At 42.1% G+C, this 72089-nt stretch overlaps 1 long non-coding RNA gene across 1 annotated transcript; it reads left to right on the forward strand.

The window, feature by feature from the left end:
* Positions 1 to 9190: 9190 nt before the first annotated feature.
* Positions 9191 to 38729, forward strand: LOC307021058. The gene is made up of 3 exons (XR_013803070.1): positions 9191 to 9434; positions 28324 to 28411; positions 38620 to 38729. It is a non-coding gene; the product is annotated as an uncharacterized lncRNA (long non-coding RNA).
* The last annotated feature ends 33360 nt before the right edge of the window (positions 38730 to 72089 follow it).

Consider the following 72089-nt stretch of genomic DNA (forward strand, 5'->3'; position numbering starts at 1 on the left):
CATTGTAAAAGATAGAAGCTCTTTTTGCCCCTTGATCCTCATTTTGATTGCTTCAGTGTTCTGTAGGATTCTTGCTTGTAAATTGAAAGGCTATTATTGTTTGCTATAAAAATGTCATTTTAAGTATAGATAAAGAAGGAAAACATCCACTTCTTCTTTTACTTTATTTAATTTGGAATATTTAAATTGTATCTAAAACCTTTCGTGTCAATAGCTTTACACTTTCTCCTGTTAGTCCCCCCGCTCTTCCATTGGTCAGGTACACTTGCTGAATTGATTGTTGTGTTAAAAAATGTGCATTAGAGCTGCTGGGTTGCTCAGTGGTCAGGCCTGGTGGCACACCGGTTCGAGTCCCGGGCTGGCCAAACCTTTCAGGCAATCGTTCTCCCCTCTGTCTCCCCCTTTCACTCTAAGTTCTCAAATAAAGGCCCTCTGGACTAACAATACCTTTACCAACCATGAATGAAGTAAACCATACAAAGTAAAGCAACTGAAATGTGACCATTTGTTAAAACTATTTTATTGATTTATTTGAGTAAAATCAACTACTGGGATACAAATGTAGGTGTATAAGTTGTTGTGTTTTTTATTTTGTGATATTTAAAAAAAACCTGAACACACGGATGGGTAGTAGGGAATGATTTTGTGAAAGCAGTGGCCACCTCCTGTGCAGGAGTAAGATATAAGGATTTGAATGCCCACTTTAAATCACAGGGAGTACCTTTTTATTTTTTAAAGACTATCACTTTAAGATTTAGTTTTTATTGGATTTTTACTTCTCCATAAAAGTCAGGATTGATATACCACAGTAAATATATGATGTGTGCTTTAACGCCTTGCAATGCCCCTACACCCAGGCTCAGTGACAGCTCCTTGTTCCTGTTTCCTGTCCAGCTTTAATTTGGGACAACTTAATGTCTACCATGAACACATATTTATTGCAAGCCTTCAAAATAAAAACTGGTGATTATCAAATTGGAGAACAACAATACAATAAAGATCGTTACAGAAAACGACAAAGGTCTTAAATTATCACAAAATAAAACCTCTTTAGTGTTTTTCGGATAGTTGTTTTAATTTGCAACCCACCATTAAAAAAACACACATCTCTTTATTGTTAATACATGTACATAACATACATTATTGAAGCCGTGTGTTAAATGTTCTCATTTATTTAAGTTTGCCAAAGAAGTTGCTGCAGTTAGCAAATCTTATTTATCACATATGGCATAGAAAGAAAAATGCAAGTGGCCTTGACTATGTCTTCTGCTTTATAGTCTCTGGACACTTTCTCACAGATAAAGCACTAGGTCTGATGTCTTACTATCCATTCTTTATAACGCATAGCATTATAAAATAAGCCCTTTTTTGCACATTGATCCTCATCTTTATTACTTCTTTAATCTTGTTTTTCAGGAGACTTGGCTGTAGATTGAAACTGTATTTTCCATGGATAAAAATGTAATTTTACTGGCCCCTGCTGAGATCCTGCAGTACCAAATTAAAGAATGTCGAAATGTGTTTTTTGTTATGACTCAGTTGCGGATGATAGTTGGTAACACTGTGTCACTTTCCATTTCTCTTCCCTCGCGCTGAAGAGAAAAAAAACTAAACATTTTTATCCGACATCTGATGAAGTGCAATCAATACATGCAATTTTTCTGCAGTAACACCATCCACTAGTCTTTATTAGCTCTCCACTGAACACTGTGGAAGAGATTATGAAGCATTGCTTTCATCAGAGAAAACTGGTTACATAATACTGGTTTTATATACTACTGTACAAAGTTCTGGGCCTGCAGTGTACTCGATTTTTGCAGAGTCCATGGAAAGGGAAGACAAATCTGTGAAATGTGACTAAGAGGATAGCTGGTTTAAAGAAAAGAGACACGTTTTTGGCTTGTTTTTCTCTGCTATGCAAAAATCATGTTGATCTCTAATGCAACAAGAAACAGATAAGTGATTGATCATCATTTAAGCTGGTCAAAAGAAAATGCGTATTTTAAGCTTCTCAAATGTGAAGAAACTTCTATTGTCTGTTTGATATAATTGTGAATTGATTACCTTTTTATATTAAGTACTTTTATTGATGCAAAAGAAGAACATTCTAAGACTCGGGGAACTTGTGTATTTTCTAGTCTTGCTTTTAAAAACAAGATGAGTTGTTGGTATACTTGTTCAATAGTTAAAATGGTTGTGGCTATACATTTATAGCAATTTCAACACCTACTGTGGTTCAATCTTTCACACAAAGTCATTCTTAGATTCCTTTTTTTGGCATTGCCTTCTTTGTGCTCTTTTTTGACGCTTATTACATCAAGCACTTATAATTACTTTGACAATGATATATGAATATTTAAAAGTAATCTTTAGCATTTTATCCACTAGGGAAAGTTTTTCAATCTGCACTTGTTCTTCATCATCTACGCCCTGTTTCACAATCCCTCACACCTGGCCGATACGAGCGGTCGTGTACATCTGGCCGCTGGGATGGGGATGCGGGTAAGATGCACCTCTGTTGTGGCCGCTGAGGGAGAGGATGACCTTGCTATGTCTCCTTGCATTATCCTTCCTCTGCATTACCAGCAAAGCGTGGAATAACTCCACAACAGAATCAGCCGACACCTGTTTACAAGTCCCAGCGATGGCGGAGATAAATGAAATCAATACCCCGGCTCCCGTGCAATCTTTCTGACCACAAGTTTATATCATGGCACTTCTTTACAGCGCAGAACTGATTATGAAGCATACTGCAGATCTGCTTACTTGGAAAATGTGCAATTATGGGCAGCAGAGTGCAGTATTGGTGGAGTGCAGATACTGTAAGCCGTTAACCACCTTTTGAAATTGTTACGGTAAGTAGAGAGGAAGCCGCATGCCTCATGATCAATGCTCATCATAAAAGCTGGTAATAGCAGGGAGGGACTTCACGAAACAGCTTTAGACTTCATTAACTTCATCTTTGTTATGCTGAGCCTTGAATCTATACCTTTCCAACATAGGGACACAACGTCATGATTAATTCAGTTTCTCTCCAACTTCTATATTGCTTTTTAAGGCATTCTACAAGTTAACATAAAGTAAGATGAAGTTTAATGGATCATTGACTTACTGCACTCTGTCAATAGTTGCAGTGATTCTTCATAACGAACAACATTCTGAACCTTTTGTCTAGTGAAATGCTAAATCAGTGCACTTTTATTCATATACAAAAGTATATAAGAGTCTGTGTTTTATAAAAGGTAATGTTTTGATTATACTGTATGTAAATCAAAACATATACTCCATCATGAGTACTTTAAAGTTTCTCTCAAAATCTACATTTTGAAACATCATTTGTAAAGATCATGATAATGTTATAATTAGTATTCACATAACACTCATTTGAACGCATCATAATGAAACTCAATGGAACCTAACTTTGGTAACGTTATTGGAGAGCACAGTTATTTAGCCAAGTTGGAGTAGCTGGCTGCTAACAGCTAACGTTAACCAGCTCTTATCATTCTAACATGCATTTGCTTTTCATAATGTAATGTTTCATTATCAAGACAAAATAAAATATCCCAGGAAAGCTCTGTCTGTCACAATATCACCAGGTACTATGCCAACTGCGATACTGTATAAAAACGATTAATGCATATTTTAAGGATTTTTACACCAACCAGATACTGACTTTTGGTTATATCATACCTACCTAATATCATACCTAATTCTTTGTCATGACTTTAAAAAAAGCAAATCTTTAGCAATTCCAGTAAAGTAAAAACTGTAAAGTGACAAGTATCAGGTCAAGAAATACGTAGTTGAGTCAATCATGGTCTATAGAGTGGCAAAGTCACGCCCATCTACTTCCGGTCCATGGGACCTTATTTCGGGAAAATTATGTATTGAAGTCAATGGAGAGAGAAAACGTATCTTTCGATCCTGTTTGAATTGTGCCATGAATTACACATATGATGTTTGTCAATCTTAACAAATAATGTCCAGGTCAAAAAAGTCACAGTTTGTCGTAAAACTGTTGAAATATAAGACTATGAAAAATACGCAACTAGAAAGACTAAAAATCCCAGAGTCACGTAAGTGATGTCATAACTGATGTCAAAATTGTTTTCCTCCACCAAATAAGAGATAGTTAAGATAAGATAACTTTAAGATGCCTGTGTGCTTAGTAGGCTACCAGGTTGTTATCATACCAGCAATGGGTCTTGCTCATTCTTTCGCTTCCCGTCTGATGAAAGGACCAGGAGTGGCTGGATCAAGTTAGCTACCTAGCTAGTAGCAAGCATGCATTACAGTCTTAGCCTTGTCTATTAGCCTTAACATGAAGTAACATCAAGTAACCCAAAATGTTAAACAGTAAGAGTAGTCATATTTCGTGAACCCTTTGAAGAGTACTGTCATACCGGTGTGATCATTCTATGACCAATCCCCACCATTTAAGCCCAGGGGAGAAATGCTAACGCTACATTAGCATTGGCGATCTGTTCTACTTCATGCTATCTGCACAAATGGTTGACATTAAATATTAAAAAGATCAGGCAGTTCAGAGAGAATCAAAGGAAGGAAGGCAGGCAGGCAGGCAGCTTTGCATGACATTCTTCTGGACGTGTTTCATTGCGGTGATAGTGAGGGTAGTCAATCCCTTGTTTGGCAAGACAGTAGTGACGGCCATCTTGGTGACGTGTGTAATTCGTGGCAAAATTCAAACGGGATCGAAAGATAATCTTTCTCTCTCCATTGACTTCAATAATTTTTCCGAAATGAGGTCCCATGGAGCTCCCCCGGAAGGGGAGGGACTTCGCCACTCTATAGGGAAGCACTATACTATGCTGTTATAAAAGCTCTGAGAAGAAAGTGAGAAGAAGTAAGAGTATGTTGCATCTTGGAGTGATGGGGAGAGTCTGTTTTCTGCTGTGCTAAAGTAAAGCCCTGACTGGGAGACAGAGACACAAGCAGCAGCCTAATGAGACAACAACCGGCAGCTGAACCCCATTAGCACTCTTCTTATACTGTATATTCCGCTCTGCCGGTGTCAGTATAGGCAGCCGAGTGTTCAGAGATAAAAGAGCGGGAGCGGAGATGTCATTGAAGCGGCGCCTGAAGAGTCTCCTTGTATTAAGTTGGGTGGAATTTCCAAGCAGAGAAAATTAAGAATGTACCTTAACTGAACCCTTGCTGTCCTCTGAGTTTTCAGTGTAGAGGTGTTCACTTTTCTTTGCTCCTGTACGTTAAGTCCTGTTTTCACTTTATCGTTGGGATCATGAAATCCAGGGGTCGGCAACAGGCGGACCGCGGTCCGGATCCGGACCCAGACGCCGACCTATACGGACCCGGACCTATAATCAATACATTAATAGGGGATTTCAATTTTGACGGGGCGATTCTATTTCAACCGCCGCCGAAAGAGACGAGTGAGCGATACAGCGAGAGAAACACAGAAGACGAGATGAGAGCGCGACAGAGAGAAGCGGAGAGGAAAGCGTGAAGAGAATAATTAGCGATACAGGGAGAGAAGACGGAGAGGAGAGTGAACAGGCGTGTTAGCGGCAGACAGGGAGAGACAAATAATTACACATGGCGCTCTCCAAGAAGAGGAAAGTGGACAGTGAGAACAGAGCTTTTAACCCTGAGTGGACTCATTCATGTTCATCCTGCCCACTGGGAGCACAGAGCCCGTGTGTCTCATTTGTTCAGAGACCGTGGCGCTCATTAAAAGTGCCAAAACGCCACTATGAGACAAACACAAAGTGTTTGACCAAACATTCCCTCTCAAGTCAGAACTGAGGTCACAACAAATAAGCAGTCTCAGAGCCCAATATGATCAGTCCACCAGGATCAAAATTAAAACTAAATTTCGTTCCAGGGCAGGCTAACCGAGGCTAACCAATGAGCACCTGCATGTGCATGAGAATGGCCCTGACACAATTTCAGCCGAGATTTACAAACTCCTGCAGGACAAGCTCGAGCTCAATTCTCGCACTGAATTAAAAAAAAGTGAGTGAGGGACTGCAATATAAGAGGGAAAGAAAGAGAAACTTTAAAATTGTTCAATTGTTATGATGTGTAAAGATTGATATTGTTCTACAATCGTCATAAACTGTTAAGCACTGTTCGAAATGGGGAGGAGCTAGGGGGAGCTTGGCTCCCCCGAAGAGGGAGGGAGCTCCCCTGAAGGCCGACTTTGAGATAAATAGGGGGAGCCCAAAACAATCGTGCATATTTGTGTCACACAGATTAGAAATGTTGAGTTTCTGTAAATAAAAGTTCTTGAAATAAATAATAGTTATCGTTCATTACAGTTTCTGAATATTTGTTTTATATTTGTGAATATTTCTGGGTGTTGCCATCTGTACGTTGCGGCGCTGCATTCTTTACGCTACTTACGTTGCTATTGTTACGGTGGCGATGCCGGCGCGGTATTTGAAATATTCATATTGATATTTTTTTAACTCTGGCTTTGTGATAACATATGGCAAAACGAAAACAGCAAAGAAGCGAAGGAGTCTACAAATGACAACGTGAACGGAAAACAACTTTTAGTTGGCCGGCTGTAAGCGGCGTTAGGGTCGAGTTTGACAGCTCCTCACCGAGTTGAGTAAAGTTGGGACGATATTGGCAGATTCAGATTTCACGGATCAATAACTCATGAACAAAACGTTGTTCAGACACAAAGTACGTCTCCTAAGTACCGTGGTAAGGTTGACAACGAACTACAATCACATTTTGATTAAAAAAAAAGCCAATACGTGCTGTCCTCCAAACTGGACACATTACATTGGTCTCTTCGCAGCCGGAGAAGAAACGAGTTCTCAGGGACCGTCTGCAAAGTGCAACTCCGAAAAAAGAGAATACAATAATATTCAATCACTTCACATTTATACAGTATATTTCTACCAAACTCACTACACACATCAATAGTCTCCTGTTGGTCATACTACAGCAAAGAGTTTGGAAGAATGTGCTTTTGAATAATTTTGGGGAATATTTATTATGTAAAATCTTCAATAAATATGGGGGGGGGGGGGGGGGGGGGGGGGCTTGGGGACCTCTGTGTCGCCTGTCAGCGCAACTTATATGATGCCGTTTAGACAATATAATAATAAAGGGTGGTGCCGGCTGTCAGCGAACCGATCCGGCCTTTCTGCGCGACTATCACTCAAATGCGGGACATAGTCTCAATGTGTGGGACGCGGGACAAATAATAAAAATGCTGTGTGTGCAGTCCCGCACAGTGCGGGACACCTGGTCGCCCTACACACACAGTTCTGCCCCTCACACACACACGCTTCAAATCAAGTTGCATAAATGCTTGAGCTACGTCTTTATTATAGTTACTGTGAAATCTGCCTATTATGTTTTCGTCATTATTACAACAAACACACACTTGCAACTGATAACACTGGCAATGATTTTAGATTGATTAGACTATTAAAAAAAGAAATCATGCTTCAAATAAGTGGGGGTACGGCGTAACCCCGCGTCCAACGCCCACTACACCACTGATAAGGTTTGTTTTCTCATCAGGAAATGCAGACCGGCTCAAACAAAAGATTTTTAAATCATCATCCTCACGATCATTTAATGTATCATATGTTCGCCGAATTGACATGAACGCACTAATAAATGTAGTTTCATCCACTTGAGTTTACAAAAATAATCGATTTGTTTTTATATCAGATCCGACGGGAGGAAATTCAGCAGCTCTCACTACCGATTTTTAATCCTAATTTAATCATCATCTTCACCAAGATCATTTATGTTTATGTTCGCCGAATTGACATGAAAGCACTGACAAATATGAATATACTGTAGTCAACTTCATTAAAACGTTTTTAACGTGCCTAAACTCAGTAATTCACCATTTCTACGCATGACAACACACTTTGTCCGTGTTTGGCTCTCTCGCCGCACAGTGAAGCGTTCCCGCATTGACGTCACTTCCGGCTTCCCCCAAAACCTCAAAATGAGTCGAAGGAATTTTCCCGCGATGTTCGAAATTATTGATATTTATCGGAACGGTATCGCTTTTTCTTTTTTAAACTGACGGTTCGAGATTACTAGTAGCCCACTATTTCATTGCACAACAGTTGTTGGGTTCGTGTCACAGGCTCTTTAAGTCATGATGTGAAACGGTTGACAAAGAAAAAGGGAAACTCAAGCTGCTGCTACACTTTATTTTATTTATCTAAAATTAAGCACTTTTAAGATGCACATATATTCAAAAGATATTTTATTTATTTTCTCTATTTGATTTTTAAATGCAGCCCGAGAGGAACATTACACATATCCACAGTATTTACTGTATATTTCACGATCTGTCTGTGTTGTGTTTTGTCTTGTCTTTTTCTGTCTTTGGTTTCATGTTTTATTTTGAAAAGTCTTCACCCCCTGTCTTGCCTGTCGCTTTCTGTCTGTTTTCCCTCCTACCTGAATACCCGATTGTGTTTACCTGGTGCCCCTGTGTTTTCTCTTCCCTCCTCACCTGTGTCTTGTTTATGTGATTAGTCTTGTGTGTATTTAAGTTCTGTTTTTTCTGTCTGTCATTGTTGGTTCATTGTTTGTCTTTGACTGTGTCACAGGGTAGTGTTCTGTTTCTGACGCTTTCCTTGGAATAAAGGTATTTTTTTGTTGAAATCTGCATTTGGGTCCTGCCTGCTTCACTCAACCCTGACAGTATATCTGTATAGTTCAGGGGTCGGCAACCCGCGTCTCTCGAGCCGAATGCTAGTTATGGCCAGTGTTGGGTGTAACGCGTTACAAAAGTAAGGGAGTTACAGTAATATATTACTTTTTGCTGTAACGGAGTAATGTAACGTATTACTAATGAAATGTGGGTAATATTTGACCCTTTACAATGCTCAGTAACGCAGTTACAACACATTTTAACCCAAAATTAAATGGTGTTTTGTTTTTTAAGAATGTACTAACATAGCGAGCCATTCCGATACCAGAGACAAATTGTGTGGGTAGATGAGTAAACCTGGTGTGTTTACCCTTCAGGCTTCGCGTTGGGATCTTCGGGGGTGCATAGGCATGCATTGCACCCCCAGTTGAATGTTATGCACCCTCTATTCAAAAAAGAGAACGGAGCGAAAAATACAACAAAAAAATGGTGTCAGGTGCGCGTGACCTGCTTCGCTGCGCGTGCATCATTTCCAAAGTGCTTCCACACCACCAGTGACACACATCTGTGGATAATACGAAAATGGTTAAAGCAACCATCACTAAACGCCAGCAACACTGCATCTACTGCAGACAGTAGCAACAGGTCAGATGGGGACATCACGTTACCCTTCGTTGTGGACACTAGCTTACTCCCGCCTGACTCGCCGCCCTCGCTCCCGGAGCAGCAGTCTTTGTCGCCCGAAACTACGCCGCCCCTCTGCGGCCCGCAGGTGCCAGGATACCACGGCAAAACAGAGCCTTCCCAGGTATATCTAAACAAGTACCCGCCAGTACAGTGGGGTAAGGCGGTCATTTTGCAGCTCGTGGCATAAAAATAGACAATGGCTAGAATATTCATGTGATAATAGTGCCATATTCTGCCTTGCCTGTAGAAATGTTGGGTCAAAAATAATGCATACAATAGCACATGCCTTCACCACGAATGGCTACAACAATATCTCATATCCCAAGCTTATCAACGAGCTAATGTTGCAGCTGAAATGTTCTCCAGGTCACAAAGTCAACCTCACATGATGATGTGAACCAGTTTTCAAGCACAGTAAATATTTTCTTCCCAGAGTATATGGGACCAAGGTGATGATGTAGTACATGGTTTTAATAATACTTTTGCTTTTCAATGTTTGCCATTTCAAACCATGAGCTGGTTCAAATAATATTTGCCTTGATTTACAATATGTTCTCATTTGTTTTATCAGTACAGTTTTGAAGCTTTTATGCTTTTCTTTGCCATAGTCCACTTTGGTCTATATGAAATATTTCAGGATTGCACTTTTAACTCACTTGAAATGTTCTCACTTGCTTGGTTTCAAAACATAACAAAGGCCATAATCTGTTCATTGGGGACCATCAATGCTATTTTTCATTGCTGTTGCCGGCACCTATTGCACATGTAAACCTACTACTGCTGCGCTCCCTGTAATCTCAGATGCACCCTGAGTCCTTTTGTTCTGGAACCGGGCCTGTACACGGCCATATAGTAAACAAAATACAGAGCCCATTCCGTGTCCTGTTATTGTTTACTTCCTGTCTGCCTTCTTCTGGTGATTTATCTGACGTCCAGCGCTCCGTCTTTTAACCTCTTTTCCTTTCTCTTTCTGGATCCTCCTTAGCAACCTTCCTTATAGTCCTTGACAGTGGTCTGTACTGTATTAACAACGTGTCACATGTTAAGAATTTACAATTACAATAGAGTATTCAACTAAGCCGTGTAATACAAGTTGTTAGTAGCCTTAAGGGCCTACACAGTTGTTATGCTATACCACATTGCCCTTCACTGAATGTATAATGAGCTGCACTTTATTACATTTCAGTATTTCAAATACCTAGCCATTCTTTTGCGGTTATTTTGGTGAAAGTAACTAAAAAGTAACTAAAGTAGTGTAACTCATTACATTTCAGAGACAATAATATTGTAATCTAACTTATTACTTTCAAAAGACAGTAATATGTAATATATTACATTTTGGAAGTAACTTGCCCAACACTGGTGATGGCAAAATGAAGCATCGAACCACTTGGACAATTGTGTCGGAAATAGGTTCATTTCTCGAAGCTTCAGTTACAGCGACCTCTCCTGGCGAAGTGCAAGGCTGCAGTGGGTTTAACGTATCTTTGCCTTGAAAAATATTCGATGCACACACACACTAAGACTGAATATCATGTTCTATTTGCAATTAAAGATTGATAATTGTGTGTATTGGGTTATTGAGAAGAGACTAGAGAGTGCTGAACATTTCTTTGGGCGGAGAGGGCCTTTTAACAGTCATTAAAGTATTACATTTGAAAAGCAATGATTACAAGTGTAACTATTCCGGGCTTTGGACATCGCCGCATTCTGGCCGCCGTCTCTATCCACTGGGCTATCTATTCCTAGACCATTTAAGCGTTTTTATACTAGTCATTTTCTTTTTGTTCACAACTTCTCCACATTTCGAAGTGTTTCACGAGCTCGAACGACCTATTTTTCTTCCTGGCTGGCTCCATAATGATCCAAACGCAATACTAACAACTCAACAGCAACAAGGCAAACTACGACGACAATCCCACAGATTGCCAAATTGTGCATTTTTTTGAGCGGTTATAAAGTGTCACTTATTAAGTGACGCTCAAATTCAAACAGAATCGAGACGAGGCAGTGCATTGAATGGCGAACAAGTGAGTTGATTCATTCAGGAAATTAAGCAGTTGCTGGTTGGTTCGGACATCACATGTCACGTGATTTGAAGCAAGCTTCGATGCAGTAGGCTTGTTTGAGACGAGCTGCGGCTCGCCTCGAAAGTAGACGAGAATAGCCGATCGCAGCCGGGGGAGGTCTCAAAAAGCTTGCCTGAAATCGGACAGCTCGGAGTCGGCTTCTTCTTCTTCTCTCGGTTTTTTGGCGGATTGCAAACAACTTTAAGGTGCATACCGCCACCTCCGGAGTCGGCTTGACTCGGTTTGCATATAAAGAATGCACAAATGTGTCTAATCGTTAATGTCAGATATGTACTAAGTAAATACATTTGTTCCTGCTCAAGATTAGATTCAACTTTATTGTTATTGCACATATTACTGGTACTGAGACAACGAAATGCAGTTTAGCTTCCAACCAGGAGTGCAACAAGCAGTAAAGTGAAAAGTAATGTACACAATCTACAGAATAAAATATAGGATGAATTGAATGATGAATAAACAGTGTATGAATACACTAGATCAGGGGTCGGCAACCCCTGGCACGCACCGTAACCAGTGGCACACTAGGAATAAGTGGAATAAGTAAATATTGAAATTGTATTTTCAGATCCTGAACGAGACAGAGCGCGTCTCCCCGTTACATGCAGAAGAAAGCCATGCACGTAACGCAGCCCCGCTCTCTTTAACTCCAGGGGACTTTCTGCCGCTTTCCTCCGTGGTGCAGTGCTGATCGTTTCACCACGGAGGAAAGCACTTCACTAATTGCAGTACCCACAAGGAGCTGAACAAATGCCGCAGTTTTTGCGTGGCTGTGTCTTTGGTTGAAAGCCCAGTGGCGATCTGCTCATCTCTCGAAATAATATGCTACAAAGGGGCGGACTGGCCATCTGTGTGTTGAACTTTCCTGTCGGCTCCCAGACCGTAGTCGAGGAGGGCAGAAGCAACAAGCTTCAGGTTCAATAACCCACTTTAGCTTAAATGACTGGAGAGAGGCGAGCTCTTCTTGGGAGGCCGTTGCATTTATTTAGCTGTTCTTCTGTTTCACAAAATACATCACAGACCTCTGTTTTTCTGCTTCCTCGTTTCACTTCCAGAAACATACACACGTTCCCTCACTGTCGCTCTACCATCCACAAACACACATGCACAAGCCACACCCCTCTTTATCGCTCTCTTAAAGGGACAGCGATCTCATCTCACTCTGCATGACCCTAATATCATAACATGTGTGTTCTGGAGAATCACAGAACGGACGATCGTCCTTATTATTATGCCGTTTAAACCAATTATTTAAATGTGTTTGTTAAATTTGGCATCATAAGTTGCGCTGACAGGTCCACACACTGCTTCCCCGCAGTGAGGCTCCCCAACCCCCCCCCCCCCCCGTTGATAATTCTCGATCGTTGGCATGCTGATAACAATTTTTTTTAAATGGCACTTCATATCAAAAAGGATGCCGACCCCTGCACTAGATATACACAGCAGCCTGTGAGCAGTATTAACAGTGTGTATGAATATGCTAAGATATATAAAGTATGAAAACGGTAAGCAGTCCAAGTATAGTATAAGAATATATAGATATTAATTTCATGATGATAAACATTGTGGAACAATGATGAAAAATGGGAATGGAAGTGCGGTAAAACTGACACAAAACAACAACAAACTTTTGCCGAGCCAATTGGAGAGTTTCATCACCACCACGTGGTAAAAACCACCAATGAGCGCTCAGCTCGAGATACCAGCGAGTCGTTTCCCATGAAGCATTTCGCTTCCGCAGCCCGTGGAGAGGAACTGCGCCGCCTCGCCGCGCCTCGCTCTCAAGGCTGCGGGCGTCTTTGTCCCGCGAGATTTCAACGTCTCATGTAGGCGAGCCTCCAGAGCAAGTCGGAAAAAATGACTAACCTTCATGCAACGCACTAAGACGTTGATCGAAATTCCGCAGGTCTGCGCAGGTCTCGCTTGTCTCAAACAAGCCTACTGCTTCTATGGAATAGGAAGTCCAGGCCATCAATATCGAATGCTCTTTAAGCCCTCCGCTCTGGCTCCCTTGAGCTTAGACAAAAATAAGAAGGAAATAAAATACAAATATTTGTAGGACTATTTATATTTTGTTGCACGGTTGAAAATGTTTCGGATCTTGTATTTTGAGACTTTTAATTAAGTCAACTAAAATATGTGTCATACGTATCCTGCTACGGTCCTGCACCAGCGCCTTTTCTTGCAGGCGATTAACCTGACCCCCGGCTCGATGAGCGAACTATAAATCAAAGAAAAGAAAAGTATCGGAGGAACACAGAGAGTTTAATTCTGTGTGGTTAGAGTTATATGCTTTCACAGCAAACGATGCTGGCTTAACGGGATGTTTGATATGTGGAAAGGAGTTGTTAGAGGTGCTGCAGTCTTTACGTATTGAAGGAAAAACACGGAAGAGGAAGACAGCTGACGATCTTCAGTGATAATAGAGTGGCGAAGTCCCTCCCCTTCCGGGGGAGCTCCATGGGACCTTATTTCGGAAAAATTATGTATTGAAGTCAATGGAGAGAGAAAGATTATCTTTCGATCCCGTTTGAATTGTGCCACGAATTACACATATGATGTTTGTCAATTTAAAAGATAATTTTGCCAGATAAAATGTATTAAGAAAACGTAACGTGGGAGAAAATATGTTTCTAGAAGATATGTAGAAAATAAAAGTATTTGAGATACGTTCATAATGAATCTGGCTAAACGTAATTGAGAATGCAGTTTAGTTCTGTGGGAACGTAATTTTTAGGAGACAGGGTTGCCATAATACATTCTGACGAAAAATACAAATTATTATGAATACAAATAAAATAAAAGCAGCCTCCCGTGAGTTGCTACAAGCTATAAAGTAGATTTTAAAAACGTTTTATAGAATAAAAGCTCACTGCTGGACGTTGTAGAAATGTGTGTGTGCACCACGACAAAGGAGCCTCATTCACTTTACATTGGGGTTGTTTGCGTGGTGCGGACACGTAAATGTAGCAAAGTTCGTGACTCCACCACGCAATGCAGTGTTAAGGAGTCGTGGTGGAGTCAAGCATTCTGGTGAGATCAGGTTAAGAAAAAAACTGTAGTTTTTGTCTATGATGTAACAATATATACAACTTTATAAGCTATCAAGCTATATGTGTTGCGGCTCCAGACAAAAATAATTTGTGGAAAAGGGGGCAAAATGGCTCTTTTGCAGACCCCTGGTATAGGTCAATGTTAATTGACAATAAATATTGTTGTTTTTGAATTGTACTTTCTTTATTTGATTGGCAGTCAGTTGTTGATTACATGCAGACGTTGATAAAGCTACAGACTACTTCAATATATATCACACTAATTCATAAAGCAAGTTAGACATTTTGATGTTCTGGACCTTTGCATGGGGAGATTTTCTCTAACTGGACCTCGTTGAATGTTAGTTGAATACCCCTGATGTAGACAGTTGAAATGGCTCTGCTCGTGTTGCTGAGACAGGTGGCTGCGTTTTATATTCTGAATGTTCGTCCTGACAACTGACACTGTTGTCAGCTTGTTTTGCTGATTGGAAACAATTAAGCCGTCTCGCTGAGGTGATTTCTGAAACAGTCCCTCTGACGTGCTGCGTTCATAAAACGTATAGCTGCTGTTCTCAAATTGTGTCAGCCGCACTTTGATGGTAATTTGCCAGAGATAAAAAGCTCTAAATCACCGGGTATAACCGGATACACTGGCAGGTGGCATCGACTTATGAGAAGGAATATCTACTTCTCTGTGTAGATAAACTGCTGTTTAACTATCAGTATACATTCAGAGAAACACCCCACTTATTAATACTATATGCTGTCTTTCATGTTAAATTAAGCACACCATCTGAATCAATCAATCAATCAATGTTTATTTATATAGCCCAATATCACAAATGTTACATTTGTCTCAGTGGACTTCACAGTTTGTACAGAATATCAGTATGACAATACGACACCCTCTGTCCTTAGACCCTCACATCGTACAAGGAAAAACTTCCAGAGAAAACCCCACAGTTTAAAGGGAAAAATGGGAGAAACCTCAGGGAGAGCAACAGAGGAGGGATCCCTCTCCCAGGACGGACAGACGTGCAATAGATGCCGTGTGTAAATTGAAAAGATAATACATTTGCAACATAGGTAGTCCAAATGTTTTGAAATGCATGTGTGTATAATAAGAAGATGAATCCACGAGGATATCCATCCAGGACTTATGATCCAGGACCGCAGCCACGACTCAAGATCCAGGACTCGCAATCCATGACACAGGACCGCAGGATCATCCATGACTCCGGATCCCGGCGTATATAGACACCAAAAAGAAAGAAATTTGGGGAAGCTGGGTTAATCGGAACATGAGAGTACACAGGTATAGACAGAGAGAAGGAAGAAGTAAGATGTCCCCCGACAAACTAAGCCTATATCAGCAAAACTAGGGGCTGAATCTAATCAGCCCTAACTATAAGCTTTATCAAAAAGGAAAGTCTTAAGCGCACTCTTAAAAACGGATAGGGTGTCTGCCGTCCGAACACAAACTGGAAGCTGATTCCACAAAAGTGGAGCATGATAAGAAAAGGCTCTGGCTCCCATTGTACTTTTAGAGACTCTAGGAACAACCAACAACCCTGCATTCTTGGAACGCAATGCCCTAGTAGGACAATAGGGTATAATGAGTTCTTTAAGGTAAGATGGCGCCTGCCCATTAAGGGCTTTGTAGGCGAGAAGAAGAATTTTAAATTCTATCCTGTGTTCTATAGGGAGCCAGTGTAAGGCAGCCAGAACAGGAGTAATGTGGTCCCTTTTCCTAATCTGAATCCCTCTCAGGACAACATTAGTAAAGGAGGTTTGATGATTTTGTCTTTTTTTTTGTATTACCTCAGGACAGGGGCGGATCTAGACAAATATTCATGGGGTGGCAAGAGGGTGGCAGGAGAATTTGAGGGGTGGCATCCCCTGGCAGAAGTATATTCTGATTTAATCGCAGTCATATCAATCAATGCTAACTTGGAAATCCACAATATTGATATTTTAACAAAATAACATTAGGTGAGATTATTGTAGCCCATCAGTAAACCCTTAAATATAAATATATAAGGTGGCACACGTAATTTAATTAATTTTAACTGAATGAGTTGGTTTAACTCTTAGACCAGCAGGGGTACCAAATAAGCAGACTGCTGCAATAAATACATTAATTAACTGTCTCATCGATGTGTGTCTGTATGAATAGGATAATATTAACAATCATATTATTCCTATCAGCTATCAATCACTGTTATGATTCACATATTCAGTGTTATTATTAAATAAACTATATTTTTTTGGAGGAGTTAATGATGAACGTTCCTCAAGATGCTTGCTCACCCTCCTTCAAATATGAAAGACCAGTAATTACTATCATAATTCAAAAGAATCAAAGGAACAGTTCAGCGCCCCACAACTTCATTGCAAACAGTTACAACCTTGACTTTACATCAGAAAGAACAAACATTAAAGAAATTACTAACTGCATCAGTTAGGGTTAAAAAAAACTGTATTCAGCTAAAACATACATCGCTGCAGTTATTATCCAGTGGAATGCCGTACCTACTGCCCTAGTTAAATCAAAGTGGTTACTTTTTTTTGGCTGGGCAGTGAAGTTTTACACACCGTCTTAATTGACTTTCTCAGGACTTGAAACTGTTTTTTTGGGGGCAGACCCCCACAAAGAAGGAACATATATTTACACATGTAAGGTCATCATCTTACATAGTTTATTATTCTCATCGACTCATCCGTGAGCAGAGCATCAAGTTGGCATGCCTATAACAGCTGAATGTGGCGATTACCATCTTGATCAGCAAAACGCCACACAAACTTATTAAGATTTAAAGCTATGGTGCGTTTTGATTCAATGCTGAGTACAGCCAAACTTGATAGGCTCTTCTTTTTCATAGTAGACCGCAAACAGTTGCAGCGCCAGAGTATTTGTGTTGGGTAATCTATGGTAGGGCTAACCCATACAGTGGTGGGGCTCAAGTCAGTATTTGCAATGTAATTACATACACGCTTCCCTTGACAGTGAAACGCCACGCGTGAGGTTTAGATTATTTCCCTGTCTCAATCCAAATTGAACTGTATGAAATAAAAAGGCACATTTGTCTTGTAGTAAATAAAAAGAGCGACCTCGAACCAATCCTGCAATTTCCCCACAGGTGAAAGAGTTGAAAACCCAACCCCTGCAGGGGGGTCTGGGGGGATTGTCCCCCAGGAGATTTTTTGAAATACTAACATCAAATACACATTCTGGTGCTCTCTTAAGAAGACAAATAAATAAATATATATTACCACACAACGTATTTTAAAAAATGAATGTCATTTTAGTTTTTTGTTACTTTGTTCTGAAAGCTGAACCTGCTGCTCCTGACAGAGAGGAGAGGGAAGAGGCTGTGTGAATTACTTTACTGTCAAAATGAAAGACAGCCCACACACCTATCAATCATCAAACCGTGGGGTCTTATAGTTGTACCGATGTATATCGAGATGTACTACAGCAAAAGTATTCTCCGTCGGGACTTCCTGCAACAACACCACGCCGTTGTCTTGATTCTGATTGGCCAGAAGACATTATCAAAGATGTTCTATTGAGAAGACGATCACTACGTGACAAAAGTTTTCAAAACCGTTTCTAGTCTTCGGTATTTCCAGACAAGTGGCTACTGAAATCAATCTTACTAACTGCTGTCTGTGCAATTTACTCCGCGCGAGTTGACAGACTTTATTTAGCTTACTTTAACATCATTTTTCATGGTGGGGCTAAGCCATTTATTGGTATGGCTGTAGCCTACCCCAGCCATACCCTGACCGCAAATACCTCATTCCTTCTGTCTACTTGTATCCGAAATGCTTCTCGTTTTGCGCTGTCCTCCCGTTCAAATGAAATCGCCGCCAATCATATTTCCAAGCACGCGCCAGGGGGGGGAGGGGTTACAAGGCTCGCGTCTTGTGCTGCATTCACTTGCACTCGGACATTAGAGATTTTCTCTCATAAATGTCCGATGAGTCACAACTTTTCTTTCAAAACAAAGCTGCCAAATGGGGTGGCAGCTGGGGTGGCAAGGTATTTTTCTGAGGTGGCAGCTGACACCCCGTAGAACCGCCACTGCCTCAGGACCTTAGAAATGTAATCCAGTGCAGAATGGAGATATATTCTCATTCAATATTCTAGCAAACAGCGGTTGGATTTACTTTAATTCTAAGCTGAAATAGAGAGCTATCGTGCATCTGGTTTCATCTAAATCTGACATTTCATTTACGAGAGCCTCATAGCTTGTGGCAGCATCCCTCTTTAGATTAGATGGAGCCCTACAGGGAAAATGAGTTAGTGCAGCACAAAAAAGACTAGGAATTCTACTGGGGAAAGAGGAATATAGAGAGATAAATACATATTTTAAACAACAAAGTACATTCATGCAGTTTCTCTCTGTTGTAAATCAGGGGAAAGCATCTTAAGACCACCCACAACTGGCATTTTGACTCAAGAACACCCAAGAAGCTAGTGTTAATGATTACATAACCCTCTATAAGGAAAACTGCCTTTCTCCTGTTTGAATAAAACCATTGATAATTTACTTTGAGTGTGAGCCTATATGTCGTATGTGGCCACACTATTGAAGGAATATCCCCATAAAAGACAGTGCTGGTGAATGAATTTAACATGAACAAACTGTATATATAATACAGTGAAGAAACCATTTTTTGCAAATAATAACAAGGAACTGCACTCCATTACTAGAACATGCAGTCTGGGTACCATTAAAGTGTGAGAAAGAGGAATGGGGGTTTGTTTCTCAGGAGGCTGTTTAAGGAGGTGCAGGTGTTCTTTGTAAAATTTAATTAGGAGGAATATTTGTGTTTGTAAGCAAATAATTACAATAGTTTTTCTCGAGAGCATCTTTACCCTACTATAAAGCAATGGGATCTTCCCAAAATGACATTAATCAGAATGCATTACATTATCCTTTCATAATATTTTGTATTCCACATTTTTGAGTTTCATTAAAGAATATATCAGCACTGCTCATAGTGTTTCTTGTCCCCTTTCAATCCATCTAATTTATCTCCGTCTCACTCCTTTTCTTTCTTATTCACTCCCTCAGTCCCTCTCCAATTCCACCTAAACTCCCCCCCCCCCCCCGTCGCGCCTCTCTCCGTCAAAGTTAATTCTTTCTGCAGTTTTTTTTCTTTTTGTTTTCCCTTAATGTCATGTGTTTGATTGAATCGAGAGGACCTCTCATCTTCACTGCCGTGGGGCTTCACAGGGTACAGGGTGCCAGGGACAAGGATGGCAAGCCAGAGGGTGACTCGTCCTTCCTCTCCACACACACACACACACACACACACACACACACACACACACACACACACACACACACACACACACACACACACACACACACACACACACACACACACACACACACACACACACACACACACACACACACACACACACACACACACACACACACACACACACACACACACACACACACACACACACACAAGATAAAACTGATACAAGTAGTTCAACACATCAGACCCACACACATTAAAAAGTGTATTAGGAAATTAAAGTGGACTCACTGTTTTATCACTGTTTGATCCCGGAACCTGCTTTGATCAACGTACAGCTCCGCGAAACAACATCACACACACACACACACACACACACACACACACACACACACACACACACACACACACACACACACACACACACACACACACACACACACACACACACACACACACACACACACACACACACACACACACACACACACACACACACACACACACACACACACACACACACACACACACACACACACACACACACACACACACACACACAAAACCCCTCACTTTAATCTGTTCTCCAAATGTTGTTTCCTTCCCTGCGGTGCTGAGCCGGTTTTTCTATTTATGGAGGGATGTTGAGCTGATGTGAGATGATCGGAAAGTGCCTCGATCACATTGTAATTCTCCTTGAGGTGTGTGTGTTTGTGTGTGTGTGTGTGTGTGTGTGTGTGTGTGTGTGTGTGTGTGTGTGTGTGTGTGTGTGTGTGTGTGTGTGTGTGTGACATGAATATGAGAATGTCTGTGTGTGTGCAGACAACATGCATATGTGCATACGTGCATACGCGCTTGCTTTCAGGTCAGGTTTGTGTGTGTGTGCATTGTGGATGATGGGGATATAAACAGCCAGTTTATAGAGAGCAGATGTGCCTTTAATATGACTAAGTGGAGATGCAGGGAGGCACCACCAGGCAGACTAATCAACGCCTTGAAGAGCACAATTTCCCTGGCAAGGTGCTCTGTGTGTGCGTGTGCTCGTGTGTGTTGGTTTGTGTCCAGCATTGCACCAGTTATAAATGCAACCTCCTTAGAGTTTTTGTTTGTGCTTGTATTAACAAGTGGGCATTCAGTCACAAACCCAACTCAAGCATGCACACAAGCACAATGAAATGCTTTTGCTGGGCTCCGTCATTTGGTTAATTTACATGCTTTGCTCTGCACTCCAAATGAAAGCTGTTTGCATGCTGCAGTAAGCTTCTATATCTGATTCTGATGTCTGAATCTGATATTTCCACTTTGTTCTTTTGCACTTGTTCATTGCCACTCACCCTAACATTGTCACCTGCAATACATATTGATTTTTTCCCCATTATGTTCTTTCACATATCTGTGCTGCTTTGTGCATGCACCTTCACCTAGTGTTGAGGGTGGCATTTTAGAGGTCTAGACGTGTACCATATTTCTGCAATGTCCCCGGTTTTAATCAACGAGGCTAATTTGGTAGAGTAAAAGTGGTTGTCTGGTTTATAAGCAGGTTGAGGAAATGCACACAAAACGGGTGCACACACAATCTGTTTTAAAATCTGCCCTCGTCCTTCCCTTCAGTATATACATTTAACTTATAAGTGCTCGCCTCCCCCATCATAGGAGGAACACAAAGCATCTCAGGTTCCTGCAACCCTGCAAAAGTCTTGTTATGTAAATCAAACTCACAGAGAAAACTAATTAATGGTAAACAAAGTTCCAGGCATAAAAACTAATAAAGGTGTTCTCAAGTCTCTGGGTGCCAGGGAAAGAAAAACGTGCAGGCTTTTTTCTTCGTCACAAAGTAAGAGAAATAAATAATCATAAGAACTAGAAAACAGGAAGTAAGTGAGAGTGAGAGTAGGCGTACGGTAAGGGGGAGAAATGGTGATTCAGGAGAAGAAGAAAGGGAAGAGAAGAAAAAGTGATGGAGGGAGACAAGAGAGGTATTTCGGGAGGTGTGAGGGAAGAACACATCATCCCGGGGGCTCTGTATCTTCCCAGCCCTTTAATGTATTTAATTAAAGCCAACAGTATTATCTCTGCGCTCCCTTGGAGTGCCATTAGCAAAGCAACTCTCAGCTACGCATCCAGCTGATAGGGGAGGGGAAGGGAGCAGGGCAACACGCCTAATGATGGCAGGAAGCAGCATGAGAGGGACGGACGGATAGAGTGGGGGCAGAAGGAGCGCTGGAGGTCGGGACGGACGGGGTGAGAGGAGAGATTAAAGACGAAGGAGCGCTCGGGGCCCGGGGACGGACAGAGGGACACATTGGATGAAGATGATGGAGAATGGACGGATGGATGAGGCCGGGGAGTGAATCGTATGGAGGGGGGTGGGGGGGGGTGGATTTGTGGGATCTCAACTTCAAAAGGCCAAAGCTGGAGACAGGCTGCCGTGGAGAAAGAATTAGGGAGCTAAATGTGTGGGCTGACATGATACATGATCACATTATGCTGGCAGCTTGTTTAATCAGCCTTACTTTTCCCAGCCCCCGGCCGCAGAGTCGGGCTCTCACACTGCCCTGCGTCACAAAGGGCAGGGGGGCATGGGGCTGGAGAAGAGGGTCCACAGGTTGATGATTGTGGAATAAAAGGTTTGTTGTGTCAAATGATGATAAAGCTACTTCTTCTTCTTATCGTGTCCACAAGGCAGTCAGTTACAGGGCTTGGTTAGATGTGGTTCAGCCACAGCTGAACACATTGCTGTCCCTTCTCATTAAACTCTGCCAAGTCCGATGTTGTGCAGGGTTGCTCCAGCAAGGGGCATATCAGGAGGTGTTGCATGGTTTGTGGTTCAATGCCGCAGTCACACACAACGTCCCCGTCATTTAGGTATCCCCATTTGGCGAGAGTGGTTTTCTCACGTCCAACACAAGATCTTATTCTGTTTAGGCATTTCCACACTGCATAGTTGGTGTCTGCTCCAGGGGGCAGTGCCTCGCTCGCCTTTGGCTCCATTGTTGTTGCTGATGGGAGGTTGTCAAGTCTTTCTTCCCACCGAGTGACTCTTTCACTGCTTGTGTTCGGTGTTCCGAGGGGTGGGACGCTCTTCAGGAAACTTTTCCTGGACTTAAGGCGGCTTTTGGCTGGCACATGGCCAAAGAGAGGATGTCTTTGGTCAGTAGACTGTTGTTGGCGCTCTTTCTTGCTTGCTGCATTTCGTCGTATCTCTGGTGGGGCTATGCCTGCCAGGATGTACAGACGGTCTGTAGGTGTTGATTTCAGGCAGCCTGTGATAATGCGGCAGCTAGCATTGAGGGCGGGATCCAGCTTCTTGGCATGGGCAGCTCATTCCCATACTGCGCTCATTTGGCACTTGGCTTCACGGTTTCTCAGGTGGAAGGCACACACCTGTGTCTTAGATGGGTTTGCACGTAGGTGGTTCTCTTCATAGTAAGGTGTTAGCTCTGCCAGAGCGTTAGAGAGTCTGTCTTCCACAGTTTTGAAATCAGTGGCTTGTGCACCTATGCCAAGATCGTCTGCATAGATGAAGCGGCGGGTGTCTACACTTTTTGGTTGGTCGTTGGTGTAGATGTTAAAGAGAAGCGGTGCAAGCACACTTCCCTGTGGGAGGCCATTCCTGAGTCTTCGCCACCTGCTTTTCTTTCCTCCTAGCTCAACGAAGAAGTGCCTATTTTCAAGCATGCTTTCAATCAGCTCTGTCAGGCGGGTGTCTCTTGTGGTCTCCAGGATTTTACTGAGGAGACTGTGGTTGACTGTGTCATAGGCAGCTGAGAGGTCGACAAACAACGCACCAGTTACCATCCCTTCCTCATATCCGTCTTCGATGTACTGGGTGAGGTTGAGTACTTGGCTAGTTGTTAACTTGCCAGGGCGGAAACCTGCTTGTTCAGGGATGAGGTGTTCGTCAACGAAGGCACCAATTCTGTTGAGTATCAGACGTTCAAAGAGTTTGTAGGTGTGGCTCAAAAGTGAGATTGGTCTGAAGTTCTTGGGAGCGGATGGATGTTTCCCAGGTTTCAGCAGTGCTATAATGTGGGCTTTCTTCCAGATGTTAGGGAGCTTGTGTGTTGTTAAGCACTCATTGTAGAGCTGTAGGAGCCACGTGTTTGCCTTGTGACCGAAGTGCTTGATCTGTTCCGTTGTGATATTATCCAGTCCAATTGCCTTTCCTGGTTTGAGGATAGAGATTCCCCCTTCCAGCTCTTCCATAGTGAGCTGTCTTGTAAAAGCAGGGTCCTCGATGTATTTCTTGCGGTTCAGCTTGGTCTTTTTCCCTCTCTTTCTACTCTTTCCATTTTCGAGCAATTGGTTGGCAACTTGGTTGGCCGTGACTTTTGGGTGCTGAGGAGCTGCCTCAGGGTCACCTCGTAGCTTGTGAATAAGTGCCCATGCTTTCTTGCTGTTTTTTGACATGTCTGTGGACTCTATAAGAGCATTCCAGGTCTTGCTTCGCTCTTGGGCAATGCTTTCCATCACCTTCTCGCCTTGGGTAGTTGTTTCATCTGAGAAGGGATCTGCTTCAAACATGCTGACGTAGTTGTCATAGAGTCCTGCACAGTCCTTTGAAAGTCCCGGTATATATTCAACTCTACATCCTCATGGGATATGTTTCCGACCAGTTTTCAGCACCAGGTTAGAAAATTGGTCGTAGTTCTTGCTAACTGGTATTATGTTTGTGATCTTTTCTTCCAGCTCGTTGGTGAAACCTTTCCAGTCTGCTTTCTTGTAGTTGAAGCGCCTTTTAAAGGGCACAATGGTTGGGACTACAGCCGCATTGATTAGGATACCAATGGGACGGTGTTGGCTTGATGGAATAGGGTCCAGCACCGTCTTTTTACACAGTCCAGCGATGTTACTTGTGACCGTGGTGAGATCTGGGTTGTAGCCACGTTTCCAGCGAGCACTGAAAAACGAGTGTGGTAGCTTGGGGTCATGGATCAGACTTAGTTGGTTAGTATCCATCCAGTCCTCTACTGCTTCTCCATCCTTGTTCATTTCAGGGTAGCCCCACTGGATACTGTGGCTGTTGAAGTCACCATTAACGATCTGTGGTTTGCCGTGTATTTTGGGGATTGGCTGGGAAAATACAAAGTCTACAGGTGGTGGTTTGTAGACAGATGTTACTACAACACTGCTTAGCTCAACAGATAGGACTTTGATATTATGGCCATCTGACATATCTGTATCTTCTATAGCTGAGCCTGTTTTTACAAATATAGCACTGCCGTACTACCGGTGAGGTCGCCCAATAGCCAGGACCATTCCTGGTATGGTGGGGTGATTGTTTTCACTCCCTATGTGAGTCTCTTGCAAGCAGAGGACGTCACAGTGTTGCTTGCTGCATAGGTCGGCTAAGATGGTTTGTTTTGCAGAGGAGAACCCTTCAATATTCACAGATATGACTGTCAATGCCGGTTTTGAGGGGGTCCCTCGTTTACGACATCGACCTTTGTCTATCTCCAGGCATGATGTTTTCTCTTGGTGTTCTGTGGCTTACTTACAGCTTTCAGCGTAGCTTGTAGCGTAGCTTGTGCAGACTAGCTTGCGGCTAGCGTAGCTTGTGGCTTGTAGCGTAGCTTGTGGCTGTTTTGTAGCTTGTAACTGGTGCTTGTAGTGGTGATAGGATTAGCAGTATCAAGTCGATCTAGTTGATCTTGTCGATCTTGTCGATCTCGTCAATACTCCCAGTGGCGCGACGTGGACGCTCCTTTCATGACCCTCTTTAAAGCTACTGAACCCCCTCCACACAGGTTGCATGTTTCACTAGTTGTGTGGTGATGTAGTATTTTTTGTTGGCCGACCTGGAATTGTTCCTTTTAAGAGCACACTTGACTCCATAGCAAACACAAACATTTTTATACTGACACATTTTGTTCAGCAGGATAAAACACCAATTGAATCATTGTTAAGGCGGCAGTGGCTCAGTCTGTAGGGACTTGGTCTTGGAACCGAAGGGGCGCCGGTTCACGTCCCGATCGGACCAAAAAAAGATGGAGTGAGCTGGTAGCTGGAGAGGTTCACCTCCAAGGCCAATGCCGAGGTGCCCTTGAGCAAGGCACCTAACCCCGAAACTGCTCCCTTGGCGCCGGGTACCTGGCAGCCTCTCTGCTCTGCCACCTCTTCTATCTGCATGTGGTTGTGTGTGTTCATGTATATCCTCTGTGTTTGTGCATGTATATCCTCCCCTGTGTGTGTAATGTGTGTAAACACAACAGAGTGGGGAAAGAAATGTCCCTGTAAGGGATTAATAAAGTGTATCTTCTTCTTCTAACGTAATGCTGTAAAGGAACTACACGGTCTTATAGCTTCGCATCACCACCAAGACTAATGAGGACTCGTATTCGGTGTGATGACGTATAGAGGTGTAATTACTCATCTGATATAAACCACCTTTTCCTAAAACATGTTAAAGCTTTAGACGTTCACCAGTGTGGTATTTATTGACAAATGTCTTATTAACCACAAACGTTATTACAGGGTAAACATATTTTCTAAAAGAAACATTTGTTTTAAGACAAGAGAACAAGAAAAAGCTAAAATGCTAACTAATTTATGGGTTTTAACAATCATTCCTGCACCACTCTATTGCTGTTTGTATGAAGGTTTTGTGTGAATCTGTGAAATGTATTGATTGATGAAACATTTTTGAGAACTCCATCTGTAATTATCTGCGGCTTCTCTTTGTTTTGTATCATTGTACAGAGGCACATGTGACAACATTGTTGTAGTTTAAGCTAGGTATAACAACGTTTGTGCAATATTTACAACCTCCAAGCTCTTATATACCTCATTTACACCAACAGTGTTTCAGGGCCGGTTTCCTCTTCACACCGCAGCGGAGCAGCCTCTTAGCTCCGGAATCCGGTTCATTTCGAGCACCAAAAAATTGTCCGGCCAGAGCAAAAGCACCATCACGCTTACGTCGAGGCGGGGGCGGGGGCAGGGGCGGGATCAACTCCTGAACAACAACAAAAAGCCGGCGTTTTATCCAGTTTGTACACAACGATGAAGAAACTTAAAGGTGACCTATCATGAAAAATGCACTTTTGTACGTCTTTTATACATGAATATGTGTCCCCGGTGTTCCAGGGAACTCACCAAGTGTCAGAAAACACAACCCTCTCTCTTTTTCTCCATACCGAGATCTCTTAAAAAGGGGCTGCAACGGATCTGATACAGACTGATCAAGATTTGAACACTTCTGTGCCGTCACAGAAGTGACGCTACGGCTATTGGGCCAACTCCACCAATCAGGAGGAGACAGCCACGGACATTGCCGTTTGAAAGCACTGGAGACGCTGTAGTAAATATGCCAGGCCTGTAGATGGTGCTGTTCTCACAGAATCAGCCCATGCAAAGACAGTGTTAAATTGAGCAAAATGAGGAATGGCTAAAATTCATATCTGTTTGGTATTTTGAAAAAAAAAAGTATAAATATGCCTTATATAGGTATGGTCCTACACTATATTATTCAAATATAGCATGATAGGTCCACTTTAACAAGCAGCAGTGGTCCACTGAAGAGACCAGCTACCTACTGGGAATCTGGTCTTCCGAAGCTGGAGCACAATCGGCCATTGTTGTTGTTGTCGGTGTCAGCTGTGAGGGGTTTCCGCGCGGTTTGGCTTTATGAAGCAGGCACGCAAACGGTTACATCTTGACGCAAACGATGACGCAATGACGCAGCACCAGTCGGACTCTGGGCAGTGTGAAAAGAGCCGGAGCTAAACCGAAGGACCGGTTCTGAACCTGAAAAGCTCTAGCACGGAGCTTGAACCGGAGTTGCGTTGGTGTGAATGAGGTAATAGTCAGGAATTGGAAGCATGACAAACTAATGGGGAAATGATCCTCACACCTTCTTAATTATTTTTGCTAGAATGTTTTTGTATTCCTTTGAAATCTGTAAAATAATCAAAAAAGAAAAGGGAGAAAAAGAAAACATAATTAGAGTGTGCATCACAAAAATATGTTTTGTTTTTCTTTTCTACCGTCAGGGTAATCATCTGGTTAACCTTAATATTTAACATGGGAATAGCTCAGGCCTTCTGACCCTGGGGACGAGCTCGGTGGGAGTTTGGGGATTCGTGATGAGGGAGATAATCAGAATCTGAAAATTGTATTTATCATATGAGTTGCTCCATTTAGAATAAAAACAACAACATTTTTTATATAAACATAAGCGCAAATGTGGAAAAAAATATAAAACATAGTTAAATACATGCAATAAAAAAAATATAGAAAATACAAATATTTATAAAATCAAAATAAGTTAATTAATAAATGTGCACATTGTACAGTGAATAACAATACTTATGTAGAAGTGTATGTCTTACAAAGTATTGTGTATTCATATGAATAAATATATAACCGCTGAACTGCCCAGTTAAAAAGTGTTTTAGCTGCTGACGGTGAAATAAGTTCAGTGTCAGTTATTGACTCAGTGCCTCTGAGAAAGATGAATGTGTTCAAAGTAGCAAAATATGTTTTACAGCGCTTAAATACAAGCATTTACTGTTAAGTTTGATTGAGATGACTTTTTGATTTTGGCAGCTTGTAAAAGTGAACCACAATTAATCATATATGTATACATTTTGTTTCTTTTTGCCTTTAGGTTAACAGAAGAGGCTTCAGTATCCAAAAATGGGTCGCTGGATTCGAACCCCGTCCCAGCATCAAGGACTAAGCATCCGCTCCATCAGGTAATATATTAGGGCCCCCAAATCAATCAATTCAGTTTTGCTGTATTCCTCTGGCTTATTCACTTACATTATTAAAGAGTAAAATGTAAAGAAACCAAGATTACATAGTTGATACACTTTAGCAAATCCATCACTACAAACGATACTCAATGTTCTTCTTTTTTCCATCACAGTGCTGCTTTTGAATTATTACATTGTCAAAATGACGATGATACAGAAAGCGAAACAATTCAATTTTCTTTTAGGTTTTATCCTTTTGTGGTTTAAAAAGCTTGAAATACACTGATACATTTTTAGATCCTACTTACATTAAAAATTGTAAATGACAGCTTGGAGCGCCTTCATTGTCAAAACTTTAGGTTTAGGGCTATATTTAAACAGCTGTCACATCCACATCTGCTCGCTATCCAAATGATGCTCGGGGAAATGTGAGGATGAGGAAGTAAAAGGAAGTGTTGCCACCATGGCTCGAGGGATACAGTGTTAGTAGTCAGAAACGATGTGAAAGTTACAAAATTGAAGATATATAGATGGTTTAATAAAAGAAAAAAGGAACACTGCTACTGTAAAACGAGAGCGAGGGAGAGGGTTTTAAAAGGTTTTCCAGCTGGAGCCAGCCATCAGCTGTTAACTGGAGGTGTTCCAGGTTAACTGTAAGATACCACAGGAAATAATGCATTGGGCTCAACACCACCACCCTTTTAAAAGGCTGGCCTGAGGCAAGCTCTGCCATTACAGCAAAATACAATTTCATAAAAGGCTACAGCATTTTTTTTTTTCCATACAAACAAATGTATTTGGACTGGATTTTGCAAAAGCTCCTACTGTAAAGCAGAGGCTAAAGGCGAAGAAAGAGCATTAGTTTAAATTCATGATAGGCTCCGGCTTACTTACCTCCGATAGGACAGACTTGAGCTCTGACGGAGTAAAGCTGCTGCCTGAGGAAGGGTTGCGGCCCCTTTGTGTTTGGTGTCAAAGGGCCAAAACACATCATGTGTATGTGTCGCTCAGGCCAAAGCCGAAGGCTGGGGATGGGGAGATTAATAGAGAAAGGCAAGCAGATATCCTAGTGGTTTGAAAGGGTGGTTAGGCTTTCTGAAGGAGAGGGAATGCTGGGTGGAAGCTGAGGCAGGAGAAGTGCAACTGTGAGAGGTGGCAGCAGCATGGCAGGACTATAACTGTCATGCTGCTGCTTAAAAGGGTTGTATTTCACGAAATGACCCTGTAGTTAGTTCAGAGAATTATTCTAGCCCTGCGCTTTAACAGTTAACTTCTGGGTGCAGTTCAATCACCAGATTACTCACAGAGCAGGGTATTAACATTAATGTTCCCCAGGGGATTGAAAATCAAGCAGCGCCTGTGAGGTGGTCAATCAAAAGTGTTTACGTCACTTGTTCTATAATTCCACTTGAAAATCACAGTTGGATATTATTCTAATTACCTGGCCTGATTAGAAAATAATGAAGGGACATCATTTTAATGTCAGGGGGTCTTTATCTGCCTTTGAAAGCCTCGGGAAGGGGTCAGGAAAGAAATCATTCACTTTTTAATGTTTTTTTTCAATAGCCACCAGCCGCAACACTGGTGTTGTTTTCTCCGTGTCAGTCTGTGCATGTGTTTCTGTCCTTAGGAGACACCTAATGTCAGGGCCGGACTGGGACAATAAGTCAGGCCGGGAATTATACACCCAGCCAAGCCATTACCAGTTTTGTTTTGTGCCATTTTGCTGGATTTATTTGTCAATATTTACAGCGTTGCTGCCCGTAGTGATAGCCCTACATTTTAAATCTACTACCCCAGAATAGACATGTGGACATGGGTTACTATTTAAAAAAAAATTGCAATTCTATTTAGGAACCTATCCATGTGAACATATTTTAAGTGGGGGTGGACCTCAAATCCTCTAGGGGGGTCCGGGGGCGTGCTCCTCCCCCGGCAAGATCTTTTTTTTTTAAATGTTAGACTTAAATGCATCAATCTGGTGCACTTTGAGGGGGAAATAAAGAGACTACACCCATATGAAACAGAACTGTATACATTTAAATAATCATAAAATCATAAGAACATGGCCATAACCAAAAACATATCCAATATGAAAAAAACATTGAAACTTGTTTATGGTTCATTTATAGTTGTGAGTGTGTCTGGGCTCCTGAACCAGCCTCACCCGTCTCCCCCATGCTCCTCTTTGAGGCAGCAGCAAAGACTAATTTTAGCTCTCAACAAGTTTTTAAAGTTTCTTACCTTTTTTCACCTAGTTACATTTTTTTTTGTATTATTCATGCATATTTTATGTTATGAATTTAGACACTCAGGATGTAGGACCCAATTGCACGACCCGGGAGACAGAGGTAAAGAATTTAGACTAAGTTAACTAAACACTCAGAGTCCTTTAACTCACCTGAGCTGTAGTTATCAGTCTCTCAGTCTGACAGGAGAGGACTCTCCTCCACCTTGTTGACCAGTAGCGTGGCGTGGGGAAAAAATTAGGGGAAGCCAATAATACGTCCTTTCTTTTGGGGTGGGGGGGGGGGGGGTGTGGTGGTCAATGTAATAACGTAACCAGATGAGTGATTACAGCGCCCGGTATCATTTTACACACATTTGTATCATACAGATGCAGGACTTACACACGCCTGTTATCTGACCGACAGGTCCGCACGCACTCTCCAGCCGAAACTCTAATAAGCATTCATTCACAAACTAAACCAGGAGAACTTTAACGTTTTACGTCCGGTTCGCTCCTTTGTTCCTATCTGTAAACGGCTCCAGTTTGGGCATTGGCCTGTCATCATATTGTATTTGTTGTTGCTGCTGCAGCGGAAGTTTAGTCCAATTATTTTTGATTAAATACTCCAAATCTCCACCCTCCATAATAGCACTTGCTTCAGTTGCTTGCTACTTTCAAACGGCGGTGTAAGTGGTGCAGTGACGCTATCTATCTTCTATCGATTAGATTTATCATTCGAAAATTATAAAAGTAGGGTAGACATGTGGATATTATCCGACTGAACAAAACGTGCATTTACCTAACAGGTTCGTTTTCCACTGACCTTTTTTCGAGCTATTTTCCAAAATCCTATGGAGAAATCCCATTGCTTTTTTGTCGAGGGAAACCGGGCGCAGCTTACTTCCGCTTTTTGGGACGCGTCACTGCACCACTAAATTGATGCGATTTGATTGGATTGTGAGGCCGCCTCTGGCTTCCCTTGGCATGGCCCTGACCAATCACAGGTTGGCAGGGACATGACGTGAGCCTCATCTGATTGGTCAATCCCTCCATTTTTTTTCACCAAGGGAAGCAAATTTCGCCTGGCCTCCTCTCGCAACAGAGTGCAATCTACTGTTTCACCATAACATCTAGAGGGGCGCTGTTTCAATATTTGTAAAATACTCAATGAGAATGGGGGAGAGACGGGCCGGCAGCAACACACAACAATGAATTTCCGAAACTAAGTGTTTTTATTTATTTATTAAAATTATAACTACAATCCGAAAAAACAGGGGAAGCCTGGCTTCCCTTGGCCTCCAGGAGAAAACGCCACTGTTGTTGACAGCTCATTATATCCGTTAGCGCAGCTAGCTAGCACCAGATGCTAACAACAATAATACACGTAACCGGCGTGCGCACTTTCTCTCTCGCTCGCTCGCGCCACACATACACACCCTCCCGAGCTTGAATGACACACAGAGACCAATTGAGAGCATTAGTGTGTGATCTGTATAAAAGTGGCCATGTCGGCAGGCCACATCATGTAGACAGCCAGTCACCCTCTGTGAGGCAGAGTCAGATCCACATTTGCGCAGCGTTGCGTTCACAATACATACATAAAAAAAATATCCTCAGGCCAGCAGGCCACTTAACAAGCCAGGCCATCGGGAAACCTCCCGGTCCTCCCGATGGCCAGTCCGGGCCTGCCTACTGAACGGGCAGCTACCACAGAAGCTGTATTGAACTATGGACAGATGTTGTCAGCGTGATAGCGTTGCGACCACAGAACTTTTTAGTTGTAGTACTTTGATTTTGAAGAAGGTTGTTGGTGGAACAAAGGCCTAGGAGTTAAAGGTTGGGAAGTGGACAAGAAGACCTGTACGCAACCAACCACATTTGGTGTTGCGACTTAAATACATTTTTGACTTGACTTGACTTTAATTTATTCTTGTCTGTGATTCACATTTTAGTGAATCTAAATGAATACATTTATTTAAATGATCTTAAGTTCTTACTTTGGACATTTGACATCGAAATAACTTCGGAGACGTTTCTTGTCAGGTTTCCAGAATGTCCAAGTGGAAGTTGGCACGGCGTTGCAGAAAGAACAGAAACTAGGAAGGGAGAGTTTTGTTTTGGCAGGGACTTAATGCCATCTCAGACCTGACCTTGAAGATAATTAAATTAAGTCCTAATGACTGAGTCGAAATTAATGGACTACATGTTTTCAGATGTTGCACTGGTTAGGGAAGCTTGTGCATTTTGAAATTTAATACAAAAAAAGCAAAGGGCAGTATAAAATGTCTCAGTAGACATATCTCCTGATACATTTCTCTCTCTCAGTCTTACTTTGACCTGCCCTTGATATGTTTTCTTTAAACAACCTTTACTTTCTAACATGTCTAATAGATACCCACCCATGACCCATTTTAAGGTGGTAGTATTGATTCTGTGTATATGTTAAACATTTGAAACAGTCACATCTTTTTTTTAAATAAATGTGTAACCTGTTAATGTGAAAAGAAATTGGACTCCTTTCTTAGTTGACAATTATAAACTATCTCTGACGTTTATAAAACTCGGCTGACAAGGATATCGGACAGGCCCAATTTCTTTAATGGCGTTACACACAGTAATGTTGGTGAGACTTCGCAAAAACAGAGTATGTCTGATACAAATAAGAGCTGATTAAATCGCAGATGAGTTGCCTGTGAACGGCAGAGAGATTACTATATGTTTAAATACCTCTTTAAACAAATATTCTGTTTAATCCTATCAAAATCTTGTGTTTTTTAGTCTGGGCACAGGGATTTACTTGGGTTACTTGGGTTTTCTTTAAGAATGAAACAAGATAAAGGCAACAACTTTACTCTAACATGAGATATTTATACATCTTACTCTTTCATTTAAAGGTGATGTTAATTACTGAAGCAATTTGTTACAATGCTATTGCTTCAGAAAGGAAGGTGTCTTTTGCTTGATGATTATGCCTTACGCTGCATTTATTTTGAAGCTCTTAAGATAGCATTTAGATCATTATGAACAAAACATCTAAGCTGTAAATAAATGTGTAAAGGTGAAGCTGCAGTGTGACAGAGACACGAGTAACAACTTGTTTTCTTCTGACACCGGAGATTGGAGGGTGTGCAGTGGGAACAATTTAAAACAAGAAATGGAGAAAGGTCCAATATCCCTCATTTTAGAAAAAAACTAAACATTGCCCGACTACCAGAACAGCATATGATGTCAGAGTTTACAGGTCACCAAACACAGACCCATTTCTCAGACGATTGACATTTTACAGCAGGGCCCGGAGGTAGGTAATCACTAGACTGGCTCACCCATTCGCTCTCCGAAGGACCCCCTGCCTACTCCAAACCGCCCCCCCCCCCCCCTTAGACACACACGAGCTGCACACATTCACCCTAATCTAAGCATCTTGACCCTTACACCGAAGCTGAGGTAAAACATCATTTTAAAACGAGTTTCCTTTTAACCCTTGGCTCCCCGGACGAGATGCTGGGCCCACGATAAGTCTGGCCAACGTCACCCTCCGTTTGACTGATGGCAGACTCCAATCTATTGTGGCTTTACATATACCTCATTTACACCAACGGTGTTTCAGGAACGGTTCGGTGCTGGAGCTTGAAAAGCACCGGGTTTTAGATTAGATTAGATTACTTTATTGTCATTACAAAAATGCAAGCACAGTGTAAAGAAATTAAGGAGGGTCTAACCAGAGTGCAAAACAGTCAGTTATATACACAATTCCAACATCTTCCGACGCAAACTGAAAACTCATCTCTTTAGACTCCACTTCGAGCGATAGAATTACTAACAAAGCACTTATATACTAATAAAGGGCTGGCTTTCTAAATGCCAGTTGAGTAGCACTTGAAATGTTTGGCTCTATGAAACCTGATGTACTTATATGATTCTGTTTTCTTAAAGGTTGTATCTTCCTGGTCGAATGCACTTATTGTAAGTCGCTTTGGATAAAAGCGTCAGCTAAATGCAATGTAATGTAATGTAATGTAATGTAACAATTATCAGAAGTATGTACAAAATAAATGATACGAAAATAAAGGTAAATAGATGGGAAATGTATGAATAAGAATAAATACACAGATAATAATAAATACAGTGAATACAGAATTGCGCTTCAGCACAGCACACAACAACAACTAGGCAGTATGGGACAGTGTGGGGTTCATTGTCAGCAGTCTGACTGCTGAAGGGAAGAAGCTGTGCGTAGTCCTGTTTGTTCTACCAGGGAGGCTGCGGTAGCGTGTCCCTGAGCGGGTGCCACGTAGGGGGATAAACAGTGTATGGTTGAGGTGGGAAGAGTCTCTGATGATGCTTCGTGCCATTCGCAGGCACCGCTTTTCATAGACTGAGGCTATGGAGGGGAGTGGCATCTTGATGATGCGTTGTGTGATCTTCACCACCCTCTGCAGTGATTTCTTGTCCTTGACCGTGCAGTTACCGTACCATACTGATATGCAGGTGGAGAGGATGCTCTCGATGGTGCAACGGTAGAAGTTCATTAGCACCTGGGAGGATAGGCGGAGTTTTGCCAGTTTCCTCAGGAAAAAGATGCGCTTGTGAGCCTTCTTGACTAGAGCTGAGGTGTTGGTGGTCAAGGAGAGGTCCTCCGAGATGTGAACTCCCAGGAACTTGAAGCCGCTCAACCTCTTCTCCACTAAGATGGACTGGGGAGTGCGTGCCGTCTTTCTTCCTTCTGAAGTCCACAATGACCTCTTTCGTCTTCTTGGTGTTGAGAGCCAGGTTGTTGTTAGCGCACCACTCTGCCAGATGCTCAACCTCTTCCCTGTATGCCGTCTCGTCATTGTTGCTGACAAGCCCAACCACTGTAGTGTCGTCTGCAAACTTAACGATGGTGTTTGAGCCATGTACAGGTTTGCAGTCATGTGTGAAGAGGGAATATAGGAGGGGACTTAACACACAGCCCTGTGGGAGACAAGTGCTAAGGATGAGATTAGAGGATCTGAGCTTGTCCATTCTAACATGCTGGGGTCTGTTTGTGAGAAAGTCCAGTATCCAGTTGCAGAGGGAGGGGTCGATGCCAAGGTCACTGAGCTTGGTAATCAGTTTGGAAGGAACGATGGTGTTAAATGCCGAGCTAAAGTCAATGAACAGGAATCGTACGTATGTGTTGCTCTGATCCAGATGGTAGAAGGCAGGGTGTAGTGCTGTGGAGATGGCGTCATCCGTACTCCTGTTCTGACGATAGGCAAACTGGTAGGGAGGGAGGCATGATTTAAGCCGAGCCAGGACCAGCCTCTCGAAACACTTCATGATGGTCGATGTAAGTGCCACGGGTCGGTAGTCGTTAAGGCTTGTTGGAGAGGCGTGCTTGGGAACAGGCACAATGGAGGTGTATTTGAAGCACGTGGGGACTTTTGCTTGGGCCAAGGACAGGTTAAAGATGTCAGTCAGGACCCTGGTCAGCTGCTCAGCACAAGAGCTGAGTACACGTCCGGGGATGCCATCGGGGCCAGCGGCCTTATGTGTGCAGGGCTCGACATTAAGGGCTGCCCAATGGCCCGGGGCCATCTAGTATTTAGCTCGGGCAATGAAGCCTCACCTGCTGGTTGCCCGATCGGGCAATCTATTATGCCAGCAGCTCGTGGATCCAGTAATGAGTGACCCGACAGTAAAACTAAACATATCTATAACTAGTTTAGGTAGTTTGAGAGGTAATTAAAATAGCTACGTGTGATATTCTAACCTGAAGTGTGTGTTTTGTCCGCTCACCGCTGCATGTGATCATGCAGTGCTGCGTGTCGACTTGTCAGCAGCAGCTGATCTCTCTCCCGTCAGATTAGACTTCACTCGCGTTTATGTCCATATTGATCAGATCTAGCTAGTTCTAGCTAATGATAGGACTACCTGCTTATTAAAAGACACCTAAACAATAAGTGTCGCTATGCAACTGGGTGAGGCCACAAAGTATAGCGCAGCATTATGCATTTGTTTTCATGCCCACCGGAACCCCGAAGCATTACCAACAGATCAACGCACAATCAACCCAGACAGGACATCTCTTTCTCCACATTAAGTGTTAGACATTATAATGACTATTCTTGTCTGTCACATACTCTTCTTGTCTGTCACATAAGTGGCGCAACTGAAGCGGTATTGTGCTAAAGGGAAATTATTGTGACGGAAGAGATTTAGATTTGCCGGCCAACGGGAACTCTGACGTCGCCATTTTGTATGCTTCGCGGATGCGCTCGGCTCCTCTCGATTGCTGCTCGGGTCTGCTCGGTCAGCTTCCGGATGAGGAGGCATTCGTTCGACCAACTTACAGTCGATAACATTACAAACATTTTTAACAGGGGCCATACTAGTGTAAATAATGTTTGTTTTGGCAGTTACAACTGAATGTAATGTTTTCTACTTTTTTACAGATGGATAGTGTCTTGACCAACAACTTAAGTATTTATTATAGCTATGCAGGGCATGCAAGCGAGCAAACACAAACAAGAACAAACAAGTGAAATGAAGAATAAAATTGAAATTGTACAAAATAATATTGTGCTGGTTCATCTTATAATTCAGTCTAGAGAATGCACCAGACAGCATCTAAGACCTGCAAAAATCTAAATGTTCTAGGGGAAGGCCCCCCAAACCCTTCGTGGCATTTCGTCCGCACGCATTTTTCAGGGCAATCTCTATTGGGGTCAGGGCCATCTGTAAATTAGCTTAAATGGCCCACAGGGCCATCTCCCAAAATCCTTAATGTCATGCACTGGTGTGTTTGTCCTGCTCAGTTCAGCATGCACATCAGTGGTGGAGAGTGTGAGGGGCAGATGGTCTGCAGGGAGAGTGGCCCTAGTGGCTACCTCATGATTGACCCTGTCAAAAGGAGCATAAAAATAATTAAGCTCATCTGGAAGAGAGGGGTCAGTGGATGGGGGGGAGGCCCGGGTGGGTTTGAAATCTGAGATGGTCTTTAACCCCTGCCACATGCGTCGGGGGTCAGAGGTGTTAAAGTGCTCCTCAATCTTTAGCTTGTGGCTGTGCTTCGCCCTTTTGATGCCCCGTTTCAGCTCAGCCCTGGCTAGACGGTAGTCCTGCGCGTCTCCTGACCTGAAGGCGGTGTCACGTGCCTTCAGCAGTTGGCGGACCTGCCCATCCATCCATGGCTTCTGATTAGTGAATATTTTGATCTGTTTGGTGGTGGTGGCATCACTGATGTAGGTGTTGATGCAATCCAAAACAGAAGAGGTGTATGCGTCAATGTCTATTTGGGAATCCATAGTGGCAGTTACAGCGAAGTTGTTCCAGTTGGTGATGTGAAGCTGATGCTGTTAATAGGACTCTGCTCCCTCAGGCCAGACTTTCACTGTCTTGACCGAGGGCTTGACTCGTCTGATTAGGGGGTGGTATTTGGGTAGAAGGAACTGTGAGATATGGTCTGACTGACCAGCATGGGAGAGAGGGAGGGCCTTATATGCATCTTTGATATTGGTATATACATGATCCAGGGTCTTATCTCCTCTTGTGGGACATGAGACATGTTGGTGGAATTTGGGGAGAACAGTCTTTAGGTTGGAGTGATTGAAATCTCCAGCAATGATGAAGACAGACTCCGGGTGTAATGTCTGTTGCGTGCTAATGGCTACATGTAGTTCCTTCATAGCTAGCTTAGCATTAGCATCGGGTGGCACGCAAACGGTTACGTCATGACGTAAACGGTTACGTCATGACGCAAACGTTGACGCAATGACGCAGCATCAGTCGGACTCTGGGCGGTGTGAAAAGAGCCGGAGCTAAACCGAAGAACCGGTTCTGAACCTGAAAAGCTCTAGCATGGAGCTTGAACCGGAGTTGCGTTGGTGTGAATGAGGTATTAGAGGCGGGGGTATCTTGTGAAGGGCTGGGATCTTGCTCAAACTATATTTAAGCTCATTTAAGAGATATTTATTTGTATATCAATGTAACATACATGTTGGTGTTTCTTTTTCAGTTACAGGCCCCTGCGATATATCCCCTCTCTCTGGTGTCGAGTGTCATTTCGCAGTTTGGCTCCCCAAGGTGACTGAAAAGTTTGTGCTCAACCGACTGCAGCAAAGGTCCAGCTTTTAATATCCAGAAAAGCCCTGCAGGGAAGGTAAGGACTTCTCATTTCTGATGATTTTTTTTTTTTGGGAAAAAGTATCAAAGAGAGATGTCTGACTCACCGAGACTTGTTCAAAAACACTTAGAAAGGTTTCTCCTCTTCACAGAGCCTAGTCCAGTCTCTCTTTAGATCATTGAGTTTTCACATTACACATTCTCTTTTACTATGTGTTCCTCCACTTTCTCCTTCTTTCTCCATTCCTTCCTCTTAATCATTAGCCAGAAAGAACCTCTTCTTCCCTAACTAACTGTCTGTACTGAGAAGAATGGATGATGGGTATTCATTAACAGAAACAGAAACATGAGGCCACTGCAGGAAGGTTTGTGAAGATTCATTATTCTGTCCCTTAGATGCTAAAGCAGCAGCCACATCACTCAAACAAGGTTAAACCAACCAGACCAGTTATTTGCAAATATAATTTCATTCAGACCTTATATGGTTTTTCAGTACATTTTCAGTTATGAAATTAGATGGAACTCACAGCATTAAACGCATAAATAAGATAATTTGTCCATGCTCTTTAGATCACCACAAATACAATGACTAATGTTTATGAATAGAAGTAATGGAAAACATACATGTGCTGGTGCCTTTTTATTGGGTAATACCATTAAAGAATGTAACATACAGCCCATTACTGGCTGGAATTTGCCAATACTTATTTTTTCACATTGTATTATGTCTGGCCATACTCTCACTCTTAATTTTCCTACTTGTCTTTGTGTATTTCCTGATACAGAAATATGCCATCATCAAAAAGAAACATAGAAATAGTGAAAAACAATCAAAAGCAAAGATGCGTTTATAGTGTTGTCCTAATAATATGATTCCTTCTCTTAAGTATTTCTAGCTACACAGTGTCTATAGCTATATGTATATTTCCCTTAACTCATCACTTGTCACACATTGGTGCTTGGATGTCACCCTCTTGCTTTTGATAAGAGTCCCTGCAAATAAATGCACTTGAAAGCGTGACACGTCATATTTACCACTTCAGAAGTCTCAACTAGGAGCTTACCATTTTGACTTGAAGGCAGCATTAAAACCAGGCAACATGAAAGATCAACTCTCAAGCTTAAAAAAAGCTACCAGAAAAACTTGACACAGCACATCTCTTTTACTCAGGGCTGTGGATTTCAAACATCGGCCAAATCGTACACCATGTTCTCTTCTCTGTTTCTGACCAGTCAAACCGACAGCAGTCAAAATGATCATGTAGAAATGGGTAGCCGAAATGAAAATAAAGTCATTGTCCACCCATGTGTGCTCATTAAAACAGCCCCCTGTTGAAGGCAAATCAAACACACAGCCTCCATGTCAGACTGCTGCCCTGGAGTTAGCGCCTACATGTTCTGTACAGATAAAAAAAAGACAGATGTGTCAAAAAAAAGACAGACGTGTCAAAATTCCCCTCTCTTGCCTGGTGGGGGTCAGAGGTCTGCAACATGGCTACAAAAACACTGGGGACATGTTGTATGAACTGTTTGGAGAGCTGTGATGGATATGTGAGGCTTGTTTTTCTGAGCTTCAAAAAGTTTGGAGAACTGCTGAGATATAACTTCAGGGCCAAACTCGCCCTGAGTTTGTGATTTTAAGTTTGTGGTGAGCTTCAGGTTGGTTGAAGCGATGTACCTACCAAGGTGGATTTTATTTGACCAAGAATAGAACCTGGCCCAGGGATGGCATTGTTTTTTCTTCTGTTCACCTCATTCGGCTAGATCGAAATATCTCAACAACAGTTGGATTGATTGCCATGTTATTTTGTACAGATATTTATTTGACCAAGGGGGGGAATCCGAAAGACTTTGGTGATCCCCCTACTATGCTTGCTAGTGAACTGACAATGTGGGGGGAGCTTCGCTGCGGGGAAACGGTGGATCTCTGTCGCCTGTCAGTGCAACTTTAATGATGCTGTTTAAAAACATAAAAATGTAAGGGCGGTGCCGGCCGTCCGCGAACCCTGCCGGCCGTCAACAGCCCTTGACGACCGCTGAGGACCCTTGACGGCCGGCCGTTCTGTGATTCTCCAGATTCTCCAGAAGGCCAGTCCGCCCAACCCAGTCTCACAAAAAACCTAGGGCTGTCAAACGATTCAAATGTTCAATCAGATTAATCACAGCTTAAAAATGTGTTAATCATGATTAATCACCATTCGAACTATGTCCAAAATATGCCATTTCTTTATGTATATTGTTGTGGGAATGGAAAGATAAATGAAAGAAGGCGGATATATCCATTTAACATACAGTATGTATGTATGTTTATTATAACATTGTTCTGTGTGTCAAAATGAAAGACAGCCCACACACCTATCAATCATCAAACCGTGGGGTCTTATTTCATTACGTGTTGATTTCTATGAACACGTAATGTTGTATCGATGTATATAGAGATGTACTACAGCAAAAGTATTCTCCGTCAGGACTTCCTGCAACAACACCACACCGTTATCTTGATTCTGATTGGCCAGAAGACATTATCAAAGATGTTCTATTGAGAAGACGATCACTACGTGACAAAAGTTTTCAAAACCGTTTCTAGTCTTCGGTATTTCCAGACAAGTGACTACTGAAATCAATCTTACTAACTGCTGTTTGTGGCAGGCCATTCTGCACATGCGTTAAATGAGTTAAATATTTTAACGCAATTAATTCAACAAATTAATTACCGCCGTTAACATGATAATTTTGACAGCATTAAAAAAAACGTGTAATAACTACGTTGGTCCACAACGTATGACGTAGTATTTCTACAAAAACGCCTCTGAAATTGTAGGATCCCTACGTTTTTTTTCACCATTCATTCCAATGGCTGGCGTCTATGTCATGTGATCTTCAAATGTATCCCTGCAGAAGAAAAAAAACATGGCCGAACTTCGTTTTATTCTCGGTGGAAAATGCCTACTTTAAAGTTAGTTTGGCCATTAAAATGCGTTTGGATGTCATCTGATGAGAGAAATATGAGTTGTTATTTCAGATTATGTGTGCAGCGGATTTACATGATCTTTAGTTTGCTAGTTATTATGAAGATTACTTCAGGAAATTATGTCCATACAACGTTTTCATTGTTACCAAGGTGGTTTCTAGGGACGCTGCTATCAATATTATTTCTGTTATGTTGTGTAACTGTTTCATGGTGTTATCTTTATTGCTACCCCCTTCCCCGTCAATGTATAGTGTTGGTCCACAGCGTAAAATCCGCATCTAAAATTGTGGCATATATACGTTATTTTACCCTGTGCAATTCCAGCCTCACATCTCACATCACATCGTCATAAACAAATACCGGAAACAGGCCGAAAACATTTAAAAAAAATAAAGTAACACTTTATTCCGAGTGTGCTTGCTTTTCTCTTTGAAAGTCACCACATAACGGCATTGTAATACACGGTTCGTCTGCATTAAATATTACATATCTGCCGTATTTCTTTATTTATAGAGCCCTGGTGAGAAAACTTCTAGACAAACATGAGGAACTGCCGCCAACACTGAAAACGTGACGTGGATCATAAATATATCAGCAATTAAACAACATCTTACATTTCTTTTCACACAATACGTCTCTTTGCAGTATCAACATTAATTCTGCTGACTTTTATATTTGATCCAATTGGTAGATAGGCTGTATTTACACCATAAAGGTGCACAGCTGATATAAAGGGACACCTAGTGCTTAAAGCATGTTATTGAATTTCATTATTTTTATTATTAGATATTAATAGGATCCCTATAAAGTATATTCATTACTCGTTATTCTCTACTAATAGTTAATTAAAGACTGTATATAATGACTATTTTGCACATCCCTTTCAATATTTCACGATTTTCTAAGGTTTATTGACATATCATATACACAAACGGTGTAGTTATGCAATGAATTAAAAACTTGGGTCGCAGGTTCCTCAATAGTGCATTACAAGACATCTATCCATATTTGTTCATACCTCCAGCAATGTTAACTATGTTGAAGCACTTATTTTAACTGATATTATACATATGTATTATACCCTTATAAGATGTATGTAGATATTTAATCTCCGGCCTTGTCAGGTATTGAACAATCAATAAATAAAGAACACATAATTATTAAATATAAAACACAGAATTTGTGTGAGTATACTAAATGATTTACAAATAAACACCACTGCATATTTACAACTGTTACACATGCTGATGTAACGCAAATGTTTCCAACTTGGGATCAATAAAGTATATCTTATCTTAAGATGATCGATGGCAACTGCCATATTTGCAAACTTTGCCTCTGAACCTTGACAAGTGCATGTTTCAGGCTTATCAATTAACAACAGGAGGGGTCACAGACATACAGTAAGACCAGCTGTTAAATAAAGCTCTTCTGACCTTAGCTGGCAAGTGGGTATATATTAATGCTGCCCATTATGGGCACAAGCAATTTTCACCCATTTATTAATTATATGTTTTAAATTTGAGTGTTTCCTATCCCCTAAACCTCCAGGGATGTACACAGTTTAATACTGGCAACTTCTTATTATGGGAAATACGAAAACGTCTTTTAAAACTACAACTCCCAGTAGAGACTTGCCATAGACAGAGAACATGTTGCGAAACACAATAGCCAGCATGTGTAGTTCTGGGAACGGAGGGGGGGACGGGGTGGACCCGTTTAAATCCCGTTTTGGACAGTCTGCCGTGGTTCCATCCCATTTCAAGTGCTGTTCGACGCTCGGCGTAACCCTCGGAGCACACTCTCCAATCACAGAGCTTGAGGACTATCACGGGGTTTGCAAAGCGAAGCGGCGAGAATACTTACTTCCGGGTGTAATATTCTCTAAAGCAAATTAGCTGCTCCGACCCTCGGTCCTGACGGACTCAAACTTGTGTTTATTAATCAAACAAATAAATAAACACAAGGATAATTATGTGTAATTGTTGAGTAAATGGAGGGGGAAATAACGTATCTATGCCACAATTTTAGATGCGGATTTTGTTAAACTAACACGTTTGCGCTGTGGACCAACACTATACATTGACGGGGAAGGGGGTAGCAATAAAGATAACACCATTAAACAGTTACACAACATAACAGTAATAATATCGATAGCATCGTCCCTAGCTACCACCTTGGTAACAATGAAAACGTTGTATGGACACAATTTCCTGAAGTAATCTTCGTAATAACTAGCAAACTAAAGATCATGTACATCCACTGCACACATAATCTGAAATAACAACTCATATTTCTCGCATCAGATGACATCAAAACGCATTTGAATGGCCAAACTACCCTTAAAATAGGCATTTTCCACCAAGAATAAAACGTTCGGCCATGTTTTTTTTTTCTGCAGGGAGAAATTTGAAGATCACGTGACATAGACGCCAGCCATTGGAATGAATGGTGAAAAAAAACGTAGGGATCTTACAATTTCAGAGGCGTTTTTGTAGAAATACTACGTCCCAAGTTGTGGACCAATGTAGTTATTACAAAAAATTTTAAGAGTCTGGGTTGGTCCGCCCCACACACACACCTCTACACACATCGAACTGCCCGATTACTCCCCCTTTTATTAGTTTTATGAAGGAGATGTCAGGTCACCAGGTCGCATGATGTGAGTCTGTTTGTGCTCTGCTCAGCTCCGCTCTGTACGTGTGTGTTCTGAGTGTTTGTTTCCCTTTAAACCAGCTGCAGGCAGCAGGTACTCTGAGAGTCACGGACATGAATTCATAGATCAAAGCAGACTGGTTTACAGACTCTCCTGTTTTGCCAATCCGGTGCTTAAACATTACATTACATTACATTACATTACATCGCATTTAGCTGACGCTTTTATCCAGGAAGACACAACCTTGAAAAAAACAGAATCATATAAGTACATCAGGTTTCATAGAGCCAAACATTTCAAGTGCTACTCAACTGGCTTTAGATAAGCCAGTCCTTTATTAGTATATAAGTGCTCTGTTAGCAGTACTTTGTTAGTAATTCTATCGCTCAAAGTGGAGTCGAAAGAGATGAGTTTTCAGTCTACGCCGGAAGATGTGTAGCTTTCTGCTGTCCTGATTTCAATGGGGAGCTCATTCCACCATTTTGGAGCCAGGATAGCAAACCCACGTGTTTTTGCTGATGGAAACTTGGGTCCCCCTCGCAGTGCGGGTGCAGCGAGCTGTTTGGCTGATGCAGAGCAGAGTGCACGTGCACAAATAGAAATGTCCATAAAATTCAGTCAGTTCGAAATATATCTCAAATAATGTAGGCCTATACACTGTCATTTCTCCTGTGTGCTCCACTTCCTCCTTGGCGCAGCGGTAACTTTCTAAAAAAAAAAAAAAAGCCGGGATAGCGGGTTAGTTTCTCGTGCGCACGAGATACTAACCCGCTATCCCGATTTTTTTTTTCTCTCTTTTTTTTTCATGTCCCTTTAGGGGACTTTTCATTTAGCTCAATGTACTTCGTGGTCAGTTCGGTAACACAGAAACCACAACAATGGAGCTGTTCATTGATTTTACTTTGAGCTTTGCCTTAAATATCAAGATATAACATCAGTTAGACCCTCCAGAAAAACGCGATTCTGCGATCGCAGAATTTACCGCATAATCAGCAAAATGGCGCAGATTTTTAAAAGGCTGCATATTTATCAAAAGGCCGCATAATCCCCGCATTTTTTCACACAAAGTTGAGAAAAAAAAAAGTTAATTCGTCTTGACGTGACGTCATCAGCTCGCGCATCACAGAATGTAAACAACACTGTATAGAGCGAACGTGTGGAGCTCACACGATAGAGAAAACACCAAGATGAAAAAATCTAATCCATCTCATTTACCGACGAACATTTCAACTAAAGACCGGGCAAAAAGTGGGGGGAAACTATTCTGCACCCCGTGCAACTGTGTGTTGGAGCATAAGAGAAAATCGACGGTGACGACCCACTTTGATTCATTCAAACATTCGAAAATGCTTTCTGCTGCTGCGGACAAGAAAGCCAAACAACTCACGTTCACCGAGGCATCAACCTCCAAAACCCTTTCGAGGGCTACAAGAAACGAAGTGAGTAGCCTACAAGATTGAAGCTGGTCAGATAACGAACGAGTAAATGAAAACAGAATGAGGCGGAGAAGTGTGTGTGTGTGTGGGGGGGGGGGGGGGGTGTGTGTGAGATTAAAATAGCCCAATTGCTTTTACAATAAATAAACATTGAATGTGTTTAATTGAATAGTAAAGGGGTTTAACGTTAGTGGCAGGTTGTGTGTGAGAGAGAATAAATAAGACAGCCCAATATTTAAAAAAATTGTTATTATTTTTTCCCGCATATTTAGCATATTTCGCAACTTCCCGCAATTTCCCCGCAGAAAATCACTTAAAAACCCAGCATGTTTAATCGCATAATCAAGGAATTTAGCCCGCATAATAAAATGATTTTTGCCCGCGTTTTTCTGGAGGGTCTAATCAGTGCTTGGCAATAGGCACGGGTTTCACATAAATGAAAGAAACCTCAAGAGAACACTCACAGCGAGGTGACATGCACGTCGCAAAGCATATCTGAGCTGAGTTATTGACAGATTCGAATTTCGCAGATCAATAACTCAATAGCTGTTTTAAAATAATGTTGTAATCTGTTTTTTTCTTTGTTTGATTTGTGAGAAAATGTGGGCTTATTTATTAACACATACATATATTCCAGAAGTAAAATTTGGCCCCCGGGCCGTAGTTTGGACAACCCTGATGTAGTATGAGCAGCAATGTACTATTGATGTGTGAAAGGGGTTTGGTTGCACCACATTGTAAAATGTCAAATTAATAAAAAATAGTTTGAAAGAAAAAAGCCTGAAATTTGTTTAAAAGCATATTTATTCAAAAATAAGTGTTATACTGTAACAACAACATAATCATTGATGTGTTAACAGGTTTTGGTAGCACTGCCCTGCATCTTAAAAATGTGAAGTTATTTAATTTTCTATGAGTATAATTCGGCGTTGCGGTTTGTAGACAGTCCCTAAGCACTCCTCTCCCTCCTCCAGCTGCAGATTGTGACCAATTATTGATGTTTAGCTCGGATGGCGGCGCGTATCGAACTGTTCTGATAAAAACGACTCTGTAGCTCGTTGTTTACCTTGCTATGCAAAGTCATGTTGTTTGTATTTTTACAACGTTATGTTCATGAGTTATTGATCCGCGAAATTAGAATCTGTCAATAACTCAGCTCAGAGTATGCTTTGCGACGTGCATGTCCCCTCTTTACCCGTGCCTATATTGCCAAGCGCTGATGTTATATCTTTACATTTAAGGCAAAGCTCAAAGTAAAATTGATGAACCGCTCCATTGTTGTGGTTTCTGTGTTGCCGAACTGACCAGGAAGTGCATTGAGCTAAATGAAAAGTTTTTGCGAGATCTCGCAAAGGGGTTGTATGGAAACCTGTTTACGCCAAAAAAAAGAAGAAAATCCTATAAGTCAATATATTGACTTAGCTATCTCAATATATTGACTTAGCAATCTTAATATATTGAGTTATATATATATATTTTTTTATTGACACAATTATGTCAAATACAGAATAAGGCACATAGACATCAATGTTCATCATATAAGCGGTACAACTTCACATTAAGGTACACAAATTCACCATCAATTAGTTGTTCATTAACATGCATATTAGCAGTAGCCTATATTGGCTCTTTATTGGTCATTATAAAACACTTATGAATGCCTTATTCTAGATGACCATATTCTACAAGTAATCTGTGTATGTTACACGTGCATGTATGAGATCGTTAAGTGCCTTGTAACTTCTTTTTTTATAGTTTCACTCCATTTAAATGTCAGTGGACTGCAAATAATTCAATAAAGGAGTATGGCTGCTCATTCCCTGGCTCTCAAAATAGTTTGGCTGGCTGTTTAATCTATGTTCACACTGAGACAGTACAACACATAGAGAGAACAGTACACCTATTGTGTAAGTACTAGGGATGTGCATCTCCATCACTGAGGCCGATGTTATGCCATATGTTGCCATACGATACATTAACGATACATTTGAAACACCAGGCGATGCGATACGATACGATTCCCCCTTGTTGCGATACAGCTCGATACAATTTGATTCAACATTATGTGATTCGGGGCGACGATGCGATTCAACATGATGCAAAATAATGATACTTCAATATGGTACGACAGAGGATTTTGTTGTATGCAGCAAATAATAAATTAACAAAAAAGTGCTTTACATATTTGGTTCTCTCTACTAGTACTGCACATCCCATCATGCTGTTTCTTTTTTGCCTTTTTTACCTTAAAGAACTCTCCAGAGTACAGTACAATTGTATAACACCTCACAGTTAAACAATTTAAGGATGCATTGCCTATGATTAACAATGTGCAGATAACAACTACCATAGTGCAATGCCCACACAGCTGCCAGCTTGATTTGCTTAACACTCATTCATAGGCTAACTCACCAGTGAACAGAAAGCAGTGGGTTCTATATGAACAATAAAGAATACAAATAACCTTTCACAAACAGCTCTTTCATAACTGCTTACAGTAAGGAAGACATTTAAACTATTATTGACAGTCACAGGCTGCTGTATACTAAACACCTCTCTCTCTGACAGAACACCTCACTGAGTGATTTAACTCATGTGTCTAACTTTCAGGTTTCTCTTCTCAGCCACAGACCCCATGTCGCCTCTTTATGTGTGCCGCTAAGTTCCTCGAACTACTTGTGTACTTTAAAGCGGCACGGCATCGTTTACAATTTGCGAGTGATTTTTTAAGTTTACCGTCTTTCTTGAAAAATCAGAACGTTTGATTTGTAGGTATTTTTCGGAGCGCTGTGTTTCTCTTTTATTTTGAGTTATTTAGACATATTGAGGAGAGCATATTAAGACCAAAGCTCATGTACAACAACTTCCTTACTTGCAATAAATAAGGCCTAATTAGAGGGTTATTGAGGAAAAACTCTCAGCTAATGGCTTATTACTTGTAGAATATGGTCATGTAGAATAAGGCATTAATAAGTGTTTTATAATGACTAATAAACAGCCAATATACTGCTAATATGCATGTTAATTAACAACTAGTTGATGGTTAATTTGTGTACCTTAATATAAAGTTGTACCGCTTATAGTATGTGTATTTGAATATGACATTACAAATTGAAATGATCAATTTTATACCTGGCAGAGCGATGAACAGTTTGGGGAAATGAATTGGCAGAATATATAATTGATCAGTTAACTGAGGAAATAAATAAATGAATTTGTAGTTGGATTTATTTCAGAGAATATTTTGTATCTCCTTTCTGCAACCGTTAACACCAAATTGCTTATTTTAAGTAACTGTTTGTTCCCTAATGGGACTCATTTGTGGCTTTCTATTTACATCGTGTCACACCAGATGGACTATTGAGAGGTCCAAGTCTTCTGCTCATCTCAAGCATCACTCAGATTAGCTCAATATATTGACATGCTTTGTTGTAACATAGCACCAGCCTTACACATGGCAATTATGCCTTTTTTTGCCACTGTCTCTAAAATAGTAATCAATTATTCTGAGAGAGAGAAGTCCTCTTTTAAGTGTAATGGCCTCCATTGACCCATCTCATGTAACCCCCCCCCCTCCCTCATATCCCGGGTCACCTCAGTGGGGACTCCTAACCGTGATTGACAGCCACCTCTTGCCCCCTGTTCCACTGTGTTTAGAGACTGAAAGATTATCTTCTTCGTGACAGCCCCCCCTTACTCTGTTTTTCCAAAGAACCATACCCTTATCCCCCCACCCTCCCATCACCTTCTCTTCCACTATAAAAACATTCCAATCTATATCCACACAAATCAAACATACCAGCTGTGTGAGAGCGCAGGCACGTGTGTACGCATGGTGCGCGTGAGCGTGCAAGCTGTTGTTGGCTTACAGCTTCAAGAATGAGGCGAGGATAAGACAGCAATGGGAGTGCTCCATATAAAATTCATGGGCTGGTTGTGGAGAAAATAATAAGGGAGAGAGCTCTTTGAGACCTGCTTCCAGCTCCTCTAATGCAGCTAAACAGCTCCATGCAAAACATTTGTGTGAATATGGAGAGTGCGTTAGTGCTACTGCTGGTTCCTATGGATCCAACAGTGGATCAGAGGTACGCTGAAGTAAATAACCCTGCAGGTGTTCGGGGCCGGCCGGCTGTCGCTGAGTTGATTTATTTCTCTCTCTGCGATGACAGAGGGAGGGACGGAGAGGCAAGAGGGATGGAGGGGCAGATCAAAACACGGGAAAGATTGGAGGTTGGAGGGATGGATGGAGGAAACGGAGAGGTGATTGAAGAGCCAAGGCCAGAGGGACAGCCCAGTCCAATCTGTATACAAGGCAAAGGCATGAATATAAAGAGATAGATGAGCAGGTGATTTGTGTGTTTGTGGCGGGAAGCAATTCGGTAAACCAAACATCTACAGCAAAGGGAAGGCTGACTTAAAAGTACTCACACCTGCAATCGGAGCTGAATTTAGCCGTTCAGTACAACATGATCACGTTATTCACCTGCTCAAGGCCTATTAGCAATAACTTATGACGGAGAACATAGCGTGACATCGTTGATTTCTAGTTTTTTTTTTACCAGCAGTTTCCAACTATTTGTGGCTTTAACAATCCCTGATAAAAAAAATCGTTCACTTGTGATCCTCTCGCCTGAGTTTCCAGCTGTTCAACCAAATAATGAAAATCCTTTCGAAGATTTTTAAATTTAGACTCATTCTAGAAACCTCCAGAGGTAATACTGCCCTAGCTTTAAAAATAAATAATAATTAAGGAGGGTCAGTAATGTTGTGTTCCAGAAATATTTGTTCCTTCCTATGCTTCTTTGAAATCCTCGGAGGGTCCCAGCCCCCAAGATGGCATCAACTGGTTTAGACTAATGCGGCGATCCCAGGAGCGAGGAAGCACAAAGTGGCACGACATGAATTATTGACTGTATTATTGAAAGCTTAGTATAAGACAGCCGACTGGAGATTTTAAGAACATTTAAAAGAAAATAACATTTTCATCTGCCTGGTTTCCCATGCTAGGGGGATTGATGAGGTGTACTGTGTAGGTGATGTTTTTACTTTATCCTGCATGTCTGTACATCAGTGCTGTAGTTTGTAGTTACGTTTAAATAACTAAGGTTGGTTCTCTGCACCAACGTGACCAGGATACATTCCTCCACATTTACAGTGCGCTACTTGGTGTATGAATTCATATCAAGTGATTCTGATTCTGTTCACAGCGTAATTACAGCAGGAGGAATTAATTTTCTCAGTTTCCTCCACACGGCCAAACATGCCTGGAGCCAGGGCTTACTCATTATTTATGTCACACCAATTCTCCTGAAATTGCATTTATGTGCCCTTTTTTCGTGAGATTGCCAAAAGAGATTATCTGCCAGCGGTATGATGGTTTCAAATATAAAGTGTTCTAAAAGGTTGAGCACAAGCATCTATATTAATAATGTCAGCAAATTCATGTAAAAGCTGCCCTCTGAGTGTCTTACTAAGACCACCTGTAGAAAACTGGAATTGAAAAATGTCAGCCGCCAGGAAAATGATAATAAGTAACATAAAAAGCTGGCATATTGGATACTGAAAAACATAAGAAATATGAATTTGTTAATCAAATAACTAATGAAATATTAATTTGTCCATCAAACTAAGATTTTGTTGCAGTAAGAAATGTCCGTAGGCCACAAGAAACATTAAAGATGCGACCATTTATAGGTATATGAGATATTGATATTCAATAGCAGTATGTCATGTTTCGACAGCTGGTGAATAACTGGATCAGTCTCTGAATGATAATCATATGATTTTTGTTATTTTCTTCTTTGTCCATGATCTTGTGTATGCGTGGCTGGAATCATCAGATTTATATTGACTACACCTCACTGTCAGAATATTTTAGGTTTCAGGATTACAGAATATAAGGACTGACCGGGAAACACTTTTTTTAGATATACATATCTGTTGCCAAGCACTTCAAACCTGTATCACTGAATTGAGTCATTGGAACAAGTTTAATTAAACGACAGCAGCTTTGTGAGGCTGCACAGCGAAGTTTTGACCTAAATGCTTACAAATAATTAAGGCGTGGTTAAAAAAAACAACATTAAGATGGTCATCGCAAATTTCCAATATCAGAACAAGTGTAAATATTGTGACATGAAAAAGTAACTTGCTTGTCGACTAATTATGTAAGAACAGACTCTCACAATCTTGTTATCTTTTTTTATATACCATTTCAATGCATACTTGCATGAATGGTCGTCATATTGTGAATTGCAATTACTTTAGCCGGCGTTAATCCCAACATTACGTTTTTTATCTTCTCATGCAAAGTCTATACTAATGCAATATACTAATAACTGTGTTATACAAAACAGCTGAGGCTAAGGGGAAAGTCTTTAGTTTGAAGTCATTTATAAAAAAAATCAGACACTGAACAATATTGAAATGTTGCCCGACGATTATGCCTCAAAATGAAAAGTTAACGACTCAGAAAAAGTTATAACAATTCACCCTGAGGGTTGTTTTTGCTCATAATATATAACTAATCCATCCAATATTTGATTATATGTTTTTTAGTCTAGAATTATTTACATTCAAGTTGCGTTTAAATAAATCATACCTCAACCATATGGGTAGCTATTGGAGTGGATTATGGAAGCACTGACAACCTTGTTGTTGTCTGAACATAAGGAGATGCTGCAATGATTGCATATTATTTTCCATCTGTTATTTTGCTGAATAAACCTTGAATTACATAAAAGTAATTTTGGTTACAGATGAAGAACAGACATTCAGGAAGCATCATGTACTTGTGTGTGTCAGTGCAGAGGTAGTTACTTGCAGCAGTCAACAGATGGCAGGATGTAGCTGAATCATTTGTATGCAACAGCATGCCAATGCACTCTCTATCACACACACACAGACACACACACACAGCAGGGGCCTGCAGAATACATTGTGAACCTTCGAAGACAGAAGGTCTCCCTGCTCTTCTGTGATTAATGGGCTGGTTGAAGCTAGAGCCAAACTGGAGGGTGGGCCAGTTTACAGCACGCTAATGAGGTGATAATGGAGAGGTGGGCGACCGGGTCCGCCACACAGCAAAATGGTGAAGGCATCATGGGGAAGCTTTTGGAGGCAGGCAAGCCTTTCTACTGCAGTCGCGTTTCAATTGTCAGTGGAATGAATAGTAAAGGTTGGAGTGAGTTCTGGGGTTGCTTTCTTTTATTTTCCACATCAAAATAGGCGGTTGTTTGGTTTGCCTCAACAAAAAAAAACAAGGTACTTGAGCAGTGAGAGCATTACGCTGTAAATGTTAGATGTGGAAGAGGCAGGCGGTTACTTAGACTAGGAGATGAAAAGATGTTTTGACTGCGACAGTGATTGCTAGGTTTGGAATAAGAGGGATCGTCGGCCTGCTTGAGCTGGAGGGGAAGACACACAGTCACTGTAAACTGCAATGAAGGATCTTTTATCTGATGCTCAATCCATCTGCACTGGTATTTGAGAGCATATCAGAGAAAGATGTGTCTTTTATTTGTTTTTTTTTCCAATACTGTTTCTCAAAAAAGCATAATTGGAGATCATCTTTTTACATATGTCCAGATTTCTTCATATATATGTGAATTACCAGGTCCTTTGCTCTGAAAAGACACATGCAGTGTGTTCACATGCATGTTAGAGCAGGCTTTATTCAGTAAACGGATTCTGTAAACGAGACACATGTTTTCTGCAATTGAGGTCAGGGATTAGAGAAACCTCATTTTTTGTGCGAGAACACTGATTTCATGGCTGTGTATACGTGTAACTAGGTCTCCAATTGGCTTGAAAGCATGTGCCTGACAAAAGACATCAATGTTCAATGTAAGAGGCAGAGTCAGTCACTAACATTGTGTTACGACTGAATAAACGTGTTTGAACTCAAATGCACGACTCACACAGGTTTTTAACAAAAAAAGGTTTATTCGAACTTTTTTTATACTACAATGGTATAAAAAACGAAATCACTCTTAATGAGGAAGAACGCAAACAAAACAAAATCACTTCAATGAGGAAACACACTAGGAGCATGAATAACAAAATACTCAGACAAGACGCATGATACGCTGCTAGATTGTCGCAAGAAACGAAACAAACTGGTACAGGACAAAGGGAGACGAGGACAATAAATACACTAGGTAATGGGGAACAGGTGGAAACAATCAGGGACGGGGTCGACAATCACAGGAGTGGGAGACACACAAGGAAGGGAGGTCAATCAATCAATCAATGTTTATTTATATAGCCCAATTTCACAAATGTTACATTTGTCTCAGTGGACTTCACAGTTTGTACAGAATATCAGTATGACAATACGAGGTCAGAGTATCTGAAACGAGGGGGAAGGTTACTATTCAAAAATAAAGGGGAAAATCACTAGACAAAAAAGACAAAAACACTTAACTAAACTAACATAATTTGCGAGAGGCGACACATTGACTTTAACACCCTACTGTATATAACTAGTATCAAAACCTGAGTTTGATTGCAAAATTATGAAGGATTATAACTCGGACCATTTGCCGGGTATCATCCCCTCTAAATGAATATTGAATGCACAATGTAACGACTATAGAGTTATGACACCATCGACTTCAAGGTCTGTTCCCTAAAAGACTTGCTTTCAGGATGCACTTGTGTTTGCCATCGGCTGGCATTCTCCCTTCGACAGTAAAAGCCCTCGGCATACTGTATGCACCTCAACACTGCTAACCAGGTTAGCTTTTTGCTAGGAAACAAAAAAAAATAGCTTTCAACTTGACAAAATAGAAGCTATCCCTGGATAGCGAAACTCCTGCAACAATGTAAACTTTAGAAAATCTACTATACAAGAGAGCCCAGTTGAAGGAGAAGCTTAACAAGGGTAAGGAAAGTGAACAAAAAAAATGTTCTTAACAAGCTAAATTAGTAAATAACTAAACCTTTATTCTTGATTGTTACAGTTTCATTCGCCAGGCTCCTATAGGAGCCATATAGATAGCAACGTATGAATAAGTAGATCTGCTTGTTTGAATATCAACAGTCTGAAAATGTGTTCTCAGGGTATCTGTTGTGCAGTTTTTTGTACTAATGTTGTCGTTTTGTGGAAAACGAAAAGCATTTGGGCTGTGGCACAGACTTGTATAGATGACAAATAATTTTGGTTGTTGGCCAACAGGTGCAAACGCGCTTTAACAGTCAAAAACATTTCCATTTAGAGAAACGCGCTGCAGCTTCAGAAACGATGCAAATGTATAAAATCACAAATTAGCTAAAACACATGGAAATTGTGTTAGGATTATGTTTTAAACAGGACCCAGGCGCAGGCAATGACTGAAGATGTTTAAATGGTTTATTGTTTCGGAGACTCAGGCAGGTTTGGTGATTATGGAGGTCCGGAGTGGAGGTAGGCAGTGAGAGGCTGGACTGATTACAAGGCAGGCAGGTAGGATGCAGGAAGAAGCAGGCAGGTTGGCTGGAAGCTCTGGTGGATGATGGCCAAGGGATTGCACTGGAAACACAAGAGAAACTAGTTACAAAGAGTACGGAATTACACGCAGACAGGATAACTGAATGGGCAGCCAGGAGGATGTAATACCACTGGTGTAGAAAACAATCTGGCGGGAGACTGGAGTAGATAAGCTGTGTCCTGATTAGATGATGAGGGACAGCTGAGTCGGACGGCCAGGTGAGAGCAATCAGGCTGCTGCCTGCAAGGGACACCACACCCTCTCCACACACACACACAGGGGAACAAACAGGGACACAGTTTTGACTGTGACAGTACCCCCCCCTCAACGGGAGCCTCCAGTCGAACCACCAGGTTTATCTGGGTGGTCCCTGCGAAAGTCCCGAATGAGAGAGGGACATAGAATGAGCTTGCGGGACACCCAGCTCCTCTCCTCAGGACCATAACCCTCCCAATCAACCAGATACTGGTACCCACGGCCCCGGCGGCGAATGTCCAACAGCCGTCGGACCGTGTAGGCCGGGTGGTCATCAATAACAAGGGTGGGTGGAGGGGAGATGGCTGGAGGGCACAAAGGGCTGGACAACACTGGTTTCAACTGGGACACATGAAAGGTTGGGTGAATTCTCATGGAGGGAGGCAGCTTGAGTCTAACAGCAGATGGATTGATTATGCGCTCGATCACATAGGGGCGTGGTTTCAACTTCTTAGACTCAGCTTGTAAAGAAATATTCTTTGAAGAAAGCCAAACTTTCTGACCTGGTTGGAACTGGGGAGCTGCGGTCCGGTAGCGGTTTGCAATATGCCGATTGCGTTCATCGGAGCGGAGAAGGGCAGAGCGGGCATCCTTCCAAATCCTACGACAACGACGGAGATGGGCTTGGACAGAGGGAACTGCGATCTCATCCTCTTGGGCTGGGAACAAAGGGGGTTGATATCCAAGAGAACATTCAAATGGGGACATACCGGTAGCAGCACTAGACAGTGAGTTATGAGCGTATTCAATCCAGGGCAGATGTAAGCTCCAGGAGGTGGGATTCCGGGAGGTGACACAGCGAAGTGCAGCTCCAAGGTCCTGATTGGCTCTTTCGGCCTGCCCGTTAGTCTGAGGATGATAGCCTGAGGAGAGACTGACAGATGCTCCAAGTGCTCGACAGAATGCTTTCCATACCTGAGATATGAACTGTGGCCCTCTGTCGGAAACAATGTCTGTTGGAATGCCATGGAGCCGGACAACATGATTGACTAAGAGGTCAGCAGTTCCAGAGGCTGTGGGGAGTTTAGGAAGAGGCACAAAATGAACCGCTTTGGAAAAGCGATCGACAATAGTGAGAATGGTCGAGTTACCCTGTGAAACCGGGAGGCCGGTAACAAAATCTAGGCCGATGTGACTCCAGGGACGACTAGGGACTGGGAGAGGCTGGAGTAGACCGATAGGAGCCTGGTGTGAAGACTTGTTACGGGCGGAAATAGTGCAGGCCAGCACAAAGGCTCGAGAGTCCGCTTCCATAGAAGGCCACCAGAAGTGTCGTCTCAGGAGACATAGGGTCCGACTCACACCTGGGTGGCAGGCAAAGCGGGAAGCATGGGTCCATAGGAGAACCTGTGAGCGGACAGTCAGGTACAAACAAATAGTTATCTGGACCATTTCCTGGATCTGGATGGTCTCTCTGTGCCTTCCTCACTGAGTTCTCAATCTCCCATGTTACAGTGCCCACCACTCTGGTAGCGGGGATTATGGTGTCAGGAGCTATGGGATCCGGATCCACTGCAAACTGCTGGGACAATGCGTCAGGTTTAAGGTTTCTAGAACCAGGTCGGTAGGTAAGGGTGAAGTTGAACCTCCCAAAAAACAATGCCCAGCGTGCCTGACGGGAGTTTAATCGTTTGGCAGTTTGTATGTAGACCAGGTTCCTGTGGTCTGTCCACACAATGAATGGATGTTCAGAGCCTTCCAGCCAGTGCCTCCATTCTTCCAGCGCAAGCTTAACAGCAAGCAGCTCCCTGTTGCCAACATCATAGTTGCGCTCAGGGGTTGTCAGTCGTCGGGAAAAAAAAGCACAAGGGTGAAGCTTTTGGTTGGAGACTGAGAGTTGTGATAGAACCACCCCCACACCGGTGTTGTATGCATCAACCTCAACAAAAAACTGAAGAGATGGGTCAGGGTTCATAAGAATAGGAGCCGAGGTGAAACGTCTCTTCAGCTCAGAGAAGGCAGCCTCAGCCCGAGTAGTCCACGAGAAGGGGATTGCTGGGGAGGTGAGTTGGTTGAGAGGACCGGCAACACGACTTTAGTCTCTGATGAACCGGCGATAGAAATTTGCAAAGCCCAAGAAACGTTGGAGCTGCTTCCTGGTGGAAGGTTTGGGCCATTGTGCCACTGCTTGTACCTTCTCTGGGTCTGTTCTCAGCTGACCTTGCTCAATGATGTAGCCCTGGAAATCCACGTGAAATTTGCATTTCTCTACTTTGACAAACAGCTTGTTCTCGAGGAGCCTTTGTAGAACCTGCTGCACATGTTGGGTGTGTTCCTCCATGGTCTGTGAGAATATCAAGATATCATCAAGATACACAAATACTGAACGGTTCAGGAAGTCACGGAGGACATCGTTCACAAGAGCCTGGAAGACAGCTGGGGCATTGTTGAGTCCAAAGGGCATCACTAGATACTCGAAATGGCCTAGTGGGGTGTTGAACGCCGTCTTCCACTCGTCTCCTTGACGTATGCGGACCAGGTGGTAAGCATTCCTGAGGTCGAGTTTCGAGAAAATTGTGGCCTTCTGTAGGGGTTCGAAGGCTGAATTTATGAGGGGCAGTGGATACTTGTTCTTGATGGTGATGTTGTTAAGGCCCCGGTAGTCAATGCAGGGGCGTAGGGAGCGGTCCTTCTTGGATACAAAGAAGTAGCCTGCTCTGACGGGTGAAGAAGAGGGTCTTATGATGCCAGCAGCCATTGAGTCTTTGATGTATGTCTCCATGGCCTCACGCTCAGTTCGGGACAAGTTAAACAGGCGACTGGATGGGAGAGATGCCCCAGGAAGAAGATCTATTGTGCAGTCGTAAGGGCGATGAGGGGGCAGAAAAAGAGCTCGCTGCTTGCGGAAAACCTCTCCCAGGCGATGATAAACCGGAGGGACAGCGGACAAGTTGAGTGGCTCCTGCTGAACTGGAGGAATACCGACCTCTGCTGGGGGAATTGCAGACCGCAGGCATGAAGAGTGACAAAAGGAACTCCAACTCCTTACTTGATTCTCCGACCAGTCCATGTGGGGGTTGTGCAGTCTTAACCATGGCTGGCTCAGAACTAGGGGTGTTTGAGGGGAGGACATGACGTGGAACTGAATCATTTCATGGTGATTACCGGACAGGACGAGATGTAGGGGTTCTGTGACATGGGTAACGTGTGCCAGGAGCTTCCCATTCAGACCTCGAGCATTGAGAGGAGCTGTCAAAGGTTGAGTTGAGATGCCGGCTGAGGCAACCAGTTGGGCATCCAAAAAACTCTCATCAGCCCCAGAGTCCACTAGGGCAGGCAGAGAGAGAGACTGTTGATTTAACAGCAGTGTGGCTTCAAGAGGCTTGCGGGTCTGGGGGGTTGAGGAAGAAACAGCCTTGCTCACCAGTATCCCCACCTTTACTGGCGAGCACCCTCTTTTGGGCGCTGGGGGCATGTGTCCACGAGATGACCGGAGTGAGCACAGTAGACACAAAGTCCTTCTCTTATTCTCCGGAGACGTTCTTGGGGAGTGAGTCGGGCTCTGCCTAGCTGCATCGGTTCTTCTGAAGACAGGAGAGGAGAAAATACTTCAGATGGAGCACTAGGACTTGGGAAAGTCTCCGACCTGAATCTTGCGAGAGGAGATGAGACAGGGCGAGAGGGGAGTGACCCAGGAGATCGACTGGCTCTTTCCCTACGGCGCTCCCTAAGGCGGTTATCCAGTGTTATGGCTAGGGAGACCAACTCATCCAAGTTAGCTGATTCGTCCCTGACTGCTAACTCATCTTTAACAGAATCAGTTAGCCCGGTTTGAAAAAACCCTTGAAGCGCTGTGTCATTCCACCCCGCCTCTGCAGCTAAGGTCCTAAATATATATATGAGTATTCGGCTACACTACGGGAGCCCTGTCGCAGTGAGAGGAGGCGTTTAGTAGCGTCCCTACTGCTGACGGGGTGGTGGAAAACTTTCTTCATTTCTTCTGTAAACTCTGGATAAGAATAACAAAGGTTGGACTGACTCTCCCATACAGCTGATGCCCAGGCTAAGGCGCTACCTGTAAGTAAACCTATCATATAACAAATCTAAGCTCTGTCATTAGCATAAGTAGACGGCTGCTGCTCAAATGCAAGAGAACACTGCATTAAGAAAGATTTACATGTCCCTAAGGCACCTGCGGACCGCTCTGGAGTGGGAATGTTTGGCTCACGTGAAGGGTGAGCGGGCTGGGCTGGAACCTGCGCTAACTCTTGTGGGGGAGCTGGATCCTCAAGAGCAGGCGGAGCAAGATGAGTTGAAACCAGGTTGAGGTGATGTCCCATCTGTGCTACATTGGCGGCTAGTGATGCGAGGTTATCCATAACCTCTCTGAGCATCTGGTCATGCCGGCCCACGAGGACGCCTTGGTTGGAGAGAGCCTCACGAATTGGGTCCGGGCCTGCTGGGTCCATTGTGGCCAGATTGTTCTGTTAGGATTATGTTTTAAACAGGACCCAGGCGCAGGCAATGACTGAAGATGTTTAAATGGTTTATTGTTTCGGAGACTCAGGCAGGTTTGGGGATTATGGAGGTCCGGAGTGGAGGTAGGCAGTGAGAGGCTGGACTGATTACAAGGCAGGCAGGTAGGATGCAGGAAGAAGCAGGCAGGTTGGCTGGAAGCTCTGGTGGATGATGGCCGAGGGATTGCACTGGAAACACAAGAGAAACTAGTTACAAAGAGTACGGAATTACACGCAGACAGGATAACTGAATGGGCAGCCAGGAGGCTGTAATACCAGTGGTGTAGAAAACAATCTGGCGGTGAGTTGCTGGGAGACTGGAGTAGATAAGCTGTGTCCTGATTAGATGATGAGGGACAGCTGAGTCGGACGGCCAGGTGAGAGCAATCAGGCTGCTGCCTGCAAGGGACACCACACCCTCTCCACACACACACACACACACACACAGGGGAACAAACAGGGACACAGTTTGGACTGTGACAAATTGAAGAAGAAAAACCTTTACCAACTTGATGAAACAGGCGCAGCGTTTGCTAAAAGCGCTGTATAAAAGAAACACTGCAAATACAAAATGCTGCAATAGAAAGTTTACAGTTTTCAAACTTTATAATCAAACTTTATGATCAACAAGCACTCTGGTCCCAGCTGTGTACATCACTTTTTAGTGTCCCTGTTTCTGTTGTGTTAACTTCTTGCAGCGGTTTTCTTTTTTGTAATTTTTTTTGCAGCATTTCGTTTACTGCACATTTTTCGTCAAGTTGGTGAAGGTTTTCAGAATGCTGCACGTGCTGTCAAATTGGTGAAGATGTTTCTTCATTTGCAACTGCTGTTGACTTCAAAGATTCTCTCTTATTGTACTAAACAGACGGAGAACGTCCTCTCTGTGTAGCGAAGTGGCTCGGTTTATTTCCCTCCAACATATCCATATTTGAAACATTTCTGTCTTTAGTTTACTGTTTTCTGGGAAGGGGACAACAAAGTAAATGACAGCATCCATCTAGGGACACTTAAACCCCCCACCCCCTCAAATCCCCAGCCCCTGAAGGCTTTTTTTGTGTGCTGCAAAGCTACATGTATGGGTGCAATTTCTTGTGTGCTAGTCTCTTGTACTTTTTAGTTTTGGTGTAATAGATCAAATACATCATCACACAGGTAAGTCATGATGTGGATTAGAATATATTTCAAATATACACACATGGAGGTTGTTTCCATAGCTTTTGAGTGTTGCTGTGCTGTATTCATGCATTTGATAACACCCAAGCAAATGTTGTTTATGCAAAAATAACCCTTAAAATACCATTAGCATCAACTGATTTGAACAAGTTTCAAAACATGTTCCATTAAACATTTACAAAAAGACTATAGCGAAAGATATTGATTTTTAGAAAAGGTGTTAAATTGGGGTTAGCACTACTTTATTCTTTTGACTGCTTTCATTACTGTTGACTTGATTTTTTTCTTGCGGTTTTATGAGGATTCAGTTTTCTTTTAATATGAAATCCTTGAGAAGGTTACACTCATAAACTCATAATATAAAATTAATCTGCCATGCTATGGTGTTAGTGGTGTTTAAAATATCTAAACTGTTCACTTTTAGTCAGTTAGCCTATTTTAAGTAGGCTGATCGTCTTTTTTCCAACCGCAGAAGGGGTATCACTCCACTCACATACACTTTGAATTGCCTCTCAAGGTTTCCTTCATTTTTTCCCTCATGAGCTAAGTGTCTCTAAAGAAATCATTTTCTTGTTTCCTTAGAAAGCTTGGTCTGGGGAATCATTGATGTTGTTATGAGCATTTGCATTCCATTGAGACAATAAACCATATGAACAGGGCTCCATTTCTTACAATATATACATATATTTTTTATTTGTTGTGCTGTCATATTCACTGCATTTATTATTAAGTTGATTGACATAAATCAACCATCACTTTGAAAAAAGATGAAAGGTTTCGCTTACCATTTGCTTTCACAGCATTTCTCTGATTCTTATAAATAATATACAGATTTTTTTTGCTGGATTTCTTGATTCCCAATTATTCCAATAATGTAGCAGTATAGTTTTGACTAAGTGGTTAATGGTTATGTATTGCTATTGGTACTGTCATCAGTGGTGGAAGCAATATTCAGATATGTTACTAAATTAAGTAGCAATATGACAAGATATGTAAAAACACTTCACTTCAAGTAAAGGTTCTGTGCTCAAAGTTAGTATTAGCAGCTAAATGAAGTCAGAAAAATGGTACCCGAGTGTTGCCTTTGTGATTATTATGCATCCTAATATTGGATTATTAATGTTGCGGTTGCATTTAACACATGAGCAGCAGTTTAATGTTTAATGTAGCTGGTGGAGGAAGCCATACTTGCAAGGTAGCTTCATCTGTGCCATTGCAAATTAAGCGGTAAAATACATTTACTCAAGTACTTAAATCCAAATCAATGGTAATTTACCTGAATAATGTAATATGATATAGTAGTTGCAAAAGTTGGTAGTTGCAATACAAATAATAAGCCTCATATTTGCACAACTAAAGGGATGAACACATAAATGTGTATTATTATGAAATCTGGATATACTTTGCATAATTTTTAATTTTGGTACCTCAAGTACATTGTGATGCTTATACTGTTATGTTTTTTTAAAACTTATTACCTGTGCTTAAGTATTTATTTACGATTGCGGTACCTTGTGTTTTAAAAGAGTATTTCTAAAGTGTGAAATGTATACTTTTACTTAATTAAACAATCTGAGTTCTTCCTACACAACTGTTACTCATTATGATGGGAGTAAAGTCTGCAAAGTAGCCAATACCTCCAATTAAGGATTCAATGGTTTAACTGTATAGATCCACCAGAAAAACGCGATTCTGCGATCGCAGAATTGACCGCATAATCAGCAAAATGGCGCAGATTTTTAAAAGGTCGCATATTTATCAAAAGGACGCATAATCCCTGCATTTTTCCACACAAAGTTGCGAAAAAAAAAAGTTAACTCGTCTTGACGTAAAGTAGTGATGATGATGACACGACGTCATCAGCTCGCGCATCACAGAAGGTAAACAACACCGTACAGTGAACGTGTGGAACTCACACGAGAGAGAAAACACCAAGATGAAAAAATCTGATCCATCTCATTTAACGACGAACATTTCTGCTAAAGACCGGGCAAAGCAGTACCCCGATGTCTTTCACGAAAGTGGGGGGAAACTATTCTGCACCCGTGCAACTGTGTGTTGGAGCATAAGTCTTAGAGAAAATCGACGGTGACGACCCACTTTGATTAATTCAAATATTCGAAAATGCTTTCTGCTGCTGCGGACAAGAAAGCCAAACAACTCACGTTCACCGAGGCATCAACCTCCAAAACCCTTTCGAGGGCTACAAGAAACGAAGTGAGTAGCCTACAAGATTGAAGCTGGTCAGATAACGAACGAATAATTGAAAACAGAATGAGGCGGAGAAGTGTGTGTGTGCACTGTTGGAAATGGGGGGGAGCCAGGGGGAGCTGGGCTCCCCCGAAGAGGGAGGGAGCTCCCCTGAAGGCCGACTTTGAGATAAATAGGTTGAGCCCAAAACAATCGTGCATATTTGTGTCACACAGATTAGAAATGTTGAGTTTCCGTAAATAAAAGTTCTTGAAATAAATAATAGTTATTGTTCATGACAGTTTCTGAATATTTGTTTTATATTTGTGATTATAAAACGGACAAGTCAAATCAAGCAATCTGATTGGTTCTTAGCCGTGATATACTGAGCGTATACCATGGGTAGAATTGTAAGTTACTTTTCACAACAAGTCAGTATCCCTCCGCGTCTGAGAAAAAGAGTATACCGTTGGGCTGAAAAGCAAACTGGAACAAGAAAGCAGCGGGGAAGTAACGGGGCAGAAGCCCTCCTTTTTACGCAGCGGTCCAGACATAGAAATCAAACGGCAAAACATATTCAGTGTGCAGTTCCTTTGGCATTAGGGCAGGGATATCTAGATACTTTAGAAGGTTTGACATAATGAATTGTGCTACTTTTAAAGCAAGCAACGATGTTTTCAAATCTGTAATCGAAGAGGTCCGCAAAAACGCTATTGACCAATCAGATTGCTTGATTTGACTTGTCAGTTTTATAAATATATTTAAATTTCTTCCGTTACGAAACAAACTTACAAAGCATAAAACGGAAACATTTAAGATTAACTTCGACCTCCGGGGGGTTCTTACTATATGGAGGAGTGGATTGAGCAGTGCCTATCTCCAGAAAAAAAAACACCTAAACTACGACATGCAGAGCTACGTGAAGAGCAGGTAGACCAACTGGAAAAGTACCACCATTCAAAAGCTTTCTGATGCGGGTCTTGAAACAAAGAAAGCAGAGAAATTATGACCCTTAGTGGCCACAGGTGCGAAAACTCTCTCCAGAGCTACTGGAAGCCCAATCTCGGGGACCGGAGAAAGTGGAGCAATATTCTCGCCACGCCAATTGCAACAGCAGTGTTTTCCCTAGGTTTACTGCCTTGGCAGGGTGCTGCTCGAAAACAAATGTCGGGGCGCCCACATTTTTGTTATCCTCTGGAGCAGAGAGGAGCTGTGAATTATTGTTATCGATATCGTACAGTAACAAATGTATTTGGACATTAAAAAGTAATACAGTACAGTGTTACACTATACTGTATTACTTTAATTTAAACTGTATTCCCTTCTTATCATGTTGTCTACACTTCTTCCTTTCATTGATACATTTAAATCACCTGACTACAGCATATAACATACCTGCTGCAACCCTGTGCTGCTGCTGCTTCTCTCTGCCTCATCCTCTATTGCTGGAGGCAGCTCCACCTCATCTGATCTCTGATATGAAAGCAATCGTGTTATGATCATATTGAGCTATTGGTGTTAGTGTAACATTAAACAAGCAGTCTACTTGTCATACATTGCTGACGATACATTTTAAGTGGCAATTTGTTGAGTCACTGCCGCTAAATGCCGGTAGCATCAAGCTAGCAAGTCCTGCATTAGCCTCACATCAACAGGTGTAGACAGAACATCCAATTATCCTGAGCTAATTTACTGAATAAACCAACTCACATCTCAATACTGTAGTTCAAAACCGGGTTACCTGCTCCATCTGTGAGCTATTTTTAGAATGCGCACGCTACGTTCGTTGTCGCGTTCGCGCGCGTCCACCTGGGCAGGCTGTGTGTCCTTCTCCCGTGACGATAACGGCTTGCGGTTAAAAAATAATAATAAACGAATTTGAAACTTGGGACACACACAAACGGGCAGACAGCAGAGCTCGTGCCAATAAAGCAGATTTGTTTGACTTTTTTACACTTTGTTGTTCTCCTCCTTTCCTCCGCTCTTGTCTCTGATTGTGAGCGCGAGTGTGTGCATTCGTGTGTGTGTGTGAGCCCCGCCCTTCAGAAACAGAGCGGAGGGAGAATGTGAATACGCAAAGCAGTGTACACTGAAACATGAACACATTGGATAAATAACATGGCGTTTAGTTTATTTAATAAAAGAGCACATGTTCAATGGGAAAAGTGACCGTAGATAGATGACTTCAGTTGAAATTTGGTGCTATATATATATATATTTTTTTTAAATAAAAAACAAAATAAAAACACCTTGAATTTCAGGCAGGGCGCGGGGCTCCGTTGGCAGGGCGCAGCGCCCCGCCAAGACAATGGTAGGGGAAACACTGAACAGCCTAGAACAACCTCAACCTATACAAGTGACAACGTAAGCCATGCTACTGATGCTGGACAGGTTTTCAGTGGATGCACAATAAACAGCAACATACACATTAATGTAAATAAACAGCCAAATAATGGATCAACGCTCTCTGTCTAATATGTTCGCTCGCTGTTAGTGTTGTTGCATAGCAACCACCTTGCATGTTTTGTGCAGAAGGCAACGGAGGGACTATTTTATTTTGAACATCATTATTTACTAATAAAAACTATTTAAATTAGAGTGTATATTTGTCTTTCATATTGCCACACTTGGTAACCGTCCGTTTTATAAAAGCAATAGCTCACTTCAGGCCGTGATATATGCTTCGCGTCGGGCCGAACCACGCCCCTTAGCTGTGATATAATGGGCATATACCACGGCCTGTCGTGAGCTATTGCTTAAATATTTCTGGGTGTTGCCATCTGTACGTGGCGGCGCTGCATTCTTTACGCTACTTATGTTGCTATGGTTACGGTGGCCATGCCGGCGTGGTATTTGAAATGTTCATATTGATATTTTTTTAACTCTGGCTTTGTGATAATAAATATGGCAAAACGAAAACAGCCATGCCTCGCAGCTTTTGGATTCACAAGCAAAGAAGCAAAGGACTAAAAATGACAACGTGAACGGAAAACAACTTTTAGTTGGCCGGCTGTAAGCGGCGTTAGGGTCGAGTTTGACAGCTCCTCACCGAGTTGAGTCAAGTTGGAACGATATTGGCAGATTCAGATTTCACGGATCAATAACTCATGAACAAAACGTTGTTCAGACACAAAGTACGTCTCCTAAGTACCGTGGTAAGGTTGACAACGAACTACAATCACATTTTGATTTAAAAAAAAAGACATTGGTCTCTATTCGCAGCTGGAGAAGAAACGAGTTCTCAGGGACCGTCTGCAAAGTGCAACTCCGAAAAAAGAGAATACAATAATATTCAATCACTTCACATGTATACAGTATATTTCTACCAAATTCACTACACATATCAATAGTCTCCTGTTGGTCATACTACAGCAGAGAGTTTGGAAGAATGTGCTTTTGAATAATTTTGGGGAATATTTATTATGTAAAATCTTCAATAATCTTCAATATCTTCACTATTATACAGTGGAGTGCTACTAAACTCACTACACACATCAATAGTCTCCTGTTGCTCATACTACAGCAGAGAGTTTGGAAGAATGTGCTTTTGAATAATTTTGGTGAATATTTCTGTAATGTAAAATCTTCAATAAACGTTACTATTATACATTATAAATATTCACCAAAATTATTCCAAACCATATTCTTCCAAACTCTCTGCTGTAGTATGACCAACAGGAAACTATTGATGTGTTAGGTGAGTTTGGTAGAAATATACTGTATAATACTGAAGTGATTGAATATTATTGTATTCTCTTTTTTCGGTGTTGCACTTTGCAGACGGTCCCTGAGCACTCGTTTCTTCTCCGGCTGCGGAAAGAGACCAATTTAATGTGTCCAGTTTGGAGGACAGCACGTATTGGCTTTTTTTAATCAACATGTGATTGTAGTTCGTTGTCAACCTTACCACGGTACTTAGGAGACATACTTTGTGTCTGAACAACTTTTTGTTATGAGTTATTGATCCGTGAAATCTGAATCTGCCAATATCGTTCTAACTTTACTCAGCTTCCACACCGAGGGAGAGGCCTGCCGACATACTTGCCAACCTTGAGACCTCAGAAATCGGGAGCATTTCAAAATGCAAAATGGGGGGTGTTGAGGTTTAGGATGGCAGCTTATTCTTACGCTGCACTCGGAGAGAAATATTGGAGACGGAGTCGATGAAATGTTTAGCCCTTGAGCATGATTTATTCCTCTGCTTCACAGGTGATTCCTTCGCTCAGTCGAGCTAATTTAGAAGAGAACAAAGATAGACAGTGTACACGTGCATCAGGTGAACACACCCTCATTTACATGACACAAGCCTGGTCATTACTTAGCACGTAATACTACAGTGCCTCACAGTGGTACAATAACAGTATTACATCCCTATAGTACAGAATAGACACAATCTCTCTATACATACAATAACTGAGGACATACAGTATGTAAACATTTCCCTCAACACCCCCACTTGTTCTCAGGTTGCTGTACTTCAAAAATGTAAACAAAATGAAAATGTGGACCTCCTCACACATTTTAAACTCCAAAAACGATTCCTGCAAACTTCTTCAGTTTCAGCTTAGTTACAGGTTTTGTCATTATGTCTGCCACCATCTCTTCAGTAGGGCAGTACACCAGAGTTACTTTCCCATCCTTTACAGTTGATCTTATGAAGTGGTACTTTATGTCCACGTGCTTACACCTCTGTTTGCTTACAGGGTTTTTGGATAGGGCAATTGTTCCCTGGTTGTCCTCATACACTACTGTTTGTGTATATTTGTAATCATTGATACCCTCCAGTAACTGCTCTAGATATATACACTCTTGTATAGTTGAGGCCAGAGCCATGTATTCCGCCTCAAAGGTGGAAAGTGCCACTGTAGGCTGCTTCTTACTCTTCCATGAGAGTAAAGAGCTGTTCTTACTGAGGCTTACACAATATCCTGTGGTACTGCGCCTGTCGGTGACATCAGCTGCCCAGTTGGCATCACTGTAGGCTAGTAAGCCTAGCTTCTCACTATCGTTTCTTCTGAAACACAACTCTTTCTCTATAGTGCCTCGAAGGTATCTTAACACGTGTTTCACAGTTACCCACTGCTCCTCTGTAGGCTCAGCAAAATATTGTGATAGTTTGCTCACAACAAAACTTAAATCTGGCCTTGTACATGTGGTCAGGTATATAAGGCTGCCTACCGCCTCTCTGTACATCCTGACATCATCCATTTTCACTGCATTTTCTGTATCGTCAAGTTTTTGATCACAGGGTGTTTCTCTGGGTTTACAGTTTTGCATGTTAAACCTCTCCAGTATGTTGTTAACATATTTTTCCTGTGACATCTTTACACATCCATCCGAATGTTTGAAATCGATACCCAGAAAATCTTTTAGGCTGCCTAAATCTTTCATCTTAAATTTGGCAGAGAGCATCTCTTTCACTTCCTTCAGTATTTTGTCATTGCTAGCTGCAATGATCAGATCATCGACCCAGATAATTATTATAACCTTTCCACCTTCGGTCTCTTTGGCATAGACACAGTGGTCTGCTGGGTTCTGTGCAAAATCGTCTTCAGTTAAACAATCGTGCAAAATCCTGTTCCAATTTCTACCGGATTGTTTTAGACCATAAAGCGATTTTTCTAGTTTACACACTAGACCTTCCCCTCTTTCTTTGTAACCCTCTGGTTGTTCGATATAGATTTCATACTCTATAGGAGCGTGTAAGTACGCTGTTTTTACATCCATCTGATGCAGTAGCAAGTCCTGCTGTGCTGCTTTCTGTAACAACACTCTTAAACTCTTCAAGCTGGCCGTGGGGGAAAAAGTCTCTCCATAGTCAATCCCCATCCTCTGGCTATAGCCTTTGGCCACAAACCTTGCTTTGTAGTTGTCCATTCCCTCGATATCACTTTTGATAGAGTGAACCCATTTGCCCCCCACTGTCTTTTTGCCTTTTGGCAGATTTGTCAGGGTAAATGTGTTGTTGTCGTTTAATGATTGGATTTCGTCATCCATGGCTTTGACCCACTCTCTTGAGTCAGTAGACGTCATAGCCTCCTTAAATGTCTGTGGAATGCCACATACTGCTCTGTAGCAGTAGTCTACGGTAGTATGAATTAGGCATGGGCGGTATCATTTTTTTCATACCGTCATACCTTGCTGACATCATACCGTGGTATACGGTATATGACGGTATCAGTCCCAATTTAAGGGGTCATTTCTCCCCAAACATTTTTTTTACTCACTATATCAACAGCCCCACCAAAATATTTTCCACCAGCCGCCACTGACGGTATGACTTGGGTCGACTTGAGTGAGGTGGCGTTCGGCGGCAAATAGATGTTTCGAACGGTATATTATATGTTCGGTGTAAAATGCAGCCCGAGCCGGTAGACGCTCGCAAAGTGCCGCGATGTGCGCGCAAGTTCAAAACAAGGGCTGCATACATGACACATTGTGCAAATGGCACATTTTGAGATCGGATACAGGACGCGTTTGTAGATGTCCGACGTTGTTTCCATAGTGAGCTAAGTTAACAATATATCATCATACATAAACATTTTCCGGGAGTAAATACTTGACTTATTGAATAAAGTTTGCTATATTCACTAACTAGTTTGGCAATATTATTCCGTGCATGTGTTAAAAACCTTATTTCCATTTGATTCATTGGATTACTCGCGTGAATGTTTAGCACGTAAATGCTTTCGTTTTTAAAACCGTCCGACCTCGACTACAAAACCATCAACCAGTTGCATAGGATTAAAAAAATGTCAACACTCACTCACCCCGTCTTAAACATTCCCAAAGAAGTGCCTCTTTCTCTCGTTGTGCTGGATGAAGTCACTGGCGACGAGTAAACCCAAAATAGTGCCAAACAGGCGCAGAGGCATTTTTCTTTTTTACTAGTTGTCCGAGTTCGGGGCTGGCAAATGCTGCCGCCATCTTGCTCAGCTCAGCTCTGTGCTGAGCTCTGAGAGCGGGAAAGACGGACTGCCCTCCCCTGCCCTCTGCTGGCGCGTGCTGTGCATTACAACCACTGTTGTCCCTGTCAAAACTCCGTGTCAGTGTAATAGAATGAAACGCATCTGTGATTTGGCGCACAGTCTGTGACATCACGGTATTGAAAATCATACCGACGGTATTTCGACATACCCTGTTATACCGTAATACCGTCATACCGCCCAAGCCTAGTATGAATCACATCACTATCAATGTCTTCAGTTACAAAGTCCATTAAGTGACTTGGTTTCCTTCTGTCTCTAGTCGGGTATCTCCCACCCTCAGATTCATCATCTGTCCCACTTGGTTGTGTTTGGCTACTGTCGTCAGACATAGTTACTGGACTGTCACTTTGTGCACTAGTCTCTTTAGCATTCTCTATGCTCTCATTTATCTCCTGTGTGACCCTGCTAGCCCTAGGCTGCCTCACACTGTCTTTGTCATCATTTGAGTCTGAACCAAATGTCTGTGTCTGTTTCTCCACAGTTACCTTGTTTACAAACTTGACTAGCCTGTGCCTTTGTACTTTCTCAGTATCTGGGGTGATAGACCAAATACGCGGGGCTGTTTTTGTCATAACCCACAAAACGCCCCTGATCACACCTGGAATCAAGTTTTCCCTTGTCCTGTTTGTATGTGTAACATACAGACCCAAACTTCTGCATTGTAGAGACGTTAGGCTTTTTATCTGTCAGCATCTGGTAAGGGGTTTGTCCTGTACGCCTGTTAAAACATCTGTTACGCACTATGGCTGCTGTTTGGACTGCGTAGTTCCATAACTGTTTTGTTAGCTGACTTTCAGTTAGCATACACCTACCCATCTCAAAAAGAGTACGCCAGCTTCTCTCAGCTGTACCGTTCTGGTGGGTTGAGTAGAGGGCTGACGTCTCATGTCTTATCCTATTTTTCCTTAACAACGTTTGGAAATCCCTGCATGTGAACTCTGTGCCGTTGTCTGACCTTATACACTTCACTTTCCCGTATGGGGCTGTATCTGCTTGGAATCTTTCCGTTGCCTGTACCGTGTCACTTTTAGTTTTTAGAAAATATACAAATATTGCACCCGAGTAGTCATCAGTGAATGACTGTACATATTTGTAAGCATCTCTTGACTCTGTAGCTACTGGACCGGCTAGGTGTGTACCATTTATAATGGAGCCTTTGCTCTACTATCAGGGTTTCTATTTCTGGTTTGTGCAAATTTCCCCTGAATACACACCTCACATTCTTGGTCGGGTCTATCTGTTTTGCCCTTGATCTGCATACCTTCAACCACATTTTGCATTTGTAGCACATCGTCATAATTACAGTGGCCTAGTATTTCATGCCACGTCTGTACATCATGGCAAGCATTGCATTTGTCACTATTCTCACCTTCAGTGTGCAAATAATACAACCTGTTGTACACATGAATGTCAAACCTGGTACCGTCTTTGTGTATCAAAGCGTCTTTTCCCTGCTTGAAAACGACCGTGGCTCCGCTGGCGGTTGCTGCCTTCACTGAGAAGATGTCCTGGGGATATGACGGTATAAACAACGCCTTTCTCAGCGTAGTGGTATGTCGCCGTCCTCCGCTGTCGACCAGGCAAACCTCTGGTTCTCCCTTGCGTTGAGCGTCGCCGTTGCACCGGGTACCGTCTGCCAGCTCCACGCAGTGTGTCTCTGGCTTGAACGTGTCATCGAAGTTTTTGAACTTGGTGATGTCCGTGATGATGTGTGAGGTGGCTCCTCTGTCGACCATCAGGCCCTTCTCCTGGATGCTGCGTGCTGG

This window comes from Notothenia rossii (genome assembly GCF_949606895.1).
Source record: "Notothenia rossii genome assembly, chromosome: 10".
Lineage (NCBI taxonomy): Eukaryota > Metazoa > Chordata > Actinopteri > Perciformes > Nototheniidae > Notothenia > Notothenia rossii.